Below are 72089 nucleotides of genomic sequence, written 5' to 3'. Positions count from 1 at the left end.
CGAGCAACTGACTTATTGGAAATAATACATACCGATGTATGCGATCCGGTAAGTGTTGAGGCTTGCGGCGGGTATCGTTATTTTCTGACCTTCACAGATGATTTGAGCAGATATGGGTATATCTACTTAATGAAACATAAGTCCGAAACATTTGAAAAGTTCAAAGAAATTCAGAGTGAATTGGAAAATCATCGTAACAAGAAAATAAAGTTTCTACGATCTGATCACAGAGGTGAATATTTGATTTACGAGTTTGGTCTTCATTTAAAACAATGTGGAATAGTTTCGCAACTCACACCACCTGGAACACCACAGCATAATGGTGTGTACGAACATTGTAATCGTACTTTATTGGATATGGTGCGATCTATGATGTCTCTTACCGATTTACGACTATCGTTTTGGGGTTATGCATTAGAGACAGCTGCATTCACGTTAAATAGGGCACCATCTAAATCCGTTGAGATTACACCGTATGAACTATGGTTCGGCAAGAAACCAAAGTCGTCGCTTCTTAAAGTTTGGGGTTGCGATGCTTATGTGAAAATGTTTCAAACTGATAAGCTCGAACACAAATCGGAGTAGTGCGTCTTCATAGGATACCCAAAAGAAACTGTTGGGTACACCTTATATCACACATCCGAAGGCAAGATATTTTGTTGCTAAGAATGGATCCTTTCTGGACAAGGAGTTTCTCTCGAAAGAAGTGAGTGGGAGGAAAGTAGAACTTGATGAGGTAATTGTACCTTCTCCCGAATTGGAAAGTAGTTCATCACAGAAATCAGTTTCAGTAATTCCTACACCAATTAGTGAAGAAGCTAATGATGATGATCATGAAACTTCAGATCAAGTTACTACCGAACCTCGTAGGTCAACCAGAGTATGGTCCGCACCAGAGTGGTATGGTAATCCTGTTCTAGAAGTCATGTTACTAGACCATGACGAACCTACGAACTATGAGGAAGCGATGATGAGCCCAGATTCTGCAAAATGGCTTGAGGCCATGCAATCTGAGATGGGATCCATGTATGAGAACAAAGTATGGACATTGATTGACTTGCCTGATGATCGGTGAGTCATTGAGAATAAATGGATCTTCAAGAGGAAGAAGAACGTTGATAGTAGTGTTACTATCTACAAAGCTCGAATTGTCGCAAAATGTTTTCGACAAGTTCAAGGTGTTGACTACGATGAGATTTTCTCACTCATATCGATGCTTAAAAGTCTGTTCGAATCATGTTAGCAGTTGCCGCATTTTATGAAATCTGGCAAATGGATGTCAAAACTGCATTCCTTAATGGTTTTCTTAAAGAAGAGTTGTATATGATGCAACTAGAAAGTTTTTGTCAATCCTAAAGGTGCTAACAAAATATGCAAGCTCTAGCGATCCATCTATGGACTACTGCAAGCATCTCGGAGTTGGAATATACGCTTTGATAAGTGGATCAAAGAATATAGTTTTATACAGACTTACGGTGAAGCCTGTATTTACAAGAAAGTGAGTGCGAGCACTACAGCCTTTCTGATAAGTATATGTGAATGACATATTGTCGATCGGAAATGATGTAGAATTTTCTGGAAAGCATAAAGGAGTGTTTGAAAGGATTTTTTCAAAGAAAGACCTCGGTAAAGCTGCTTACATATTGAGCACCAAGATCTATAGAAATAGATCAAGACGCTTGATAAGTTTTTTCAACGAGTACATACCTTGACAAGTTTTTGAAGTAGTTCAAAATGGAACAGTCAAAGAAAGAGTTCTTGCCTGTGTTGCAAGGTGTGAAGTTGAGTAAGACTCAAAGCCCGACCATGGCAAAAGATAGAGAGAGAATGAAAGTCATTCCCTATACCTCAGCCATAGGTTCTATAAAGTATGTCATGCTGTGTACCAGACCTATTGTATACCCTGCCTTGAATTTGGCAAGGAAGTACACTTTTGATCTAGGAGTAGATCACTGGACAGCGGTCAAAAATATCCTTAGAGGACTAAGGAAATATTTCTCGGTGATGGAGGTGATAAAGAGTTCGTCGTAAAGAGTTACGTCGATGAAGCTTTGACACCGATCTGGATGAGTCTAAGTCACAACCCGAATACATATTGAAAGTGGGAGCAATTAGCCAAAGTACCTCCGTGCAGAGTATTGTTTACATAGAATATTTGCAAAATACATGTGGCTCTGAATGTGGCAGACCCGTTGACTAAACTTCTCTCACAAGCAAAACATGATCACACCTTAGTACGCTTTGGGTGTTAATCACATAGCGATGTGAACTAGATTATTGACTCTAGTAAACCCTTTGGGTGTTGGTCACATGACGATCTGAACTATAGGTGTTAATCACATGGTGATGTGAACTATTGGTGTTAAATCACATGGCGATGTGAACTAGAGGCAAGTGGGAGACTGAAGGAAATATGCCCTAGAGGCAATAATAAAGTTATTATTTATTTCCTTATTTCATGATAAATGTTTATTATTCATGCTAGAATTGTATTAACCGGAAACTTAGTACATGTGTGAATACATAGACAAAACAAAGTGTCCCTAGTATGCCTCTACTTGACTAGTTCATTTATCAAAGATGGTTATGTTTCCTAACCATAGACATGTGTTGTCATTTGATGAACGGGATCACATCATTAGGAGAATGATGTGAGGGACAAGACCCATTCGTTAGCTTAGCATTATGATCGTTACAGTTTCATTGCTACTTCTTTCTTCATGACTTATACATGTTCCTCAGACTATGAGATTATGCAACTCCCGAATACCGGAGGAACACCTTGTGTGCTATCAAACGTCACAACGTAACTGGGTGATTATAAAGATGCTCTACAGGTGTCTCCGATGGTGTTTGTTGAGTTGGCATAGATCGAGATTAGGATTTGTCACTCCGTGTATCGGAGAGGTATCTCTGGGCCCTCTCGGTAATCCACATCACTATAAGCCTTGCAAGCAATGTGACTAATGAGTTAGTTGCAGGATGATGCATTACGGAACGAGTAAAGAGACTTGCTGGTAACGAGATTGAACTAGGTATGATGATACCGACGATCGAATCTCGGGCAAGTAACATACCGATGACAAAGGGAACAACGTATGTTGTTATGCGGTTTAACCAATAAAGATCTTCGTAGAATATGTAGGAGCCAATATGAGCATCCAGGTTTCGCTATTAGTTATTGACCGGAGATGAGTCTCGGTCATGTCTACATAGTTCTCGAACCCGTAGGGTCCGCACGCTTAACGTTCTGTGACGATTTGTATTATGAGTTATGTGATTTGATGACCGAAGTTTGTTCTTAGTCCCGGATGATATCGGGGACATGACGAGGAGTCTTGAAATGGTCGAGACGTAAAGATCGATATATTGGAAGGCTATATTCGGACATCGGAAAGGTTCCGAGTGATTCGGGTATTTTTCGGAGTACCGGAGAGTTACGGGAATTCGTATTGGGCCTTAATCGGCCATACGGGAAAGGAGAGAAAGGCCTCAAGGGTGGCCGCGCCCCTTCCCCATGTACTGGTCCGAATTGGACTAGGGAAAGGGGGCGCCCCCTTCCTTCCTTCTCCTTCTCCCTTCCCTTTTTCCTTTTCCATGTGGGAGGTGGAATCCTACTAGGACTAGGGAGTCCTAGTAGGACTCCACACTTTGGGGGCGCCCTATGAGGGCTGGCCTCCTCCTCCCTCCATCCTTCATATCCGTGTCCAGGGGTACCCCATAGACTCCACAAACACACAAGTTGATCATTGATCTCTTAGCCGTGTGCGGTGCCCCCCTCCACCATAATCCACCTCGGTCATATCGTTGAAGTGCTTAGGCGAAGCCCTGCATCGGTAGCTTCGTCATCACCATCATCACGCCATCGTGCTGACAAAGCTCTCCCTCGACACTCTGCTGGATTGTGAGTTTGTGGGATGTCACCGAGCCGAACGTGTGCTGGTCGCGGAGGTGTCGTACTTTCGGTGCTAGGATCGGTCGATCGTGAAGACGTACGACTACATCAACCGCGTTGTCATAACGCTTCCGCTTACGGTCTACGAGGGTACGTGAACTACACTCTCCCCTCTCATTGCTATGCATCACCATGATCTTGAGTGTGCGTAGGAAAATTTTGAAATTACTGCGTTCCCCAACACCTTACGCTGCAGACGAGACCACTGTGTAACAAGATTATTCCAGTCACTGTCGGATAAATGTAGCACGGAGACTTTATAGAAATTTCGTTTAGAGGCTTGCCATCGAAGTGCGCTTGCCTCAGGTAGGAACGATACTTCATCAACGAGTGCTTGAAAAGCGCAACGAACGCTTGCTCGTCTTGACAATCTAGTTTGGTCCTCGCCTATTTAAAAGAATGAAATCTTGTGTCTTCTGTCAGCAGAAACATATGCAGTAATTACCATGAATAACATTAGTACATTACTTACGCGTAAGTTGCGGAGGAAGACTGGAAATTGTTTTGTGTCTGCGGTATAATCTTTCCATGAAGGAAAGATGCGCACAAAGTTCCTGACAACAATATAAGCTTCGTCTTCTAAACTGGGAAGAAATGGAACAGGGGTCCTATTTGCTGCAATTGGGGCTCTCTCTGGTTCGAAAAGGGATTTGGCAACTGGATTTGGTGTACTCTTTGCTGGAATGGGGGTTTTGCGTCGTAGAGCTGGTGCTATGTCAACTGGCATCATCATACTGTTTGCTGCAGTTGGGGTCTGCTGAGTTGGGGCATCAGAAATGACCAGTGTAGTTGGGCTAGAGTCTGCTAGAGTTAGGGTGTTTTGCGGGTCAGGTGATATTGCAACTACACCTAATGGGCTATATGATTTATCAGGTGTCACTACCTTTTCCAAATACTTTGCTTGTGCTCCTCCGCGATCAGCAATAGCCCTCTTCCTTTTGAACGTCTGATACACAAGAACAACATTTGAATGGATAAACATGGTATGATGACAGATGGAATATGTATTGAAAATGGATAGGCAGGGCGTATTCACATACACGATGTGTAAACTAAGCTAATGGCATTGCAACAAAGCAGAAGCAATGCAAAGCATCAGTTGCCAGATATGTGCGACCAATATAGACGTGGAAAGTTAGAGCAAGCACCTTGATGGGCGAATAAGATAGGGCATCTGCCTCTGACTCCTCCACTAGGGAGCTACATTGACTTAGGTCTCCCTCTATCTCAGAATCACTGTTAGGATCATATTCTGAGCATGAATCTGTAGGTGGAGAGCATTTGCATTGCATTGCATCTAGACTTGATTTGAGTCCCTTAGTGCCAAGTTTGACAGCCATAGCATTGTTCTGCTTTATTCTTTTCATGCGCGCAAGCTCATAACCATTATGTTGTTGTTCAGAATCTGAGATCCATGAAAACATAAAAAGTAGTCAGATTATCTATGGAATGCATTGCGGATTCAACTCGGAGAGTGTCTCCCTATAAATGGCCTGCATATGCAAAGTTCACCCCCAACCGTGCTGACCAGACCACACACAGAAATACAAACCCCTTATGTCTCTATAACAGGCAGACAGACATTTCAAAACTAAAGTAGGAACACTAGAATCATATCAAATTCGTACTTGAACAAATAAACCAGGGAATTATGAGTGGCATAATGTTTAGCTTCAAGGGTGGAGTGTTGGTAGTGCGACACAAAGCAAGTAGGCAGATTGTATTCCATGTAAAAGATCGTAGCCTATGTAAAATCTGGAAATGATACTTTCTTTCTATACAATGCAGTGTCCGTTTCCCACACATGATGGAAGAGATCGCACAAAGAAATACTATTCACTCATGTCTACGGTTCCAGTATTTTGAAACAGGATGGTCCACCCTAAAAGAATATTGACAACAAACATGAGAAGGCAAGCATAGATGTAGTGAATCAATCATTTACTTGTGAGCTCACTAGGACAAGTATGCAGAATTGTAACTGCAGTAAGAGACCGTCCAAAATCTGAATCAAGAAGTTTGTCTAGCACTTACTGTTTGCGACTAATCGACGTGAATAATTGGATATCATATCTAATGAGTAAGAAAGACAATTAAAATTGTCAACAAATCTGGCCTGTAGTAGTAATCTGGGTCAATGTCACTACGACCAACAATCCAAAATGACTAGTGTCTGTTCCTAGGGCCAAAATTTTGAAACCCTGTGAACTTTACAGGTACTAAAGATTATTGAAATACATCTGAACCATTAAGTGTAGGTAGCACTCAGCACACAACAAACCCTAATGACAGTTCTGCCTAATGAGTAATGAATCAATTAGAAAATGGGTGATGAGGAGTGGCTGCTGAAGTGCTGAGTGTTGAGGACGTATCTCAGGATAAATCGGGTTGGCTTAGTGGGTGCTGCACGCCTGAGCCCTGAATGGACTGGGAAGGTAGGTACGGCGGCGCGCCCGGGCAGCGGTGATGCTGTAGGGCGAGCGGCTCCTGACCTCCTGCTAGTCCGGCGTCTCCTCCTAGAGTCATGCCGTCCGGGGACGGCAAGTCGCCGGCGAGGCAGGCGGCTGGGGGTGAGTAGAGATCGGAAGCGTGCAACAGAACAGAGGGGAATCGGGGCCTGGGACGACCCAAAATCCTAGGGTGGGCCGGCCTATAGAGATACACACCCGAGCGGCAAACATGCATTTTCAAAACTAAATTAGGAACATTTAGCTGACCAATTGAACGACTCTGTTTTAATAATATCAGCTTCGTATTTGAACAACTAAGCTTGTTTAGCTTGATGGGTGGAGCAGTGCTATTATGACACGAAGCACGTATTCTGATCGTATAGTGATCATAAAAGGGGGAAACCCTAAGCATTTTTTTGAGCAAAAGAGGGTTTCCCCTCCGATTTCTATTAAAGAAACCACCACGGAACCAACATGATCAATTAAACCCTAAGCATGATCAATTAAACCGTATTATGACAATGCCATGGCAGATTTAAAGCTGCAAACCGGAGAAATGATATTTAGCATCTATTGTTTGCTTCGAACTAAGAACTAAATTCTAAGAGCTGAAAAGAAAGTAGAGTAACCAAGTTACGATCTATTTTCTGGTTGAGATAAAAAAGTTGAGGAGATATGAAGTACCACCTCTCTTGCGGCGCCGTGTAGGCATCGGGGGTGCGATGGCTGTCGGTGGCATTGAAGCAGATCTGCGACGGTAGACGGGTGCATCGGGGGTAAGTCCCGTTGCAGTGGAAGAGAAGGTCGTGTGAGTGGCCCCGACAAAGAGGACGACGGCGCCGATGAAGCGAGAGGACGCGATGCAAGGCTCTTGGTCCGTCGCCATGGATGAGAAATGTCCATCTCTAGCGGTGGACGATGCTGTCTTGGTAGGCGCTCCGACATGGTGGAGGACGGTGGCGATGGATGGGGCGGAGGACGGCGGCGATGGATGGGGTGGCGGACGGAGGAGGCTGGTGTGGGGATGGTGTTCTAGCACGGACGGTGTATGAATGGAAAAATGGAGGGAGAGGTACGGGGAACCATGTTTTGGGACGCACCTGTCTGAAATATGGGAAAGTTACGAACTTAGCCCCCATTTAAAATTTGGACGTCTCGTTGCTTGGGGATAGGACGGTAATCTCGCATCTCGCCAATATTTACCCAGAGCGATTTCGGGCGAGGAGAGGGTGTTTTGGCGCCCATGGTTGGCGCCCACGGTGTATGAACGGGGCTGACAAGTAGGGCGGTTGTGTCATGTCCGAGTGAAGTTACAAACCTGCCCCTATTGAAAATATTTGCCTACATAGATTTCGGTCGAGTCGAGTTTGTTTTGCCGCCCACCGTGTATGAATGGGGAAATGGAGGGAGAAACAGAGGTTTTTCGGACGAGCTTGAATCAAATGTGTTTTGCCGCCCATGTTTGGCGCCCACCGTGTCGGAATGGGCTCAGAGGCGGTCGTGTCACGTCTAATTGAAGTTACTAACCTACCCCTATTGAAAGCAGTGGAAATCGGGCCGATGGATTGTCCGTGTAATGGGTAGACAGTAATTTCCATCTCCCAAACACTTGGCTGCGGGCAGCCGACGTGGGAGTGGACATTTTGCCGCTTCTTCCGAATTTTGGGACAATAAGTATCCACGTTTTCCCTGGCAACTAAATTCAATTCCATTTTGTATTCCTATATGAATCTTTATAAATCATTCTATGTGTTTTATATCTTCAAAAGCACGACAAAGATGTATTCCACTGTCATATATGAATATGATTTACAAATGCCGATACTTAAATTCAGAAGCTAGAATCCAGTTTAAGGTGAATTCGAATATTTGGAACACTTTATGTCCAACTCAAATGTCACACGTAGCATAATGTGTACTCCCATTTAGATATGTACACAAGCGATGTATCAAGATTCAAATACCGAGTCAATCAACCAATAATGTACATAACTAACAGAGATATAAACACTTATAGAGTATATGGATCAATAATATCAACTAACATACATAAGCCAGACCGTTGTACTTTCTTTTGCTAGAACAACATCCTTTTTTTTAGCGAAGCTACTACAGCATCTTGGCCCTTTCCGATGCGTGCCACTTATGGTCCATCTATACTACTATTATTGCTGAATACACATTCAGGCCGATTGGCATATTTGTAGGTCTGGCACAACAATCAAAATGAAATGTCTCCGAGTCTTATCAATTAATACAGACTTGTGCTCAAATAAAATTACAAACCAAAAAACAAAAAACAATTATTACATGATCTCTAAAACAAATGGTTTGATTGATTACATGAACAAACAACACAAAGGTTATTCAGCGATGGAAAGAACATTTCACCTATGATTTACCAAGTGGGAATTTAATTTCCTTTTTTCTTTCAGGACCTTAACAATGCGGTCAGTCTCAGCTTGCTTTGTTTTGAAATCCACCAAATATTTAATGGTTGTCTTGAGTACTGCTTGTGATTGTGCTGTTTGCTTCCTCAACATGTCAACTTCATCTCTAAGTGCAGAAGCGGAATCTCTTTCTACCACTAGTTTAGCCTCTAGAGCATCAGCAGTTGGCAATTCATGATGCACGATTGGGTCGGTGCCACTACTGTGGGACGATACAACGTCCATGGGGACCTCACTCTTTGATCTTGGGCTAACCTGTTTTGCCATTAAAGTTCCGATTGGATTTCGAAAAGCTGAGGTTAGCAAAACATCTCAATTGGGAGTTATAACAGCAAACCAATTAAACAAACAAGGAATTAAATAGTTTCAATTGGATGCTGAAAAGTAGTTATTAACATCGCTACAGCAAAGCAGTTAAACAAACAAGTTTTGCAAAAGGTACCTGTTGTGGCATTGGAGTTTCTCTTGGATCCTGAAAAGTTGAGTAGCTAGTAACGTGATTAGAGCAACCGGTTGCAGCAGCAAAGCAGTTAAACAAACAAGTTTTGCGAAAGGAACCTGTTGTGGCATTGGAGTTTCTCTTGGATCCTGAAAAGTTGAGTAGTCAGTAACTTGATTAGAGCAACAAGTTACAGCAGCAAACCTGCTACACAAATATATTTTTGAAAATGTACCTACTGTGCAATTGGACTTCCAATCCGATCCTGAAAACTTGAAGTTGGTAAGATGATTACAGCAACAAGTTACAGCAGCAAACCAGGTAAACAAGGAAGTTTCTGAAAACATACCTGTTGTGCCAACGGAGTTTCAGTTGAATCCTGCAAACTTGAATGTTAGCAATCAATAAATAAAGTTTTGCAAGAGCCATAAGAAACTAACATCAAACTAGTAAAACTAACCAGTTTTGGAACCATATTTAATTACACGTTAACTAGTAAAACTAACAAGTTCTTGGCAATGTATTAAAGTAACAAGTGAGTACCGTTTACCAGCAACACATACATCTGTAAATTTCTTTGATGTAAACAAAATGATTCCAACACATATGTAAGTTAAAAAGACGGTGTCCCTCATATAAACCTGACAGTTGTCTATCTATGAACATGCAAACATTACTAGTGCTACAAGTGATAACACAAACCATTTAAACAAACAGGGTATCAGAACGTAAATTACACGTGAATTCTGCTGCACCCTAGAAGTACATATGACCAGCTATCTACGTGCTTAAGTAGCTATTTAAGTTCAGGCAAACAGGTAATTCTTAACAGTAAGTATCAAACACATAGATAGGCGCAGTCTATAATAGGATTAACAGGCTATGGCATTATGTAATCAGTAGCAAACTAAATTAAGCCAAGCAACGTAATTGAACAATTTTGCAATAAGTGGCTAACTAAAATTCTGAGAAGCAGATAACTGAACTTACGCTAGCTCTTTGTACAGGCACACTGCAACTTCTTTTTCGCTTACAAGGTTCTACGAAGGAGTCCATGGCATCAATTGCTTGGATACGCAGTCCCAATACTTCTTTCTTCCCACACTGCATTGGTAAGTCGAATGGTTAATCTGGTAAGATGGTGCGTCCTTGATATGTTATATGAGGACGTGTAGTCAGACTAGTTGTAGCCACACACATCACACTGGCTTTTACTGTATATTTCATGCGATTACATTTGGCATATCGAGATCTAAGCAATCTACAATAGGATGAAAAGACTGGCATCCTTCACATTATTGGCGAACTCAGTTCATAGAAACAAGCAATTCAACCATTCCGTGGGTAAATCAAAAGCGCCACTGGAATATTTTTCACTACCCCAATCATACACACAAAAAGGAGCGACACCACCATAGGGGCTGGTATGGGCGGCCGCCTCGGGTGGCTGGAAAGTGTGCACCTAGTTTGAGTCGTCCAGGTTGGCCCAGGCTAGTTTTGTTCGGCCCAACACACAAGCAGGCGATGTAGAAATGAAGAAAAATGTTTCAATTTGGATGGGCCAATAACGTAAGTGCAAGGCATGCCCTATAGCAGGCTCGCGGCCCAAACGAGCGCCTCCCATATCGATCGATAGCAGGAAAAATCCCAATTCGTTCGCCCCAGCCTCCAGTCTGGTTTTCTCCTAACCTAGCCGCCGTTGGACAGACCGACACAACACTTCCTCGCATCCTCGTTGGAGGGCGGTCGCCGGGCTTCAATCGAACGGAAGGACAAGAAGATGAAGATCCAACCCTGGGTGTAGCCTGCGTGGGAGGCAGTGGCGGCAGCACGGGCATGGCATCGAGCTTGCGCAAATGGACAGTCGTAGCTTGCAAGAGTAGCATGCGCAACGAGCAGGTACATCACATCCCTGATTATATCTAATTCAACTGTTCAATTTCTGGCCAATAATTAAACTTAACGGTGTTGTAAAACTGCTTGTATGTAGGGAATCTATGACAAAATGAAACCAATTTCTGCTTATTTTATAACTCCCCCAATCAATACTGAACTGAGTGAATCTGATGCATCTAATCAAGTTTCCGGTGCAAACACACAAGCTCATGTTGTTTTTGAGCCTGAAGTGTCTAATGAACAGACTGCGAATGAAGGATTTGATGCAAACATTTTACATGCTCCTGGTGATGAACATATAGTGTATAATGTGCAAGCATTTTGCAAGCTCCCATTGAAGGATTCAGTGTCTAATGATGATCTGCTATGTTGAGAGAGATATAGAGATTTGCAGGCATTGGTGACAAGCGAATTATAGTACATTTTCATGGCTTGAGGAAACGTCGAGGCCATCTACCAGAAAGTCCCCATATCATGACAATGTAGCATAAATACTTTTCTAATCTGTTGTTTGAAACTATTGGCATACTTGTGCAAGATAGATATATTGATATGCAGTTTGCGCACTGGTTATAGGTGCAATTACACTTCGATATTTTCAGCCAAAGAACGAATAATTCAAGCAGGTACAGACCATGTTAGTAGTTTGCATTTTGTGTTTTTTGGTGCTTGCATCATTTAGTGTTTTATAATCTGAACTACTTTGGATCATTAGCTGGTTTTCAAAGTGCATGTAGCTTCACATTTCTCAAGTTATGTTGATTTCCGGAGTGCAAGTGCCTTTGCATTTATTAAGTTAAATTTGCGCCCCTGGTAACTTGAATTCATGGACCCGCCAATGCACATAAATCATACACGCATGCCAGTACAAATTAAATGAAATGCAGGGACTTACGCTAGCTCGTTGTACAGGCTCACTGCAGCTCTGCTTGTGCTTGGGATGTTCCATGTACAAGTCCATGTTACCACTTGCTTGGATGTGCAGGCCTTGTGCTCCTTGCATCCCCCTCTGCATTTTTGACACGGCAAATGGTTGATCAAATAAGAGGAATCGACCTTGCTGTTGTACCGGAGGACAGATACTTACAAGGTTATACGGGTGTGCAGGATGTGTACCAGATCCCGTAGCGCCGTCATGCTTCGCTAAAAAATGGTTTTGCTTGTTTCAGATGATATCTCCAGAAGAAATAAGAGTTAAAGTCAGAGTTGCATAGGTGTGTAAGCTAAGAGAGCAGTGAAAGGATATCCAAACATCGTCGGAACAGTGCATAAGGGAGTGATGTGTGGATACCTAGTTCGGGCCGGCGTTTGGGCATGCTCGCCTAGCTAGAGTGCGGGTCACTTGAGAGCCATGGAGGGTGATGCGCTGGTGTTGGCTGGCCGCGCACGGATGCAGATCTTGTGTGGCAGTGGAGCGCTACGATGCGATGGACGAGACCGTTGGTGAAGCCCCAACGGCCTCGGGGGGCGGAGGTGCGACGATGTGCTCGGTGAAGTAGCCCCGATGGGGTGGGAGACGGCGTCGGTGAAGTGCACCTGATGCGGTGGAAGTCTGTGTCTGTGAGGCAAGTCGGATGCGGGAGCCGACGTTGTCGGTGGACCACCCGGTGCGGTGGACGAGGGTGTAGGTGAGGTAGCTCCGTTGCGGTGGTGAAGCGCGACCGTCGTCTTCGTCGTCGTCGTCCGACACAGAGGTGGGGAAAGAGATGAGACGAGGGGCGATTTAAACTTTGCTTGGGTTGGCGGAGAATTGGGGATTTGAGTAATCTGAGCGCGGAAGGGGACAGTGGAGAAGGGAGATTTTGCAGGGCTGGAATTGGGGCCGCCAGATATTTCAATCCGAAACATGGAAGCGCGAACTTATTTTGTCATCGTCCTTTTTTTGGGTGGGGAGGGGGGAGGGAGGGAGGGGGGTGGGTGGCTGGGTGCTAAGCGCCCATATGACACACGCGACCACCACGACACGACCCTGGTCTGCCTGGTGCGCCTACATTTGAGAGGAGATTTGATAACGCAAACGAATCTTCTTTCATTTGCAAACGAATCTGTATATATTACCATGCCCGTGTTTTTCTTGCAAATAATTAGTCATTCGAAACGAGATACTATAAATTAATTAATGAGGATTTATTTGAAAAAACGAAATGGTATCCACGCTAACGTGGATTAGAGTGTGTGTCACATAATTAGTTATTTGAATTAGAGTGTGTGTCACATAGCGATCTCCAATTCTAACGTGGATTTCTCACTTCACTGTATCCATGCTACTTTTTAATACAAATTCATATGTATATGATGAACACCATGGTAGTGAGAAAACTTTTGGATGGATTCAAACATATGACCTACAAAAATAGCACAACAATCGAGTCAATGTCAACTTTTCCAAACCTAGTATGGCATGAATTCGAAATAATTACCCATATGCATGGTCCCCAGTTCAAATCTTACAATGTACACCGAATTGAAACATCGATATTAAGTCTAGTACCATCTACATTCAAATGTTGTTTTTAGCCTCCCCCCTCGGCACACACGCTACATACTTCATGTATCGGTCAATCTTCCTCTCCTAACCACCTTAGAAAGCTATCGCTTTCCGACATACGTTCATTCTTTCTCTCCATGTTTCGGTCTCTAACTCTCTCAACTATACAACCCCCTTTTTCCACTCTGTTAACAAATGTATTTACCTCACATACCCGCCATTGCACCCCATGCCGAGCTCTCTCTCTCTCCCTCCCTCCCACCCTCTCTCGCTAGATACATGCATTGCCTATCTAGCCCCCAACCTCTCGTGCGCACGCACGCACGTTGTCTATCCAGGTCACTCCCTCGAGACCATCTCACTCTTTCTTCCGCACGGCAGGCCACACTCGCTCAATCTCGCTCTCTTTTCTAAGTCTCGATTAACCTCGTTTTCTTTCACACACAAATGATATATCACCCTGTTCGGGCCTCGATCGACACACTTTATACTCTCTCACGCAGATTGTCTATCTAGGTCAGTCCATCCAAGCCGCCCCCACTCTTTCGACCTCATGGCGGGCCATGCTCACTCAATCTCTCTCTCCCTCCCTCTCTCTCTCCCTCTCTGTCTCTTTGTATGTCTTGATTGACCTCGCTCTTTCTCGAACACAAACGATATATCTCCATGTTTGAGCCCAATTCGACATATTCATATTGTATACTCTCTCACGCACATTGTCTATCTAGGTCACTCTCTCCAACCCGTATCACTCTTTCGATCGCACGACGACCCACACTCGCTCAATCTCTCTCCCTTTATATATGTAATCGATTGACCTTGCTTCCTCCCACGCACAAAATATATCTACATGTCTGTAACTGGATCATCTCTCAAGCTCTATCTTACAGCCCTCACCCTTCCCAAAAGCTCAATCGGACAATATCTCTCCAAAGCATATATATCTTTTCAATGAATGTCAGACCACTCACTTTGTCTCTCTATCTATATGTCTCTCGATTGACCTTGCTTTCTCACGCCGTATCTTCCACACATTGAAGCTACCTCTCCATCCCTCGCAAAGCGGGAGCTATTTACATTGCGAGGGGGACTCCAACCTTGGATTAATTCGTGTAGGCATTTATTCTGGTGGTAGATTATATTTTCGTAGCATTCGACCCACAACTACTCCAAACACCGTTGCAACCCCAGCACCTTCCCCAATTGATTTCCCTCTGGCTCGGTCATCACTCGCTCGCATGTCCTTTCTCGCCTTCAACGTCGCACCATGGTATTATTGCAAAAAACTCAAATAAGCTACAAAACTACACACCGATAGTCCACTTGGAATGGAACAAATTTCGACCCACAAATTAAAGTACCACAAACTACACACCGAGGGGCCCACCTGTCATGAAACATATTTGGACCCATATACAAATTAAAAAATAAAGGACGAGGATCAAACATGCGACCAGGGCCTTCAAGCCGCACGTCAATAGGCAACATACGTAGAACAACAATGTTTGTTGTACCCCCCTTTGTTCATATAATGTTTTTATATTACCACAGCCTATTTTATGGATAAAATGTAATATTATTTTTAGTACATTAGTGGGACCGGCTCGTTAGCACATACTATTCGCCTTCACTTACTGGTGGGTCCATGTGTGCTCTCTCTCTCTCCTCCCCTTTTGCGTTTAGACGCACGTGCAAACACGAATAACTCGCGGGCGATGTTGCCGTTGACCATATCTGGACGCGTTCACAAGTTACGGCACCAGTTTCACGTACTAGTAGTACTAGTCAATGTGTACGTGCAGAGCATGTTAATTTGGAAGTATATAAAGTGCATGCGAATATTAAATAGGATATTATTTGCGTGTTATTATGTGATTAGCACTATTTTTGGCATGAAATTAACTGCACGCTAAACGTGTTGAGCGCTCGACATTGAAGCAATCTAGGTCATTGGATGAGAAGGAATACATGTGGCTTGATGACGTTTTATATTTAATTTGATACGGCTCTAGCAGAACATTAAATCGATCAAACCATAGATTTCATTCAGTCTGACTCCAAGTTTACATTCATACAACGATCGATCTAAAATAAACAAAAATGATAAATGTTCACATTTTAAGCATGACAATCCGAACATTTTTCATGGCAAATTTAGATTATGCGGCGGCAGCGGGGGCATCTTGCGGTGGGAAGCGGTGATGTCTACTACGCAACCTTCTTCTTGTAGACGTTGTTGGGCCTCCAAGTGCAGAGGTTTGTAGGACAGTAGCAAATTTCCCTCAAGTGGATGACCTAAGGTTTATCAATCCGTGGGAGGCATAGGATGAAGATGGTCTCTCTCAAACAACCCTGCCACCAAATAACAAAGAGTCTCTTGTGTCCCCAACCCACCCAATACAATGGTAAATTGTATAGCACTACAAAAAAATACACTTCCATGATGATACGTGCTTGTCACAGTAGGTCGCGTTTTTTGTCATGCATGTACATCCATGACGATCTTATGACAGAAAGATAGTCATACCTGTGCTGTCATAGAAGTGTTCCATGACATTACCAAAATTATCATCACGGAAGTGTGCACTTCCATGACGATAAATCGCGTGTCACATAAGTGCTTTCGTCAAGGGTGACCGACACGTGGCATCCACCGTAACGGAACGCCGTTAAGCTATCATGTCGGGTTTTGGATCCGATAACCCGTTAACAGCCCCGACCAATGGGGATTTTCCACGTGTAAAATCATCATTAGCTGGAGGAAACACGTGTCGGCTCATCGTTGGGACAGATGTCATCCACTCATTGGACAGAAGGCGCCTATGATACGTCGACACGTGGCACGGCCCAACAGAGGCCCATTCCTGTGAAAAGGCCGGCCCGTTTGACTTGGTCAAAAGGTGGCGGGCCGGCCCATGGAAAGCCTGTTAACGGCCTGTTCGCATATAGCCCATTTACAGCCCGCTAACCCAAGGCCCGTTACGCCCTATCCGAATTAGGCCCAGTAGCGTCATCTGGGCCATCCAATATGATTCCAGCCCGTTTTCACTTCTGGCCCATGTATGGCCTATGACGTCTTTCGGCCCATATGAGGCCCTATGTAACTCTTGGCCTATTAACGGCCCGTGGTGAAACTGGCCCGTAATGAACAATGTATCACTTTACACCCATTAACGGCCCGTGGTGAAACTGGCCCGTAATGAACAGTGTATCACTTTATACCCATTAACGGCCCGTTATTCCGTTGGGCCGTTTCTAGACCATGTTATCTTTCGGCCTTCTTAGAGCCCATTTATTCTTGGGCTCATTTCCAGCATTCGTTTACTTACGGCCCGTTACTGTCATTTTCTGCTTGTGGGCCAAATTCAGCCCGTGGTTACAGTCGGCCCGTTTGTGGTCCGTTAATACGCTGGGCCATTTTCATAGCGTCATCAAATACGGCCTATTAACGATGGCCCGTTATGGTCGGCCCATGAACGGACGATTCCAACTCTAGCCTGTTTACGGCCATAATGCGGCCTGTTATTGGCCCATGTTTGGCCAATCGATCATACGGCCCGTATAAGGCCCATTGATGATACGGCCCGTAGAAGGCCCATTGTTTCTACGGCCCATAGAAGGCCCATTGTTTCTACGGCCCGTAGATGGCCTACTGTTTCCACGGCCCGTAGAAGGCCCGCTGTTTCTACGGCCCGTAGGAGGCCCAGTGTCACTACAGTAAATATTAGCCCATGGTTATTGTGGCCTAGTTTTAAAAAATAGGTTATTGCAGCCACTAGCAAACCGCAGAAAAAGAACTACACCGACTACAAGCAAACAAATAAACAAGACAATAAGGAAATAAATAAGCAAGCAACTTATGCTAGGCTATCACAGCTATTACACATATTACATCCACTGGGCATCAAAGTTCGCCACCAGTGCAAATATAGGGAACAAAGCAGCATATAAACGCCGCAGCAAAACAAGTCCAGAACTGAAACCACTTCAGAAGAGTTCAAGAAACAATATCCGTGGTACCCATAATGCTGGCAAGATGCTTAGCAAGCTTATTAACTTTCTCTTGTTTGGCGCTTAAATCCTCCAGCGCTTGCTGTTGCACAAGAAAGTACGCATCTGAATTCTGCAGGGACTTCCTCAGTCCTTCGGCTTCTTGCCGCAGCACAGCTGACTGATGCCTTTCAGCTTGTAGCTGAGACTGAAGAAGCCGAAGTGATTCAGGCAGCGAGTTCGAAGAGCTTGTGCCAGCGGTACTGGCCAGTAACTCGAACACTACATCAACGCAGGACTGTGGGGTTTTCTCACTGTCTACAAGATCGTTTTATCACCTTTCTTGGAGACCAACAGGGTTGTCTCACTATCTTGAACCTTATCTGCATTACTTTCTCTACCATTGCATAGTGGGGTGCTCTTCTCCAATATTCTGTTTGCATACTACAAGAGAAACAAGCAGACACATCACAGGTTTAGCTTGTAGTATACGAAACTCATTTTGGTAAACCGGTTCAGTAGTAAGGTGGACAGGATAACAGCATGAAACAAACATATATCTATGTACTATGGTCACTGTATTGTCCATATCATTCTAGTTTATGTTCCCTAATCAAGATAGAGACACAGTTCAACTCATATATTTTTAAGACACAGCAGCATAGACAGAATATAAGTGTGAGAAACTACACAGCATTGGCAGCACTTGTAATGTGCATCACATGAGAACATAACTGTTTATACAACTTAAACTGAAATCAACATAGAGCAAGAAGTTAGAACAGCAATCCAGTTAAAGAAATAGGTTTAAAACATACCTGTTGCGCCATTGGAGTTTCAATTGGATCCTTCAAATTCGAAAGTAGTTGGTATGAGTAAATACAGTGATGCAACAGCAAAGGAGTATGGACCATAGCTACGGAATCTGACCTGAGAACAGTTGCTCTTCTGCTTTAAACGTGGAGTTTGGGTTAGCTGTGGTGGTCTTCGTGCTTTGGGCACTGCAGTAGCTTTACAAACTGCTCGTGTGGGGGTACTCTGTGGTGGACATGGTGCTTTGTCAACTATAAGTGGGTTACTATCCGCTGGGGTTGCGGTTAGATGGGTTGTAGCTGGTTCTCTGCCCAACGGTGTAAGTGTGCAATCTGGAAGAGTCTCGATTATGTGTGGTGGGGCTAGTTTGTGGGCCAGTACAACCATGGTTCTATCTGCATCGACGGGTAGCACTGTCTTTTGTGAAGAACGGGTTTTTGCTCCCTTAGATACTGCCATCACCCCCTCCAATTCAAATGGCTGATAAACAAGAAAAGAAATTGAACGTACAGACATTGTATGATAGACAGATGTGGTAATTCACATATATGTTGTCTAACCAAACAGGACAGCATGACACAATTTCACATATATGATGCCTAACTAAACATGATAGCATGACACAGTTTCAGATATATGATGGATAACTTAACAGGATATAATGGCATAATTCAACATATGATGAGTACCTAAACAGGATGACATGACAAAACTATATGATGTCTTTCTAAAATAGGTTGGGATGAAATAATTCACATACATGTTGTCTAAGTATACAGGATGGCATGATATAATTGACATAATTGATTCATATACTAAGCAGCTGGCACTCGCATGTATGATCTCTAAACTAAGCAGATAGAATTCAATATTGTGCATATGATGTCTAAACTAAGCAATGCAAGACACCATATGCATCATATGAGAAATATAAACATTGCAACTTAGAGCATACACCTCAGGTGGGATATAGGACTGGTCATCTGTCTCTGAATCCTCCTCTGAGGAGCTCCCTGTAACCATCGAGATATATGCTTCAACAGGTACCATTGCCTGCTCTGAAGACCTTGTTTTCACTCCAGATTTTTCCATAACCGGCTCAAATGGCTGATACACATGAAGAGTAGTTCAATATACACAGATTGTCGACAAATGGAATACGTAATGAAAAAAAAGATGGCATGAGATAATTCACATATATGATGCCTGGCTCCATGGCGGTGCATAATTCACATATATGATAACTGGCTGAAAAACATGGCATTGCATAATTCACATATCTGATATAGAAAGCAAACAGGAGGCATTCACACAAAGCATGTCTAATCTAAGCAGATGGCATGGCAATGCAAGACACCATATGCATGATATGAGCAATATAACCCAGCCAAGTTAGAGCATGCACCTCGGGGGGGGGGGGAATACGACTGGTCATCTCTCTCTGAATCCTCCTCTGAGGAGCTATCTGTAACCAGCAAGAAATCTGCATCGACAGGTAGCACTGACTGCTCAGAAGACCTTGTTTTCACTCCAGATTTTCCCATGACCGACTCAAATGGCTGATGCACAGGAAGAGTAGATGAATGTATAAACATTGTTGACAAATGGAATACATTATGGAAAAAAATATGGCACAATACAATTCACATATACGATGACTGGCTAAACAGGATGGCATTGCATGATTCACGTATATGATGCCTGGCTAAAGAAGATGGCATTGCATAATTCCCATATACTCCCTCCGTTCCTAAATATTTGTCTTTTTAGAGATTTCAAATGGACTACCACATACGGATGTATATAGACATATTTTAGAGTGTAGATTCACTCATTTTGTTCCGTATGTAGTCACTTGTTGAAATCTCTAAAAAGACAAATATTTAGGAATGGTGGGAGTATGATATAGAAACCAAACAGGTGGCATTCACACAAAGCAAATCTAAACTAAGCTGATGACATATAAGATGTATAATGTAAGCAATGCAAGGCGCCATATGCATGATATGACCAACATCAGCATGCCAGGTTAGAGCAAACACCTCAGGTGGTAAACAGGCGTGGTCGGCTCCTTCTGAATCTCCATCTGAACAGTTATCTTCCTCTGGAATACAATCTGGAAATGCAGGAGGGGGGGGCACTTCGCCCACCATGGAGCGGCGTCTGCATGACATTATATTCGCACGCAACGGTCTTCTCTTTTTCTCTACATGTTCAGTACGATTGTGTACAATATCTGACATGCATAATAAAAAAATAGTTAGATTTTGTAAGGCCTAAGGGGTGCATGCAAAAATCAAGACTGATGGTAGCAAACGAGTGGATGGATCCAAAACTAATGATAGCAGGTAGATTATAGCTTCAGTTTAAAAAGATAGACAATGGATCATCTATTGTTTGTTGCCCACCCAACATGAACCACATAGAAGACCCCAGATGAACCAGATAGTAGACAGATACTATTCGTTGCTGGCTCGATATGAGACCCATGGGCAATTCAAAACTCAAGATTGAACGATAAAGTAGCAGGTAATAATAACCGATGTATAACGTAAGCAAACACGAAAGACTGCGACCTCTCTTCCGGAACTGTGTAGTCCTCAGGTTCATCTGCTCAGTCGATGATGGTAATGCAGTTGGCGTGGCTGCCGGCAACGGGGAAGATGATCTGAGGCGGCGAAAGGAAGTCTGCAGGGGGGATCTCTGCTGCAGTGAACGCTTCTGTCGATGGTGCACCTCAGGTGGGGTGGATGACGGCACGGCAGGAGCAGGACATAACACACAGAGTTTTCTTTGACGCCTATCTGAAAATGAAGTAAATCTGTAAGGGCTCCTTAGAATTGGAGGATTCTATAAACGCAGGGACAGGAAAAACACAGGAATAGGATAGGAATGCACGTGCAAAACAGAGCATTTGGAAACATAGGATTTCAGTCAACCTGGGTGTTTGGCTCACATGAATTGGAAGAACAGAGGAATGGAGAAACAAAGTGATGCGACGAGTGTACAACCTCTTTGGCATAGCCTTGTGGACCTCAGCATCATTGGGTTGGACGTGGAGGATGGTGATGATGCTGGTGTGACTGTCGGAGGCGGGGAAGAAGATCCGAGGCCTCTGGAAACGGCGCCGAGGGTACTGCTCCGCTGTGATGGACGGTTCCGTCGTTGGAGCAGCTCCGCTAAGGTGTACGGCGACGAGGCTGAAGCATGACAAGACAGACAACGTTAATCTGAAGTGGGACCCTAATATCATCTGCAATAGATGATGTAAAATACATCACCAAAAAGTGCTAGATGTAAAACGCATCAGCCGCGCCACGGCCGCTCCGACAGATGCTGTAAGTACTGTTCACTCTGAACTTAACTGAAGAAAATGAACTTCACAGTCGAAACTGAATTTTACTGTCGAAACTGATTGAACTAGTAACAGAGCATTGCAATAGATGTTTAGGGCGTTCGAGCACTAGTAGCAGAGAAGCAGTGATCTAAATCAGCAGACGCTCGAGCAGGGAACGCACTAGCAGAGAGCAAGTCGTGCAGTAGCACCGCGAGCGAGTGCTAAAGCAGCAACTCCTGTAGCTGCCGGAGGTCGTGCAACAGCAGCAGCAGCGCAAGCGAGAGCAAGAGCAGAGCAGCAGCACGAACGAAAGCAGGAGCAGTGCAGCAGCGCGACCGACAGCAAGAACAGAGCCGCAGCGCGAGCGAGAGCCGGAGCAGCTGCAGCTAGTGCCGTTGTGGAAGTCGCCGCCGAGGAAGCAACGACATGGGGGAGAGACGCCGTGGATGATGTGGCCGGCGACGGCGCCGTCGATGGAGACACGCCATGTCTGCTCGGTATCGAGCACCGGCAGCCCCGTGAGATCGAATAAAAGATAAAATGCAGCGGTGAGTGCAGAACCTCCTTGGTGGCGCCAAGTTGGCCTCGGCTTCATCGGAGGAATTGGTGAGGGTGCTGCGGTTCCGGTGGGGCAGGTCAAGACGGTGCTGTGGGGATTGAGGTGGCGCGATAGACGAGGCGAACGTCGGGGCAGCTCCTTGGAGGTGGAGGACGGGGCGGCTGATCCGGCGGGACGACGAGATCGACAACGGATCCTCATCCGGTGCGGTGGATGAGGGACGGCGAGCTGTTGCGGTGGACGACGTAGTCGGGGAAGAGTCTCCGGCTGGGCGGCGGTCGGGAGGCCGACGGAGGAGCGTGGGGTTTCGCGGGTTTTGGCGGCCTCGGTGTACGAATGGGGGGGGGGAGGGGGAGGAGGGAGCCAAGCTTAGGGACGCGCTTGTCCTAAATGTAGGGTAAGTTACCACCATAACCCCACCGGGTTTGACACCGCGATGTGGAGCTTCATTTCCGGCTGAGGGGTAGAAGGGGGATTTCGCGTGTCTGGGCTGCGGGAGCGATTTCGGATGAGGAGGGAGTTCTCGCGCGCGTCCAAATTTCGGGATAACAAGGCGCGGCGCGGGTTGAAGAAGCGGGAGTTTCAAAGCAGGTGAGACAAAAGATACTCGAGCTTGAAAATTTCGGGATAACAAGGTGCGGATTCCTTGTTCGGCAGAACAAACTTAACGTGTAAAAAAACAATTCATACAAGACACAAGAGAGTCATGTCCCCTTTTACTATATTGCTATAGATGCCATTGAAAAAACTACAAGAAAAATGTAAAAAAAATCGGGAGAACAAGATTACCCTGCACAGTACCAAATCGATTCGCACTTCCCTCAACAACAACAAAAAACAAATCAATTCCCACCAAAGAAAGAGTAATGTCCCTTTTTATATGATTACAGATGCCATGATCTCGAATTTCAATTTTTGAATCCACGTTATGTTGAATTCGAATATATCGTTAGGTGACCTTGCGGTTTATAATTGATGTAGTCGTACATTTTGATCTTCCATCATATATGAACATTTTACTCCACCATGTGAACATATATATTGTCGTCTACCATATGGACTAAATTTGAATCAATTTTCCTTATTTGAATACGATTGTTGTCAAGTTATACAATAATTTAAATATTATCTTGATAACAAAAAACATACATATAGCAGTAATCATATTTCACTATGAACTACATGTACCATACGCTCTCCAATTCAAATATTTGTATCCATTTTATGTTGAATTCAAATCATAGTACATTATTGGTCTAGGTAGCGAGATGTTTGGGATAATCTAAACCCTGTTTTCATACGTATAATTTTTGGCTGAATTGGGACAAGTTTTGGTATAAGCCTCTTGCAAAACCGGAGATTCTCTCAACAAGCCTCGTGGTTCCGAGAGGGAACGTGTCACCTTTGTGTGCGAAACGATATACGCTGCCTCCCCCCTGATTTTATTTACAGAGGCAACATAGAACTATATGAGTGCCCTGTTAAATTTTGGAATTATTTCGGGTTCATTTGGCCTTTTTATACATTAATTGAGTTTCTGGACTTTTAATGTGCATAATCTAAATATGAATTGCATGCACATGCTCCGGTGCACCAAAGTGGGTTGAAAAATCACATGTGTGTCCTTGGTTGAATTTCTAGGTCCCATGGAAGAAATGAGAATGAAATTCAAACATCTGGGCGTCATGACTCGGCCGAGAACATCGAGAAACTTTGATTTTAAATTCATGTAAATCCAAAACTCGCCTGGAAATCATGAAACTTGGCATGGTGTCATGTCATGGCACTAACATGTTGTGGTAAAAAATTGGGCCGATTTGGAAGCTCGTGGTTCTAAGAGGGAACGTGCCACCTTTGAGTGTGAAACGATATACGCTGCCCCCCTTGAGTTTCTTAACAAAGGCAACATAGAACTACATTAGTGCCCTGTTAAATTTTGGAATTATTCCGGGTTCGTTTGTCGTTTTTTATACATTAATTGAGTTTCTGGTCATTTAATGTGCATAAGTCAAATTTGAACTACAAGCACATGCTCTCGTGCACCAAAGTTGGTTGAAAAATCACATTTGTGTCCTCGGGTGAATTTCTAGGTCCCATGCAAGAAATGAGAATAAAATTAAAACATCTGGGCATCGTGGCTCGGCCGAGAACATTGAGAAACTTGGTTTTAAAATTCTTGTAAATCCAAAACACGTCTGAAAATCATGAAACTTGGCATGGATGTCATGTCATGGTACTACCATGTTGTGGTAAAAAAATTGGCCGAATAGGAACATATTTTGGTATAAGCTTCTTGCAAACCGAAGCTTCTCTCAAGAAGGCTCGTGGTTCTGAGAGGGAACGTGCCACCTTTGAGTGCGAAACGATATACGTTGTCCCCCTTGAGTTTATTTACAAAGGCAACATAGAACTACATGAGTGCCCTGTTAAATTTTGGAATTATTCCGGCTTCGTTTGGCCTTATTTACACATTAATTGAGTTTTTGGTCATTTAATGTGCATAATACAAATTTGAACTACAAGCACATGCTCCCGTGCACCAAAGTTGGTTGAAAAATCACATTTGTGTCCTCGGGTGAATTTCTACTCCCTCCTTCCATCTATATAGGTCCTAATGCGTTTTTCGAGGCTAACTTTGACCAAACGTTAGAGCAATAATATATGACATGCAACTTACACAAAGCATACCTTCAAATTTGTATGTCAAAGGAGCTTCCAATAATATAATTTTCATAGTATACATCTCATGTGCTATTAATCTTGTCAATAGTCAAAGGCTGTCTTGAAAAACACATTAGGCCCTATATAGATGGAAGGAGGGAGTAGGTCCCATGCAAAAAATGAGAATAAAATTCAAACATCTGGGCATCGTGGCTCGATCGAGAACATTGAGAAACTTGGTTTTAAAATCATGAAACTTGCCATGGTGTCATTTCATGGTAGTACCATGTCGTGGTAAAAAATTGGCCGAATAGGAACAAATTTTGGTATAAGCTTCTTGCAAATCGGAGCTTCTCTCAAGAAGGCTCGTGGTTCTGGGAGGGAACGTGTCACCTTTGTGTGCATAATTCAAATTTGAAATACAAGCACATGTTCCAGTGCACCAAAGTTGGTTGAAAAATCACATGTGTGTCCTCGGGTAAATTTCTAGGTTCCATGCAAGAAATGGGAATGAAATTCAAAATTCTGGGCGTCGTGGCTGGGTCGGAAACATTGAGAAACTTAGTTTTTTAATTCCTGTAAATCCAAAACACGCATGAAAATAATGAAACTTGGCTTGGTGCCATGACGTGGCACCAACATGCTGTGGTAAATTTGCAGTCCGATTTGCGAAGGCGCACACATTAACAATCAACAAAGTCATTTTGGAACAAGTGATGTCACGTTACAATCGGAAACACAAGTACTATTGAAACCGTGGGCGTTCTACTTACTAGTACCATTTACGTGCCGCCACGCGTCCCCATTTTTTATTAGCTAGGAGGCGCCGTGCAGGGTAGCTATTTGAGAACGAGAGGCGTGCGATCAGACCCCTGCACGTGCTTATCGGGAGGAGAGCCCTTTGACCTCCATCTGCCGTCCACCTCTCTCCCAAGGTCTCCATTAATGGCGCCCGAGCCTCTATTTAATGGCGTGGCTATGTATCACTCGACTGAGATTTAAGAGAGAAAAAGAAAATCTGAAAGCACGGATCTTGATGTAAGATCTGACGGACCTATATAGCATCTACTGCGACTTATAGCATGAGCGTGGTGGCTGGCAAGACTAGGAGAAGCTTTCGCTACACGCTCTCCCTCCCGCACGCGGTGGACATGCAGCAGTTCAATCGGTGTCAGATGGCCAGAAGCGTATTGTAGTACTCCTCCAGTGCAGTAGTACTCCATCATTGTTCGACTTCCCGAAGAGGCAAAGAGCCAAGCGCAGCCCGGACGCTCATGTGGCAGTTTCATGTGTAGAGTAGTCTAGGATAGCGTGTACCGTGCCTGTAAGCTTAAAATCGTTGGGGTCAGCTCCATGCTATGTGGCCGTCTCGAAGTTAAAAAAAGTCTTCTGGCCCTACCTGACACCCTGGTGATTGTAGTTTGCACGCTCATCTGGTCAAGACAGGAATATATATTTTAATTTGTTTTTTCTCCAAAAGGGGGGACTCCCCGGCCTCTGCATCAGAACGATGCATACGTCCACATATATTTTAATTTGTGCTGGGTAAATGTTAGAGGTTGCAGCAAATATATTGTACACTGCGGGTCTTTCAGCCAAGTTTAGAGGCAAGCATGTGGGGCCAGTGCTATGATGTGTCGCGTCAACTCGTACAACGAGGAGATGCTTGATTTAACTACACGCCTTCTCCCTCACCCATGCGCGCGGTTGCTCGCAAATGAGGACAGGCTTTTGCTTAGTAGTACTTCTACAACAAGCTATCCGTCCCGCTCGCGGTGGACGGACATGCAGCAGTGGATTCGACACTGTAGAAGCAGCAGTAGTAACATCATTGTTCGTCTTCTCGAAGAGGCGAAGAGCCAAGCGCAAACCGAACGTTGCAGTTGCGAACATTGGAGCACGCATATAGCCAGGCTCTTGCATGAGACAAAATTGCTATGTGAGCCCACTATTGTACTAGCACGTACAACTACTTGCTAGTATAGCCCTGTAAACCAGAAAGGAGTATTTGCTCTTCTAGAGATTTCAACAAGTGACTAGACTACATCGAGACGGAGTACATATGGAGCAAAATGAGTGAATCTGCACCGTAAATAAATACGTACTAGTTCTATCGTTTTCCTCTCCGAGGTGCACAATATTGAGTATACTGACTAGTCTCTTTTTGACACGCATTTACGTTTTTTTACACAGTACAGACGCAAGCGCTCATATACACGCGCATACACTCACCCCTATGAACGCACACACGCACGTCACTATCATCTTGAAATTTATGAAATCACCATAGGCACCTCGTCGTCGACGGGTCCATAGGTGCTTGAATGCCAAGGAGGGAGAGGGTAGCGGTTCCCGAGACGTTGAACGGTCAATAATGCATCCTCAATTACATGCAGAGGGAATTAATTGGAGAAGCAGAATAGAGCCAGCACGATGTGAATGCAACAGAGTTTGGACTCTCATATAATAAAGGTGCCCCACCACTCCAATCCATCTACTCCCAAGTCTCTGCGCAACACTGCTCACTCCAATCCAAGACCAAGTGACCAGAAGCCACAAGCACCTATGGAGGCGATGGACGCGAGCGGCAGTCGGCTGTGCCAAATAATCCAAGGCGCCGGCCTGCGGCCCTACACCGCGCAGCGTTTCCAGACGGTGCTGGCGACCGCATGCATCGTAGCCCTCGCCGACGCCAGCTTCGCCTCTCGCATGGACGACATGATGGTCAACTCCATCCGCAAGTTCACCACCGTCAAGAAGCGCTGACGACCTTGCCGTACTGCTCCAGCCCGCGCGCCCAGGCTCCTCATTGCCTGCCACCCTCATCGGCCTCCATGGTGACGAACTCTTTCAAGCCCTGGTGGCCCTGCAGGTGCCGGAGGCCGCGACGAAGAATGTGCACCTCGAGGCCACGCTCGCCGCGCAGCGCCTCGCCATGCAAGAAACCGTCGACCTGCACATCCACGTCTACGAGGAAATCGTCTACATAGGCCACTACAAGGCAAGCAAGGACAGAAAGACATTGGCCTTCTTCCAGCGGCTGGAATCTTTGGACGCCATTGTTCAGAAGCACGTCGACCTGGCCACGAAAGCCGCTGCTACTTAGGCGCCGTTCGGTGGGCCAGCGCCCTGAGTCGAAGAGGTGGACGTCGTCGATGGATGCATCTCTTCTTGCCTCCTGTAACCAGCACCGCATCGCCTCGTGGCCTTAATGTTTTATTAGTATAGTACTCCCTCCGTTCCCAAATATAAGTCTGTCTAAAGATTCCAGCAAGTGACTACTACATACGGAGCAAAATGAGTGAATCTACACTCTAAACTATGTCTACATACATATGTATGCTGTATTCCATTTGAAATAGTATCTAAAAAGGCTTATATTTATGAACGGAGGGAGTATATGCCATTTTTATTCCAGTCGTAACGTTTTCACTGTGAGGTGGGGCCGCAGTTGAGCAAACCCACCCCACCCACCGGGCGTCGGCCGAGTTTAGAATTACTAGAAGAGAGAAACGAGGGAGGAGAGCTAGCTGTAGCACGGACGCTGTTGTCAGATGGGACTCGTGTTTATAGAATAGGAGTACTGAGCACTCGTGCCTCTTTTTTTTTAGGGAAAAATTAGTCGTGTATCTAGTACCACTAGTTGGGTGCGTGCGACCTATAGCTGTCATCACTTTAGGTCTCCTTTTTGAACCGCGGCTACGCTTCACAGTACATATTATTTCACGCATTTATCCTCCTATATGTACTCCTAGGCTATTTCCACGTGCTCCCATTCGCCGACATGTGGGACATAGAGCATCTGGGTCGTAGTGCATGCACGACTCGGAGCATATGCCGGGGTACTTTACATTTCAGACCTCACGAATTACATGCAAACCCCCCACAGAAGAATAAATAAATGAATGAAGTACTACATGAAACCGGATTATTTTCATGGAAACCGGAGCACGTTCATTAAATTTTGGACATAACACGTTTATAAAAAATGACCGGACCGAAACCAGTCTAAGGGCCTCTTTGATTTTTCCCGCAAAAAAAGGGCCTCTTTGATTCGCAGGATACTAAAAACACAGGAATGGGGAAAGTATGATGGCGATGAACCGAGACGAGGAGAACTCTAACTCAGTTAGAGGTTAGAGTTAGATTCTAACCCCGAACTAACTCTAAACCAAAGAGGTGTATGGATGGTAGGGTTAGATTGACAATAAATGCTCTATCTCAATCATTTGACTACTTTGGACCCTATTTCCTGCCGGATTTGGAGGGTGCTTGGATACGTTTTAGTTCCATGACTAAAAGTAGTGGGACTAAAACTTGCTAGCCTCACCCATGCTTGGATCCAAATACTAAAGAGACTAAAATCAAGTTAATGAGCATTTATTATCCTCCAAACCCTCCAATCCAGAACTCGCCTGTGTTAAAGGAGAGGAGTTAAATGAGGAGAAAGAGGACTAATCCACATTTTAGTAGGGGTACCCCTGACTAAATTTTTTAGTCTCAAGACTAGTTTTAGCCCCTCTTTAGTCAGGGGTGCTTGGAACTTTAGCCTCTTAAAGAGACTATTTTTAGTCAGACTAAAATAAGTCCCTTGGATCCAAGCACCCTCTTGGTGTGGCCGGCTCTTCTGTGGCCTCCTCCCGCTCACAATTGACATAAACGAACCATCTATACAAATCAAGCATGCAAAACATGATAATTTTTACTTTGTCCAGACAAATGAGATATCCCACTTAAACATACAAGTCGTCAATCAAGCTTCACAAAATAAAAAAAAACACTTCATGAAACAAAGAATGAGCTAACTCGTCACGGAAATCATTCACGATAGGGAGGGAGCCCGGAGCCCCTCACGCACCGAGGGAGGAGCTCGCCATCGTCGCTCTGGAGGAAGGCTCTGTAGAGCCCAAGCCCCGGGAACCCCTCCGATGTGGGCCCTTGCGAGTTGAGGTTGACACCGGCATGGGTAGCAGGGCCGCTTGCCGCCGACTGGGAACTTAATCTTTGGGCCTCTAGAAATAATGCAAGCCTGTAACTAAAATAGCTAGAAAGGTGAACTGAATCTTTGGGCCTCTAGAAATAATGAAAGCCTGAAACTGAAATACCTAGAAAGGTGAACTGAATCTTTGGGCCTCTAGAAATAATGCAAGCCTGAAAGTGAAATACCTAGAAAGGTGAACTGAATCTTTGGGCCTCTAGAAATAATGCAAGCCTGAAACTAAAATACCTAGAAAGGTGAACTGAATCTTTGGGCCTCTAGAAATAATGCAAGCCTGAAATTGAAATACCTAGAAAGGTGAACTGAATCTTTGGGCCTCTAGAAATAATGCAAGCCTGAAATTGAAATACCTAGAAAGGTGACCTGAATCTTTGGGCCTCTAGAAAGATTTATTACCTCCTCAAGCAGCATCAAACAATTCCATGCGTGCACCACAAATCTATACCAAGTTTGATCAGGATCTACTTTTCCAAATCAGAATTAGCGCTAGAGCAAGCAAGATCAATGATATGGCCGTGAGACAGAGAAGGAACGAACAAACTCACCCCTCTCGCGACCTCCCTGGTAGATGCGCCGCCGCCGCGCACGACAGAGGGAGAAAAACGACTGGTGAAGGGGGAGCGGGGCGACCTTCGAAGGCCGGAGGGAGAGGGCGGCCGGAGTAGGGCGGCGGAGGCCGGAAGGAGAGGGCGGCCGGAGGAGAGAGAGGGTGAGCGGCCCTATGGGGAACAGAGAGGAGTCGTGCGAGAGGGGGGGAGCGATCTGGTGCGGGCAGGGGAGATTTTTTTAGTTCTCTTTTAGTGGGCCCGAGGATAACTAACCCAATTAGAACCTCTCCACCGGGCTAGTTTTTTTAGCTGGGTTAGAGCAAACTAGCTCAAACTAACCCCTCTTGTTTCGATAATTTGAGGCTATTTCAACCCAAACTAGCTCTAACTCAGGGATCCAAACAAAGAGGAGTGTTACTGTACATGCTACAGTGTGGACCGTAGCACATTGTTTTTTATGGCCATATCACCACATTGTTTTCTACTGCTGGTTCACTGGGCTACCGTGGTTCGCACTGCTGGTTCACTGGGCTGCCGTGGTTCGCACTCCTCCGACCTGAGTAGTACTGTAGTATAGTACTAGTATATACCGCATCATTCTTTGCTCCTTCTTACTACTCCGACATGTGGGAGAGCCAGCATCCGGGTCGACGTGTCATGCACCAGATTAGAGCGCGGAACGGAAGGGGGGCATCACCCCGGTCGGAGCGCCAGTAATTCATGACTATAGTGAGTGGTCATATCACAAGTCTTTCCAGCAGTAACGCGCCGTCAAATCGCACAGCCCCACTCGCTCACCCTCCTCGCCTCTCTGTCAAACCGCCTACCCGAAAACTGCCGCGCGTACTGCCCGGGAAAAGCCCCGCCCTCAACTTTTAACTACGCGAAAATAGTTCGAGCTTGTTCGTTCTATATAAATACAGTACTTACTGTATGTTTATTCACCCGTGGGGTTGTTCAATGAATGGAGGGGCGGGGAGCACAAGTGAACAATACTGTAGTACTACTAGTAGTAAGTAGGAGTCGTACAGTAGTCACCTTAAATAGAGAGTTTCTTTTCTTTAATGCCACGTACACAAATTGAAACGCTTGTTGTGGAGAGAAAAAAGATAATCACTCCACTATATATGGACGCAGGGGCCTGAGCGCTTGCTTTACTAGGGTTGCTCTCTTCATTCTCTCATCCTCTCCAGATATAAACAAGACAGCGGTAGCGACATTTTCTCTCTGCTCACCGCTGGTCACAGATCCGGCCGGATCCCTTCGGCCGGTGTGTGTAGAGGACTAAAAGGTGCATCGTTCACGCGGTCATCGCCGCCGAGGGAGGAAACCCACAGCTGCCGGAGGGGCCCGATCCTCTGCCCGTGCCGTTCTCTCCGACACAGCGCCGGCTCGGGAGGTCCTCCGACCCTTCTTCCTCCCTGCCGTATTGTCCGCAGATCCGACCTGCCGCCGCCGACATCCCGGCGACCCTCAGGTATAAGTTCTTCGAAAGCGGCCTTGCTCTACTGCCCCAGCTCCCCACGTGTCTGCATGTGCATCTTTTTCTACTCCCATCAGCTCTTCCAAAGCCACCTAAATTTTTAGTATTATTAGAGGTAAAGCTACTTCATGCATTCGAATCTAGGGCTTTGTTCAAACAACGAAGAAAGGGGGGAAAGTTGTAGCATGAATCTAGGACTTGATTCAAAGAGGAAATAATATGGTGAAAGTAGTAGAGACCGGATACCCAACCGGTCTCTTGGTTGAAAAGGGAAATAATGGGAAAACGCAGTACAAACTGGATAAGGAACAAATCTATTATTGGTTGAAAAAAGGATAGAAAGTGGCGGCTGGTGGACAAGTCAACAGAGTATGTCCAGGATTAGATTTGCTGCCATCACATAGTAAAAGGTCTCCAGGATTAGATTTGCTGCCCTCACATAGTAAAAGGTCTCAGGATTAGATTTGCTGCCCTCACATAGTAAAAGGTCTCAGGATTAGATTTGCTGCCCTCACATAGTAAAAGGTCTCCAGGATTAGATTTGCTGCCCTCACATAGTAAAAGGTCTCCAGGATTAGATTTGCTGCCCTCACATAGTAAAAGGTCTCCAGGATTAGATTTGCTGCCCTCACATAGTACAAGGTCTCCAGGATTAGGTTTGCTGCCCTCACATAGCATGAACAAACTCGGCATCACCACTTTATGCCTCCTTGTAGGTACATTGTGCTGATGCGTCCACTGTCGCATGTCCTTATACCAACCTTTTGCTGTTGTTAATGTAAGGGCGCATGTAAAATGAAGCGATCACACTGTTACCTTAGGGACATGTCTAACCAGTGTTATTGTTAATCTAATGCCTCCAGTGATAAGATGCAATTAAACTGTGTTACAAATGGCACTCCTGCTGTTTTCCCCAGTATGATAAGTAAGTTGCTCCTTTACGCTGCTGAGTGTCCTGGTGTCCCCACGGTCCCATGCCCTTAAACCAACTCTTTAGCTGCTGTTGATTTACTGTGTCTGGTAAACAAGCAATGCCACCATTAAAGTAATCCCATATTTGAGGAATCTCATTGTTGATCGTAATGCTTCTGGTAACATGAAGCATTGCTGACGTTTTAAAATTTCTACTGTCCTTGCGTGATTGCCATGAACATAATTAAGATGCTTCTTTTCATTTTGTATATGTTTCGTATATTCTTATTGACCAGCAACTGTTTACTTTCTATCTTTTTGTGCAGATAGGGATATCCATTTCACCTTGTTGCTATTGTGACCTTTTGGTGAACTGCACAAAACACTTTTTTTGGAATGAGTGTCTTGTGCAGTTCAACTAAAATGTCACGTGGGCAACATCTCTCAATTTTGGTGGAACTGCACAAAATGGTGATTGGAGTTTCCAAAATCTCCGTCAAGTTCTGCTGGTAATCTCGTGCAACATTTTATTAGCCTTTGCAAGATGGAGCCGTCACTGTCACCACAATGGCACTTTATTTTAGTGGAACTGCACAAAAGGATAAGAAAATTATAGTTGCACCTTACATGAGCCGGACAGCCAACCTTAATGTTCCTCAATTTTAGTGCAACTACTAAAGAAGAACCTGCCAGCTCACAAGAGCAAGTACTTCTTGCTAGCTGAATGATGCAATCTTTGCTTCATTTCAGGTGAACTGCAGAAAAAGGCGCATGAATTGAATCATGGAACTCCAGGCAGACCTCATCCAAGTAGAGCTGGAGGTTGAGTTCAAGGAGGCCGCTATTAAAGCGAAATCATGCTCTCCTGTCTCCTTGTTTGTGTTGTGCAAACATGCTGTGCAAACAGGAATACTCAACTACAGATGTTGTGACGGTCAAGAGCATTCGCCAAGTTCTTCGATTGTATGACATGGCTAGCCAAGATGGATTTAATCCCGATATTCACTTTATCAAAAGGCTCTAATGGGTTGGTTCTGAATCTTGCAAGCTGGGAATCAGTGAGATGTGTAGGCATCTTTGTTGTACTTATTATTTGAATCTTATTTGTTGGTTCTGAATCTTGCAAGCTGGGAATCAATGAGATGTGTAGGCATCTTTGTTGTACTTATTATTTGGATCTTATTTGTTGGTTCTGAATCTTGCAAGCTGGGAATCAATGAGATGTGTAGGCATCTTTGTTGTACTTATTATTTGGATCTTATTTGTTGGTTCTGAATCTTGCAAGCTGGGAAACACGGCATGATGATGCAGAGGACAACAACCATAACAAACAGTTCAAACTTGGTAGTATTATCTTTGTGAAAGTGCGACAAATGTGCTGATCGTGTGCGTCCTGAGAATAATAATTCTAATTGTTGTGCATGTTGATCCTGTGGCACTGATAGAACGAGCGAATGCATTGCTTGTTTTAAGTATAAATTTCTATTAAAGCTAATTAAATTTAAGTAAAGTGACCACTAACTCCTGTTATTACAGTACCAATACAGACCCGCTCGTGAACCGACGTGTGGCCGAGGGTGCATCTTCTGCCGGGCGTGCAGCGGACGAGGGAGGGGTAGTAACTGTTGTCGCCTGTACACACTCAGCTTACTGTTGAATCCAGTTCCCCAAGAGCTGAAAAACGAACTGCTGCCGCCGCCTACACACTCGTTCACTCGAAGAGACTCCAATGGCGATCCGAGGGGTGAGCCTGCTGGATATGGACTTCAGCAAGGAGTTCCCCTTTGAGTTCGCCGTTCAGTCCTATGGCTGCACCAAGTTGAATGTGATGTACACCAACGATACGGACTCGGTGAAGCTCTGCCTCGCCTCAGTCCTATGGCTGCACCAGGTTCTGGAGCATTCGCCCGTTTCATCGGCAGCGCCGACTGCACCTTCGCTACGGTGGAGAGAAGGAAGAACGCGACGATTCGGCCATCTGGTGCAACAAGCTTGTCGACATCCAGAAGCAATACAAGATCATCAGCAACGGGCAGGAGAAGGACTCCGTGGTTGACCTCGCTGAGACCATCATCGACCCCTGATACGCCAACATGAAAGAAGACGACCTGAACACGTGGGAGGTACCTCTGAATCTAGCCTACATAACCTACGCGGCCAAGGACGCATACGCATGCTACGACATGTACAGGCAGATCTTGGACATGAGGGCGTGTCTGCTTCCCGTAACCGACGAGTACACGGACAGCCGCAGCGTCATGATCAAGCGTGCCAGGAAGGTCTAGATGTTGTACTTTATCTGTTTATAAGCACCTTTATCATCTGAGTGTTTCATGCATTAGCCTATGTGTCGTAATTATCTGTTTTGTCCGAAATATTTCTTTTAAGAACCCATTAACCTGATTGCTTTTTTAGTGGCTATTTGCTTATGTATGTAAACTAGTTCACTTGTCCGTAAAAAAAACTAGTTCACTCGGCTGCCGTGCTTTGAATCTCCTTCCTCCCAACATATTCCCCTCCTCAGGTGGACCCAGCAGGTCTCTGAATTTTCTCCCACTTTCTTTTTCGATGTAAACTGAGTTTTCTCCCAGTACTTTCCCCTAGAACCAACTCAACTGTCCCACGTCTAGCCTAAAAAATAATAATACCCCACGTACTATTAACTCATCAAATTAAAATGATATTTTATTTCGTAAGTTGAAAGTTCTTACAAAATAATAATAATAATTGTTTATATATAACTTGGCAAGTTAACTCCTAGTGATTGCGTACATAAGCTTGCAAAGATTTTACTGACGTGCAATCATGTGTTTATGTTTTTATAACATTTCTCCGTCTAGCCCAACATGATATTTTCACCCAGCCCAGCAAGTCCGCGGATTTCGAGAAAAATGCAAATGGGATTTAAACGGGCTGCATAGATGCTACATCATTGTTTCACCCAGCCCACCAAATGGACTAAAAAACAAATGGACTGGCTGACATGTGGGCCAGTAGGTCGAAGCCTAAGAAGGCGTTGGATTTACATCCAACGGCCGGCATTCTTCTTCAATCTCTCGTCTTCTTCCCCCAGCGCTGCCGGAACCGCCTGCTCCAGCCTTCGGCGTCCAGCGGCGTTGTTTTGCGCTCCTCAGCGAAACGCTACCCCGCCGACGGCCAGGCCATCCCTCCACTCCGCACCTCCTGTTATTCTCTGCCGAGTGTAGGCCCACCCCGCACCCGAACCAGTCAAGTTTCCCACTCCTCTCCGTCTGCGACTCCACTGCCGCGTCTTCCCCATCTCCGGGTCGTTCCAGTCTGGGGCCTCGCCGTCGTCCACCGCCTCGGTGCGCTCGGCGCGGCGTGGTCAACATACGAGAGTCATCGGAAGAGGACTGTACGTGGAGAGCCTGACGGCTGGGACCCACGAGGTCCATGGTCGCACGCAAGGAAAGTTCCTCCTTATTACGCACTGTACGTGCACTGTACGTGGGAAGGGCTTCTGTATTTCGCGAAAAAAACGTTCCCCCCGCTGACAGGTCGGACCCACCAGCTATATCTTCGCACGCAAGGAAGTGCCTCCTTATTACGCACCAAAAAATGAATACCCCCTGCTAGCTGGGACCCACCATAGTGGGTGGCTGACTTGTGGGCCTACTAAGTTGACGAGGACGGAGGGCTTTGTCAACTTAGTCAATATGAACGATTCTAGCTCCAGTGACCGTACGATGTCCATCCAACGGCCATAGTGCTTCTTCAACCTCTGGTCTTCTTGCTCCAGCCGCCCAAAGCAGCGCCGGTCGTGCCGCGTGCTCCTGCCTCTCGTGGCCGGCTGTGATGCCGCGGAGGCCTCACCGCCCCCTACTACTCCCACCGCTGGCCCAGGGTATCCCTCTACTCACCCACACCCCCTGTTATTCTGCGGCGACGGCAGCCTCACGCCGCAGCCGAACCAGTGAACCCTCGTACTCCTCTCCGCGTGGGCATCCACTGCCGCGTCTTCCCCGGCTCCGCGTCGTCCCCTTCCTAGGCCTCGCCGTCGTCCACCGCCTTGGTGCTCTCGGCGCGGCGTGGTCAATGTGGTCAACGACCGACTTCCATCGGAAGAGTACTGTACGTGGAGAGGCTGACAGCTGGGTCCACGGCCACAGCCCAGTTTTTTTGTGATTTGCCAAGTAAGTCGCTTTGTCAGGCCTGTTGGGCTGCAAATCTTTCAAGACGAGGAGAGCTTCATTCGGCTGGCCGAGAAAATGGCCTATCAGTAATGAGAAATGGGTTGTACATTTTTAAAACACATCAAACCGACAATTAGTTTCAAATATCTTTTTTTCATTTCGAGATTTTAAATTACATTAATTTTTATGCATGGAGAATTTGTTGGATTTTATATTGATATACATTTATTTTTAAAATCAGTTTGAATGTGAGTCGAAATTTCGGGATTAAAAACAGTTCGGACCGCACGGAAATATGCAAAATTTCGTATAATTTTTTAACCGTGGCCACAATATGTGCTGTAATGCTAACAAAAAGAATGTGGGCTCCAAAAAAACCTTAAGAATTAGCAAACGGGCTGTAAATTATTAGAAATAATGGCATATGGGCTGTATGCTGTTTTCCACATATTTGAGGCTTTCCTAAAAAAAGGTTAACGCACAAGCAGTGACTGTTGGATGTCCATCGAACGGCCGTCGTGCTTCTTCAATCTCTGCTCTTCCTGCTCCAGCCGCTCAAACAAGCGCCGGCGGGACTGCCTGCGCCCTCGTCCCCGCGGCCGGCTGTGCTGCCGGGCAGGCCTCACCGCCCCACCATACTCCCATCGTTGGCCTAGCCATCCCTCTACTCACCCACGCCTGCTCTTATTCTCCGGCGACGGCAGACGAACCAGTAAACCCTCGTACAGTCGTACTCCCCTCCGCGTGGGAAACAATTGCCGAGTCTTCCCTGCCTCCGATTCGTTCCCTTCCTAGGCCTCACCGTCATCCACCGCCCTGGTGCTCTCGGCGCGGCCTGGTCAACGTGGTCAACGACCGACATGCATCTGAAGTGGACTGTACGTTGAGAGGCCGACAGCTGGGTCCACGGCCGCACGCAAGGAAATGCCTCCTTATTACGCGCAAAATAATGATTACTCCACCTGACATCAGGGACCCACCGAAAGGGCCTCTGTATTTCGTGAAAAAAACGTTACCGCCGTGACAGCTCAGACCCACCAGCTATATCTTCGCACACAAGGAAGTGCCTCCTTATTACGCACAGAAAAAATGAATACTCCCCCTGTTAGCTGGGACCCAGTATAGTGGCAGGCTGACTTGTGGGCCTACTAAGTTGACGGGGATGGAGGGCTTTGTCAACTTAGTCAATATGCACGATTCTAGCTCCAGCGACCGTATGATGTCCATCCAACGGCCGTAGTGCTTCTTCAACCTCCGGTCTTCTTGCTCCAGCCGCCCAAACCAGCGCCGGTCGTGCCTTGTGCTCCTGCCTCCCGTGGCCGGCTGCGATGCGGCGGAGGCCTCACCGCCCCCTACTACTCCCACCGCTGGCCAGGCGATCCCTCTACTCACCCACACCCCCTGTTATTCTGCAGCGATGGCAGCCTCACACCGTTGCGAACCAGTGAACCCTCGTACTCCTCTAAGCGTGGGCATCCACAGCCGCGTCTTCCCCGGCTCCGCGTCGTCCCCTTCCTAGGCCTCGCCGTCGTCCACCGCCCTGGTGCTCTCGGCGCAGCGTGGTCAACGTGGTCAAGGAACAACTTCCATCGGACGTGGACTGTACGTGGAGAGGCTGACAGCTGGGTCCACGGCCGCAGCAAGGAAGTGCCTCCTTATTACGTGCAAAATAATTATACCTCCACCTGACAGCGGGGACCGACCGGACGGGCCACCGTATTTCGCGAAAAAACGTTTGCCCCTGACTGCTGGGACCCACCAGCTACATCTTCGCACACAAGGAAGTGCGTCCGGGTCCTGTTCATCGGGAGGGGTGTGGCGTACCGCAAAACGGGACTCCACGGGATACTGTTCATCTCCACCGTCGACCTCCTCCAGCCTCCACGGGCTACCGTCGACCTCGTCCAGCCTCCACGGGCTCCTGTTCATCCAGCCTACACCGCGCGCTACTCCACCGGCTACTGTTCAACCACCCCTCCACCGTCTACTGTTCATCCAGCCCTCGACCACACCACGTGGTCCTGTTCATCCAGAGGAAACGCCACCGCTCACTATTCATCCAACCCCCCCCACAATGCTCACTGTTCATCCCAGAGGTAGCATCGATCGGCTTCAGTTAGCAGCAGTAGAAAAGGAATCGCTCGATCAGGTTCAGTTAACAGCCATCGATCAATCGCTCGGGTTCAGTAACACGTAGCCTGCAGTGCAATCGCTCGGGTTCAGTTAGAGCCCAACGCCTCGCTCGGGTTCAGTTAGAGCCAACGCCTCGCACACACGCGCGTACGTGTACGAGAGAAACGCGCATCGCTCGGCCCCCGACCTCCCACCATAACCGGGAACTCACCGAAATTTTCCTCGCCCTCGCTTCTACCACGGTTTTTTCCGTCATGGACGGCCCAAAGAATGTCATGCAGCTGCGTCTCCGGCCCGCCGAGGACGAAAAGCCCATTTTCTGTCATAGAAGTAGGAGCCCACCACATCTATGTTGATACCGGGTTTTGTCACAATTATCGTCATAGAAGTGTCATATGTATGACAGAAAAAAATTTCGTTCGGCCCAAAATGTCACGGATGTGTCTTTTTTTTGTAGTGTAGGTGCACTAGTTCAGCAAAGAGATGGTGATACAAGTGCAATATGGATGGTAGATATAGGTTTTTGTAATCTAAGAATATAAAAACAGCAAGGTAACTAATGATAAAAGTGAGCGTAAACGGTATTGCAATGCTAGGAAACAAGGCCTAGGGTTCATACTTTCACTAGTGCAACTTCTCTCAACAATAATAACATAATTGGATCATATAACTATCCCTCAACATGCAACAAATAGTCACTCCAAAGCCACTAATAGAGGAGAACAAACGAAGAGATTATGGTAGGGTATGAAACCAACTCAAAGTTATTTTTTCTGCTCAATCTATTCAAGAGTCCGTAGTAAAATAACACGAAGCTATTCTTTCCGTTCAATCTATAATAGAGTTCGTACTAGAATAATACCTTAAGACACAAATCAACCAAAACCCTAATGTCACCTAGATACTCCATTGTCACCTCAAGTATCCGTGGTTATGATTATATGACATGCATCACACAATCTCAGATTCATCTATTCAACCAACACATAGAACCTCAAAGAGTGCCCCACAGTTTCTACCGAAGAGTCAAGACGAAAACGTGTGCCAACCCCTATGCATAGGTTCATGGGCGGAACCCGCAAGTTGATCACCAAAACATACATCAAGTGAATCAATAGAATACCCCATTGTTACCACGGCTATCCCACGCAAGACATACGTCAAGTGTTCTCAAATCCTTACAGACTCAATCCGATAAGATAATTTCAAAGGGAAAACTCAATCCATTACAAGAGAGTAGAGGGGGAGAAACATCATAAGGTCCAACTATAATAGCAAAGCTCGCGATACATCAAGATTGTATCACCTCAAGAACACGAGAGAGAGAGATCAAACACATAGCTACTGGTACATAGCTTCAGCCCTGAGGGTGAACTACTCCCTCCTCGTCATGCAGAGCGCCGGGATGATGAAGATGGCCACCGGTGAGGGTCCCCCCCTCCGGCAGGGTGCCGGAACAGGGTCCCGATTGGTTTTTGGTGGCTACAGAGGCTTGCGGCGGCGGAACTCCCGATCTATTCTGTTCCCCGATGTTTTTAGGGTATATGGACTTATATAGGCGAAAGAAGTCGGTCAGGGGAGCCACGAGGGGCCCACGAGGGTGGAGGGCGCGCCCAGGGGGGTGGGTGCACCCGCCTGCCTCGTGCCTTCCTCGTTGCTTCCCTTACGTACACTCCAAGTCTTATGGATTGCTTCCGTTCGAAAAATAACTCTCCCGAAGGTTTCATTCCGTTTGGACTCCGTTTGATATTCCTTTTCTGCGAAACACTGAAACAAGGGAAAAAGAGAAACTGGCACTGGGCTATGGGTTAATAAGTTAGTCCCAAAAATAATATAAAAGTGCATAGTAAATCCCATTAAACATCCAAGATGGATAATATAATAGCATGCATACTTCATAAATTATAGATACGTTGGAGACGTATCAACATCCCCAAGCTTAATTCCTGCTCGTCCTTGAGTAGGTAAATGATAAAAGAAATAATTTATGAAGTGTGAATGCTAGCAGGTGCACAAGTTTGATCAATGATAATTTCAATAAACTTTCCTAGCATCATCATATGTCATAACAGTAGCTCAACTCATAGAACTTTTCATGATCAAGTAACAAACTATTCACATGTTGAAGTATAGATCATAAACTTTCTTGAAAGCTAACAAACCGTGTTATTAGTCATCAAACAATTACAATTTATCTTATCTTCAGGAAGAGTCTATGTCAGAGCTTTGATTCAGCAAACTTCACATACTCAACTATCATTTTGTCTTTCACAATTGCTAACACTAACGCAATATTTATGGGTTCAAAGTTTTAATCAGACACAAAGAAAGATAGGGGCTTATAGATTCGCCTCCCAAACTTTTACCTCAAGGGTAATGTCAACAATAATAGTTCATGATGCCTTACATCCAATTGGGTATATATATCAGAATGTTTCCAACACAAGGTGCTTGCCAAAGGATAAAATGTAAAAAGGAAAGGTGAAGATCACCATGACTCTTGCATAAGGTAAAAGACAATGATAAAAGATGGGCCCTTCGCAGAGGGAAGCAGAGGTTGCCATGCGCTTTTATAGTTGGATGCACAAAATCTTAATGCGAGGGAACATCACTTTATATTGCCACTTGTGATAGGGACCTTTATTATGCAGTCCGTCGCTTTTATTTCTTCGATATCACAATTATCGTATAAAGCTTATTTTCTCCACACTTAAAGATCATACATATTTAGAGAGCAATTTTTATTGCATGCACCGATGATAACTTACTTGAAGGATCTTACTCAATCCATAGGTAGGTATGGTGGACTCTCATGGCAATACTGGTTTAAGGGATGTTTGGAAGCACAAGTAGTATCTCTACTTGGTGCAAAGAATTTGGCTAGCATGAGGGGGAAAGGCAAGCTCAACGTGTTGGGCGATCCATGACAATATACTTTATTTCGGATATAAGAAAACATAACCCATTATTTTGTCTTCCTTGTCCAACATCAACCTTTTAGCATGTCATATTTTAATGAGTGCTCACAATTGCAAAAGATGTCCAAGATAGTATATTTATATGTGAAATCTCTCTTCCTTCAATATTCTTTCATGAATTGTTCAAGTGACCAATACAATGTTTGCTAACCTTCAATAAATTTACCACCTCTACTTATTATATGTAAAGTCATCACTCCCCATGGGATAAGCATATGAAACATATATAATGTCAGATCTATGATATTCAAATCATTCAACCATTTACTCATAGGATATAAGTGAAGCACACGAGTAAATGACAAACTACTCCAAAAATATATAAGTGAAGATCAATGAGTAGTTAAATAATTATTTAGCTATGTGAAGACTCTCTCTCATTTAAGAATTTCAGATCTTGGTATTTTATTCAAACTGCAAGCAAAACAAAATAAAATGACATGACGCTCCAAGCAAAACACATATCATGTGGTGAATAAAAATATAGCTCCAAGTAAAGTTACCAATGAACGAAGACGAAAGATGGGATGCCATCCGGGGCATCCCCAAGCTTAGACGCTTGGTTATCCTTGAATATTACCTTGGGGTGCCTTAGGCATCCCCAAGCTTAGGCTCTTGCCACTCCTTATTCCATAGTCCATCGAATCTTTACCCAAAACTTGAAAACTTCACAACACTAAACTTAACAGAAAACTCGTAAGCTCCGTTAGTATAAGAAAATAAATCACCACTTAGGTACTGTTGTGAACTCATTCTAAATTCATATTGGTGTTAAACCTACTGTATTCCAACTTCTCTATGGTTTATAAACTATTTTACTAGCCATAGATTCATCAAAATAAGCAAACAACACATAGAAAACAGAATCTGTCAAAAACAGAAAAGTCTGTAGTAATCTGTATCAAACGTATACTTCTGGAACTCCAAAAATTCTAAATAAACTGTTGGACCTGAGGAATTTGTCTAGTAATCATCTGCAAAAATAATCAACTAAATAGCACTCTCCAGTAAATTTTTTAGCTAATCTCGTGAGCGCTAAAGTTTCTGTTTTTTACAGCATGATCATAAAGACTTCACCCTAGTCTTCCCAAAGGTTCTACTTGGCACAAACACTAACTAAAACACAAAACCACATCTAAACAGAAGATAGATGGATTATTTATTCCTAAACAGAACCAAAAAGCAAGAAACTAAAATAAAAATGGGTTGCCTCCCAACAAGCGCTAACGTTTAACGCCCCTAGCTAGGCATGATGATTTCAATGATGCTCTCATAAAAGATAAGAATTGAAACATAAAGAGAGCATCATGAAGAATATGACTAGCACATTTAAGTCTAGCCCACTTCCTATGCATAGGGATTTTGTGAGCAAACAACTTATGGGAACAATAATCAACTAGCATAGGAAGGCAAAGCAAGCATAACTTCAAAATTTTAAGCACATAGAGAGGAAACTTGATATTATTGCAATTCCTACAAGCATATATTCCTCCCTCATAATAATTTTCAGTAGCATCATGAATGAATTCAACAATATAACCAGCACCTAAAACATTCTTTTCATGATCGACTTGCATAGAAAATTTACTACTCTCCACATAAGCAAAATTCTTCTCATTCGGAATAGTGAGAGTATCATAAGAGACTCAAATACTATAAATTGTTTCCACATTGAAAGAATAAAGTTTAGAAAAAGTGTAATCATAATCATGACAAGTTATATAAATATAATCATCACTACTTTTTATAGCATAAGTTTCATCACAATAATCATCATAAGTAGCAAATTTGTTCTCATCATAATCGATTGAAACCTCTTCCAAGATAGTGGACTCATCACTAAATAAAGTCATGACCTCTCCAAATCCACTTTCATAAATATTATAAGATTCAACATCCTCCAAAATAGTGGGATCATTACTTCCTAAAGTTGACACTCTTCCAAAACCACTTTCATCAATATAATCATCATAGGTAGAAGGCATGCTATCATCATAACAACTTTGCATATCAAAACTTGGGAGGCTAAAAATATCATCTTCATTAAACGTAGCATCCCCAAGCTTGGGACAAACATTAATTTCAGCAAATATATTCTCAAATGTGTCATCCTCATCAAACATAGCATCCCCAAGCTTGGGCCTTTTCATATCATAAGCATAATCACTCTCATCATAATCATTCTCATCATTAATAGTATGCATAGCACCAATAGTATAGCAATTATCATCATCACAATGAGTAGTAGGAGCAACATCATTTGGGAGGGATACCTTTTTACCTTTCCTTCTCCGTTTTTTCTTTTTCTTATTCACATCATGTGCGGGTTTATCCCTCCTTTTTGAGCTCCTTATTGATGAGATTGGTTGAATAGAAGGCTCCTCCTTGTTACCTGATTCATCATAAGAAATAATAGCAGGATATTGGGAAGTCTCTTCCCTTTCATTAGTGTTCTCTTCATCTTCTATTTGTTTTCTTTTCTTTATGTAATTGGCAATATAAGGATTTTCAATGCAATTCACCGCACAATACATATAAATTTCCTCTAGATCAAAATCAAGAAGTTTATCACGGGCAAATACTAGAAGACAGTTAGTTATACGTTTCATTTCTTCATAACCCATAAGCAAACTAAGTTCATTACGATGTGCAAGGGAAATCAAGTCATCACAATTTTTGGAAACGATTAGATCATGAAACAATTTGCATCAGATAGTTAAATGACCACGTTCATTGCAAAGTTCACAAGTACGGCTAAGAAAATTTAATTTTTCAGCACAAACATCTAGCCTTTCTTGCAACCATTTAGTTTCTAAGTACTTATGCCTCTTACAAAATCTATCTTCCCTTTTTGGTATGTACTTGCAAACTCTATGCACTCCACAGAAATCGACATGCTTATAGGAAACATTTTCATCATGAATAGTGCAATCATCATTAGTACCATGGATATTCAAAGAGTTCATACTAACAACATTGCAATCATGCTCATCATTCAAAGATTTAGTGCCAAACATTTTAATGCATTCTTCTTCTAACACTTTGGCACAATTTTCCTTCCCATCATACTCACGAAAGATATTAAAAAGATGAAGCATACGAGGCACCCTTAATTCCATTTTTTGGTAGTTTTCGTTTATAGACTAAACTAGTGATAAAACAAGAAAAAAAGATTTGATTACAAGATCTAAAGATATACCTTCAAGAACTCACCTCCCCGGCAACGGCGCCAGAAAAGAGCTTGATGTCTACTACGCAACCTTCTTCTTGTAGACGTTGTTGGGCCTCCAACTGCAGAGGTTTGTAGGACAGTAGCAAATTTCCCTCAAGTGGATGACCTAAGGTTTATCAATCCGTGGGAGGCGTAGGATGAAGATGGTCTCTCTCAAACAACCCTGCAACCAAATAACAAAGAGTCTCTTGTGTCCCCAACACACCCAATACAATGGTAAATTGTATAGGTGCACTAGTTCGGTGAAGAGATGGTGATACAAGTGCAATACGGATGGTAGATATAGGTTTTTGTAATCTGAAAATGTAAAAACAGCAAGGTAACTAATGATAAAAGTGAGCGTAAATGGTATTGCAATGCTAGGAAACAAGGCCTAGGGTTCATACTTTCACTAGTGCAAGTTCTCTCAACAATAATAACATAATTGGATCATATAACTATCCCTCAACATGCTACAAAGAGTCACCCCAAAGCCACTAATAGCGGAGAACAAACGAAGAGATTATGGTAGGGTACGAAAGCACCTCAAAGTTATTCTTTCTGCTCAATCTATTCAAGAGTCCGTAGTAAAATGACACGAAGCTATTCTTTCCGTTCAATCTATAATAGAGTTCATACTAGAATAACACCTTAAGACACAAATCAACCAAAACCCTAATGTCACCGAGATACTCCATTGTCACCTCAAGTATCCGTGGGTATGGTTATACGATATGCATCACACAATCTCAGATTCATCTATTCAACCAACACATAGAACCTCAAAGAGTGCCCCAAAGTTTCTACCGAAGAGTCAAGACGAAAACGTGTGCCAACCCCTATGCATAGGTTCATGGGCGGAACCCGCAAGTTGATCACCAAAACATACATCAAGTGAATCAATAGAATATCCCATTGTCACCACGGGTATCCCACACAAGACATACATCAAGTGTTCTCAAATCCTTAAAGACTCAATCCGATAAGATAGCTTCAAAGGGAAAACTCAATCCATTACAAGAGTGTAGAGGGGGAGAAACATCATAAGGTCCAATTATAATAGCAAAGCTCGCGATACATCAAGATCGTATCACCTCAAGAACATGAGAGAGAGAGAGAGATCAAACACATAGCTACTGGTACATAGCCTCAGCCCCGAGGGTGAACTACTCCCTCCTCGTCATGGAGAGCGTCGGGATGATGAAGATGGTCACCGGTGAGGGTCCCCCCCTCCGGCAGGGTGCCGGAACAGGGTCCCGATTGGGTTTTGGTGGCTACAGAGGCTTGCGGCGGCGGAACTCCCGATCTATTCTGTTCCCCGATGTTTTTAGGGTATATGGACTTATATAGGCGAAAGAAGTCGGTCAGGGGAGCCACAAGGGGCCCACGAGGGTGGTGGGCGCGCCCAGGGGGGTGGGCGCGCCCGCCTGCCTCGTGCCTTCCTCGTTGCTTCCCTTACGTACACTCCAAGTCTTCTGGATTGCTTCCTTTCGAAAAGTAACTCTCCCGAAGGTTTCATTCCGTTTGGACTCCGTTTGATATTCCTTTTCTGCGAAACACTGAAACAAGGAAAAAAGAGAAACTGGCACTGGGCTCTGTGTTAATAAGTTAGTCCCAAAAAATAATATAAAAGTGCATAGTAAAGCCCATTAAACATCCAAGATGGATAATATAATAGCATGAATACTTCATAAATTATAGATACGTTGGAGACGTATCAAGCGGCTCGACGGCGACGGCAACGTCTTGCACCATTGTTTGGCGTACTCCTGGACGTTGGCCCTAGCTTCAAGGAAGGCCACAATGTTCTGGACTTCGATCTCCAGGAGCGAGTCAACTGGCGGGAGGAGGCGACTGGCGTTGGTGCAAGGAAGCGGTCGACGCGGCCATCCATGCCGCTGAGGGGGGCACTGGCACCCGCACGGGGACAGGCGCTGGCAGCGGTGCGACGGAGACATTCGTGTGCACGGGCACCAGCACGGGCGCGCACGTCAGTGCACGCGCAGGCGTATGCACTGGTAGGTGTACGAGCACCGGCACGGGCGTGCGCGTCAGTGCACACGCAGGCGCATGCACTGGCAGGTGCACGGGCGCATGAAAGTCGGCGGGGACCTCGTGGAATCCCGTGGCATCAAGCTCGGTGACAATGTGCGGCTCCCAGCCCATCAATGCCACGGGGATGGGCGATGGCGCTGTTGGGGGCGACGGGAGCCGGAACGGGAGCGGGGACAGGCGCGACGTCTTCCCGCAAGGCCGGTTCAAGCTCATCCCAAAGCGCCTTATGTTCTCGAGACTCCGGCTGGGTGTCTTCCTCAGAAAACTGGAAGACTAAGGGCGGACCATCGTGATGCGGCATGGCGTACATTTAGGTCAGGCTGGTTGGAGGTAGACGACAGGAGAATCGGAGAGGAAGAGAGAAGATTGTAGCGATACCGGGTAGTGCAGGGTTGATTTTAAACTGCGGCGCCGGCGACGTTAAAAGTGGGAGCAGTTGGGACAAAGGTGGGCAGCGGAGCCTGGTCAAAGGGCTCACCTCCTGGTGAGCCTCCACAGCGGTCTGCTCGCATGCCTCCCTGTCAGCCGGCGCAGCGGTCTGCTCGCACGCCTCCCGTCGACTCACATGCTTGCTCGGACGGCACCTGTCGATGAGAAGCGGGACTCGTGGCGGCACGTAAACGCCCACGGTTTCAATAGTGAAAGCGTTCGCCTTAACGTGATAGGTCTTCGTTCCAAAATACCTTGGCTCTTCATTTGTGCAACTTGTCATAAGCAGCTTGTCTCAAATTGAAGAAAAAAATTACAAAGTAATATTTGTGCCATATCACGTGACCATGCTCAGTTTCATGAATTCCTGGTCACTTTTGGATTTTCTGAAATTTAAAATCCAGGATTCGAAACAATATCATAACCTGCATCATGCAATAAATTTTCAAGCGATACATCTGTCCTGTTGTATTTCTTAAGAAAGGATTTGGTCAAACATTTTGCTTAGTTAGACTTCAGACAAGTTATATATGCAGAGTGAAAGGATAATCCGTCCGTACCAGTGCATTGCCTGATATATTAACTCTTTTTTAGGGTCCCTGATATATTAAGTCAAGTACTAGGCACGAACAAACGGGCTCAATTCTGTGCTCATCCTGGTGTAGTAGTAGTAGTAGTAGTACTAGGCAATGCAGTTGACGGGTGACCTTGGGGAGCGGCGACCGAGGGAATTGAACCGTGTTCGGCACGGTAGGTAATGTTATCTAGTTACTAAATCATCCCTCCATTGTTCATCGGTAGTCATTATGGACCGGGGACATGAGGGGAATTTCCTAGGGCTGGAATTCTGGCCGCCAAATATTTCGACTCGAAACACGGAGGCTCGACTACTTGGGGTTGGCTAATGTGCATACCATGCACGCCACCAGAAGGACACGAGCCCGGTTTTTTTTTTGAGGATCAACACGAGCCAAGGACTGGCTGGTACGCTGTTGGGTACCATTTGAGAATACAAAAAGGAATCTTTTAAATTGCCGAACGAATCTATGTGTATTACAATGCCCGTATTTTCCTTGCAAATAGAAATCTCGACTTGGTAATTGATTTATGATGAGTTCTTGAATTAGAGTGAGTTTGTGATATAGTGATCTCAACGTGGATTTCACATTTCATTGTATCCCTAGTAAGTTTTTCATTACAAATTCAAATTTAAACGATGAACAATATCGTGGTGAGAAAACTTTGTATGTATCAAGCATATGACCACACACACACACACACACACACACACGAACACAACAACAATCCAATAAGTATAGTGCATCTATTTTTCCAAACCAAGCATGTATGACACGAATTCAAAAATACTCCTTCTGTTCCTAAATATTAGTCTTTTAGAAATTTCAACAAGTGACAACATACGGAGTAAAATGAGTGAATCTACATTCTAAAATATGTCTATATACATCCGTAAGTGCCAGTCCATTTGAAATCTCTAAAAGGACTAATATTCAGGAACGAAGGGAGTAAAATGTAAGACATGATGGTTCTCAATTCAATATTTAAAATGAACAGGAAACTGAAACATGAATATTAAGTCTAGTACTACAGTACATGCAAATGTTGTGTTTAGGCCGAGCTATGTAGATTGTCGGGGGTTAACCCCTCGACCTTAGATAAATTTGTGAAGCTCTGTTTAGGATTGTTTAGATTATATTTGTCCCCACCCTAGCTCCCAAACACCGATTGGTTGTGCACCCCCTCCCCGAGATAATATCATGTGCCCCCACACCTTAGATGTTATATGCTGATACGAGTTGCTTGGAGCTTGTAGATCTGAGATATAGCAGCTCACGTGATGTCTTAATATTTTTACAGGAAACCTTAATGAGTTTGAGAATTGCACACAATTTGTACAAAAACTACTCAGATGCCCTTGGATCCCATATCCAACGACCTCGAAGCTCGTATCACCGTAGTATCTAAGATGAAGGAGGACATCATATTCTCCTGTATGTAAGAATATCATGTGCTACCACACCTTAGATGGTTTGGTGATACAAGCACTTCGGAGCCGTTGGATTGTGACCCAACAACTCCTCGGTGGTTCAAATGGTTTTTCGCAGAAAAGCCCCCAAAGAGTTCGGCCATTGCTTACAAGCACAAAGACTGCTCAGATGCCATTGGATCTCATATCAAACGACCTCGAAGCTCGTATGACCTTAGCATCCAAGCTGCGAGAGCACCTGATGTTTTCTCGCACGGGAGAATATGAGGTGCTCCCGCACCGTAGATTCTATGGTGATACGAGTTCACAGAGATCTAACCGCCCACAGTAGGAGGTTTGAATGTTTTTGCAATATATGACTCAGAGAGTTTGGGAATTGCGCAGAAAGTACAAGTACTAGATGCTCGTATCACCGTAGCGGCTAATTAAGCTACGGGGAGCACCTAATATGAGCAACAGGGAGCCATTGGATCCAAGATGCAGCGGCACAGACGAGGCCTGAATGTTTTATTTGCAAAAAAACCTTTGGAGAGTTTGGAAATTGCACATAATTACAAAGACTACTCCCAAGCCATTGTATCTCACTTCCAACGATGTAAGAACTCGTATCACCATAGCATCTAAGCTGCGGGGTGGATGTGATATTCTATGCCGTTGTCATTTTTGTTCGTAAACTGGCAAAATACGTGTAACTCGTGCCGTTACTTGTCTAACCGCGCAAAGTGTTTGTTCAAAAAAACCATCGTACACTGAAATATCGGAACGACACACGGGGGTCCCACTTGTCATTGATCAAATTTGGACCTAAAACTAACAAATCCGAAAGACGAGATTCGAACTGGCAACCTGGACTACGAAGCGTAAGTCGATAGCCTGAAACAATAACGGTTGTTGGCTTTGTCCGATAACTTGATTTTTTCAGTATTACGTTGAGTAGAGTAGAGGGAGTGCCTCGTCAACACGTGCATGACTGTTGACTCACTTACTGGTGGGTCCCAGGTCTGCGATCTCTCTCTCCTCTCCATCGTCTAACCTTTAGACGCACGGGCACACACGAAGAGCGGCGCTAGCTTGCCGTGGTGTTATTATAACTAAAAAACTTGGAAAATACAAGAATCGCCTAGAACAAGAGACGTTGTGGCTGGTCGAGACGGAGCTAACCACACCTATCCTCCGTGCCACGTTAGCATGATGAAGCTGCGTGGCTAGTGGGGTGTTTTTGACCGACTGGCTGGGTCCCGAGGTCGAACCATAGGTACTACTACGTCTGATACAGTATATTTTTACACGCACATTTTTCCTCCATGCCGAGCCGTGGCACACCCTACCGCGCGGTTTCGGGGTCCTCCCGGGTGGTGCACGCATATATTCTTCCTTGCTAAGACGTGGGACGCCCTACCGCGTGTTTTCTGGATCCTCCTCGGTCGTAGCGCCGAAGCAAGTAAATGAGTCGTCAAATCACGAAAGACCACCTTTCCTGCCGAGTACATCAGTGAAGCAAGGTGGCTAGCTAATTGGGCTAGTGTGACCAATTAGCTAGGCCGCCGCCACATTTGTTTTTCACCCTTTTTTATCTCCTTGCCGGCAGGTAAGTTTAAATATCCACCGCGGCGTTGCTCTAGTCTTTGGGTGCTGCAAGCGTGGCAGGATTTTAATTTTTGATTGACGGGAGCAGGCGCGGCAGGATTTTTAATTTTTTGATTGACGAGAGCAGGCGCGGCAGTAATTAGTCACGATGACTCCGCCTGTAAAACCCACTGCTCCCTGATGTGAGAAGTCGTCGACTGGTGTTTTCCCATTGTGAAAACCTAAAGATTCCCCGCTCCTCAGCTGGCTCCCTCCACCCTCCCGTAGATTGCATTGCCTTTCAGCCATTTCGCCCCCTTTGCTTCCTCTCCCCATTGCTTCTACGTGGTGCCATGGCAGCGCAGCAGATCACGGAGTCTGAGGTGAGGCGCCCGACACAGGAGCTCGAGGCCAAGGATGCAGGGCTCAGGGCCAAGGACGTGGAGCTCCATGAGCTCAAGGAGGAGAGGAGTGCCATGCTCCTCCATTATGTGCGGGAGTTCACGGAGCTTCAAAAGCGGCGGGCGTCCACCACAAAGATGCTCGAGGCGTCGGTGGTGTTGCTGCAGAAAGCGGGAGATACAATAGGCCGTCAGGGTAGTCGGCTGGAGCGCGAGCGGGCCGATCGTGACGAGGTACAGGATCGCCTCAGCCACTTGGTGGACCAAGTTGCCACACACGTGTTGCGGCTGCGCGATGCCTACTGTCATGCCAGCACGACCATGCCGGCCGTCGGGCTAAACCCGTTCGACCACCCCGTCGACTTCAACGAGCTGTGGCTTCCTGACCTGGTCTCCTTCTTCACCTATATCTCTGAGGAGCTGAGCCGTCTCCGCGCGATGGTGGGGGCGAAGCTGGACAAGGAGGGGTTGCGGGCTGCCATCGCCGTTGTCGGGCGAATCCTCTCAGGGCTCCGTCACCGGAATCCATTCGTGCCATTGGACGCCGTCTTTGACGAGCTGGCTCCCGTCGACCGGGAGCGGGCTCCATGGGCCGTTGCACCCTACATCACCAGCGTCATGCGCCTCGAGAAGCAGAGGGACTTTGGTGGTGTTTAGGCGTCCTCTGCGTGGGCATGTCCATGTCTCGGCGCAACATGACCATGTCTCGATGCAACATGACCATGTCTCGGCGCAACATGACCGTTGGATCAAAATCAGACGGTGCAGATCAGTCACTCTAGCACAAAGCGGGTGTGTTTGGTTGCATTCTCATCTCAATATAGTTGTTCCCTCTGCGTGTATTTGTGTTAACCTACTAGTGTGGACTCATGCACCCTTCATGCACTCTACCAAACACCCAAAAGTGGGTCGAGAAGGGAACTTTTGCTCCCATCCCGTGCACCCTTCATACACCCTGCCTAACACTGAGTCGTCGTGCTTCATATGGTTCATGTTTCCTGGAGTACTGCAGCACCGTACTCTCCGTGCATTGTAGACCTAGTTCTGTTAACATTGATCTCACCATTCAATCTCGACCGGACAGTCGAAAAAGCGGTACTATGTTACATTACTGTTCATATAGTTGTCATGCGCACAACATCATTTGTTATCGTCATATCTTACTACACTAGCAACAAGATTATGTAGTACTGACGTATGAACCACTGCACATGCCTAGTAGTAGGAGCACTGTGTATGTTCAAGTGGCTACCGTGTTTCGCACTCCTTCGTCATAAGAGTGGAAACGCTGGTTGTAATCATTTTTTTTCTTCACAAAAAACAGTGGACTCGCTCTACCATGCGGATCCTTGATACGTCTCCAACGTATCTATAATTTTTGATTGTTCCATGCTATTAGATTATCTGTTTTGGATGTCTAATGGGCTTTAATATACCTTTTTATATTATTTTTGGGACTAACCTATTAACCGAAGGCCCAGTGCAATTTGCTGTTTTTTGCCTATTTCAGTGTTTCGCAGAAAAGTAATATCAAACAGAATCCAAACTGGATGAAACCTTCTCGAGGATCTTTTTTGGAACAAGCGCAATCCAAGAGACTTGGAGTGGATGTCAAGGAAGCAATGAGGCGGCCACGAGGCAGGAGGGCACGCCCCCCACCCTCGTGGGCCCCTTGTAGCTCCACCGACCTACTTCTTTCGCCTATATATACTCTTATACCCTGAAAACATTGAGGGGAGCCACGAAACCACTTTTCCACCGCCTCAACCTTTTGTACCCGTGAGATCCCATCTTGGGGCCTTTTCGGCGATCTGCCGGAGGGGGATTTGATCACGGAGGGCTTCTACATCAACACCATGGCCTCTTCGATGATGTGTGAGTAGTTTACCACAGACCTTCGGGTCCATAGTTATTAGCTAGATGGCTTCTTCTCTCTCTTTGGATCTCAATACAAAGTTTCTCCTCGATCTTCTTGGAGATCTATTCGATGTAATTCTTTTGCGGTGTGTTTGCCGAGATCCGATGAATTGTGGGTTTATGAACTTGATTATCTATGAATATTATTTGATTCTTCTCTGACTTCTTATATGCATGATTTGATATCTTTGCAAGTCTCTTCAAATTATCGGTTTAGTTTGGCGTACTAGATTGATCTTTCTTGCAATGGGAGAAGTGCTTAGCTTTGGGTTCAATCTTGCGGTGCTCGATCCCAGTGACAGAAAGGGAAACGACACGTATTGTATTGTTGCCATCGAGGATAAAAAGATGGGGTTTATATCATATTGCTTGAGTTTATCCCTCTACATCATGTCATCTTGCCTAATGCGTTACTCCGTTCTTATGAACTTAATACTCTAGATGCATGCTGGATAGCGGTCGATGTGTGGAGTAATAGTAGTAGATACAGAATCATTTCGGTCTACTTGACACGGACGTGATGCCTATATTCATGATCATTGCCTAATTTGATATCATGATAACTATGCACTTTTCTATCAATTGCTCAGCAGTAATTTGTTCACCCACAGTAATATATGCTATCTTGAGAGAAGCCACTAGTGAAACCTATGGCCCCGGGTCTACTTTACATCATATAAGTTTCCAATCTACAATTTTAGTTGGGACAATTGCATTTTTACCCCTAGTTGGTTCCTACCCACGGGTTTTGCCCTTACTTTTCAAGCTTGCTCAGTGTTGCCCTTACTTTTTCCGTCGAGGTCCCTCAAATACCCTTTGACCATTTGACCAAAAGTTTGAAAATTCATAACTAATTCATATGAACTCAGAAAAATGCAAATAAGATATCAACATGTTCAGATAAACATTACCTTTGTGTGCATATCATTTGCATTCAGGACAAAAGCACCCTTTAAACTACCTGAGGTAATTAATGTTATTAAAATTATTAAAAGTAAAAAGGTATAAACAATATTTTTTCATGAATAAAAATTACATGCAAATGTAGGTGATGTTTTCTGAACATCCAGATATCTTATTTGCATTTTTCTGAGTTCGTATCATCTTGTTAAGAATGTTCTAATGACTTTGACCATTATTTGGAAACTTCATAACAAGTTGATACGAACTCAGAAAAATGTAAATAAGATATCAGGATGTTCAGAAAACATCACCTACATTTGCATGTAATTTTTATTCATGAAAAAAATATTGTTTATACCTTTTTATTTTTAATAATGTTAATAACATTAATTAACTCAGGTAGTTTAAAGGGTGCGTTTGTCCTGAATGCAAATGATATGCACATAAAGGTAATGTTTATCTGAACATTTTTATATCTTATTTGCATTTTTCTGAGTTCATATGAATTAGTTATGAATTTTCAATGTTTTGGTCAAACAGTCAAAGGGCATTCAAGGGACCTCGACGGAAAAAGTAAGGGCAAAACTAAGCAAGCTCGAAAAGTAAGGGCAAAACACATGGGTAGGAACCAACTAGGGGTAAAAATGCAATTGTCCCATTTTAGTTTACTATTTACTTTGCAATCTTTACTTTCCAATCTATACAATATCTTATTATCTTTATCAGATCTCACTTTTGCAAGTGGCCGTGAAGGGATTGACAACCCCTTTATCACGTTGGTTGCAAGGTTCTTGATTGTTTGTCCAGGTACTAGGTGATTTACGTGTAGTCTCCTACTGGATTGATACCTTGGTTCTCAAAAACTGAGGGAAATACTTACGCTACTTTGCTGCATCACCCTTTCCTCTTCAAGGGAAAACCAACGCATGCTCAAGAGGTAGCAAGAAGGATTTCTGGCGCCGTTGCCGGGGAGATCTACGCACAAGTCAAGACATACCAAGTACCCATCACAAACTCTTCTCCCTCGCATTACATTATTTGCCATTTGCCTCTCGTTTTCCTCTCCCCCACTTCACCTTTGTCGTTTTATTCGCTTTTTTTCTGTCCGTATCTTTTCGTTTGCTTCTTGTGTGCCCTTTCTTAGTGCGGTTTGTTGCCATCATGTCTGAAACTGGGGAGGTTATCGTTGAAAGGGATAATAGTAACAATGGGGGAAACTTTGATGCTTTTGATGATCCTCACGAAGAATCTACTACTCTACACACTAAAAAAATTCGGATCGGTAGTGGTAATATTATTGGAAAAGGAGTTATTCAAGATTTCTTTACTTGTGCCGGTGCGTTGCCCACTAATTGAGGCTCTATTCTTCATAGAACTAGTAGTCTTGCGGATGCTATATCTTTGCTCATAGTTGAACTTGAAAGACAATTTATGCATATGCATCCTTGCATACAAAGTATTTTCCTAGAATTTTCCAATATTGAGCATTCTTCTGTTAAACGTGCAGCTACTATCTTTTTGGCACATGAGTTCAGATTTATTATGAAAGAGGCCAAGGAAATTTTTGTGCACTATAAGGTGGAAGCTGGCCGTCCACCCATAGAGGCCATCCTTTTTAATCAGGAAGATATAATGTGTTTACAGTCTTTAGATCATGTTGCTTATAATGAAAACCTTAGAAAGAAGGTCCCTACCGATGTTCTAGTTAATATAATTTCTGAGCTTAATGATAATTTTGCTATTTAGAATAATGGGTTAGGTTTTTCTCTTGAACAAAGGCTCATGACTATTTGCCAAAAGAATGCTTATAATGATGAATTGGTTGTGCAATTTGAGGGGCCAAGGGAGGAACAAATACCTCCCGAGCTTGATCTTGGGGACTTATGTCCCATTAAATTTAGCCCTTTTGATTACTTTTGCTTGCCTCAAAGAAAACTTGCTGCTGGACGTAGGGAATATGAGATGAGTTTTCGCGATTTGCCCTATCATTATTATGATAATACCTAGATCTATTCTTGTTTTTATGCCTAGCTAGGGGCGTTAAACGATAGTGCTTGTTGGGAGGCAACCCAATTTTATTTTTGTTCTTTGCTTTTTGATCCTGTTTAGTAATAAATAATTCATCTAGCCTCTGTTTGGATGTGTTTTCATGTTTTAATTAGTGTTTGTGCCAAGTAGAACCAATAGGATCTTCTTGGGTGATAGTTGTTTGATCTTGCTGAAAAAGACAGAAACTTTGCGCTCACGAAAATACTTGTTAAAATTCACCAGAACGTGATAAAATACCAATTATTTTTGCAGTAGATCAATATACAAATTATACAGGTTGTTCCAGAAGTATTCGAACAAATCAGATTGATATAGACTGTTCTGTTTTTGACAGATTCTGTTTTTCGTGTGTTGTTTTCTTATTTTAATGAATCTATGGCTAGTATCGGGGGGTATGAACCATAGAGAAGTTGGAATACAGTAGGTTTAACACCAATATAAATAAAGAATGAGTTCATTACAGTACCTTAAAGCTGTGGTTTGTTTTCTTATACTAACGGAGCTCATGAGATTTTCTGTTGAGTTTTGTGTTGTGAAGTTTTCAAGTTTTTGGGTAAAGATTTGATGGATGTTGGAATAAGGAGTGGCAAGAGCCTAAGCTTGGGGATGCCCAAGGCACCCCAAGGTAAAATTCAAGGACAACCAAAAGCCTAAGCTTGGGGATGCCCCGGAAGGCATCCCCTCTTTCGTCTTCGTCTATCAGTAACTTTACTTGAGGCTATATTTTTATTCACCACATGATATGTGTTTTGCTTGGAGCGTCTTGTATGATTTGAGTCTTTGTTTTTTAGTTTACCACAATCATCCTTGCTGTACACACCTTTTGGGAGAGACACAGATGAATCAGAATTTATTAAAATACTCAATGTGCTTCACTTATATCTTTTGAGCTAGATAATTTTGCTCTAGTGCTTCACTTATATCTTTTAGAGCATGGTGGTGGTTTTATTTTATAGAAATTATTGATCTCTCATGCTTCACTTATATTATTTTGAGAGTCTTTTAGAACAGCATGGTAATTTTCTTTGGCTATAAAATTAGTCCTAATATGAGAGGCATCCAAGATGGGTATAATAAAAACTTTCATATAGAGTGCATAGAATACTATGATACTTGATAATTGTTTTGAGATATAAAGGTGGTACTGTTAGAGTCATGCTAGTTGGGTAATTGTTGAATTGAGAAATACTTGTGTTGAGGATTGCAAGTCCTGTAGCATGCACGAATGGTAAACGTTGTATGACAAATTTGAAGCATGGGGTGTTTTTGATTGCTTTCCTTATGAGTGGCGGTCGGGGACGAGCGATGGTATTTTCCTAATAATCTATCCCTATAGGGGCATGCGTAGTAGTACTTTGCTTCGAGGGCTATCAAACTTTTGCAATAAGTATATGAGTTCTTTATGAGTAATGTGAGTCCATGGATTATACGCACTCTTACCTTTCCGCAATTTGCTAGCCTCTACGGTACCGTGCATTGCCCTTTCTCACCTTGAGGTTGGTGCAAACTTCGCCGGTGCATCCAAACCCCATGATACGATACACTCTATCACACATAGGCCTCCTTATATCTTTCTCAAAACAGCCACCATACCTACCTATTATGGCTTTCCATAGCCATTCCGAGATATATTGCCATGCAACTTTCCACCGTTCCGTTTATTATGACACGCTCCATCATTGTCATATTGCTTTGCATGATCATGTAGTTGACATCGTATTTGTGGCAAAGCCACCCTCATAACTTTCATACATGTCGCTCTTGATTCATCGCATATCCTGGTACACCGCCGAAGTCATTCACATAGAGTCATATTTTGTTCTAAGTATCGAGTTGTAATTCTTGAGTTGTAAATAAATAAAAGTGTGATGATCATCATTATTAGAGCACTGTCCCATGTGAGGAAAGGATGATGGAGACTATGATTCCCCCACAAGTCGGGATGAGACTCCGGACGAAAAAAAGAGGCCAAAGAAGCCCAAACAAATAAAATGAGAGAAAAAGAGTGAAGCGACAATGTTACTATCCTTTTTCCACACTTGTGCTTCAAAATAGCACCATGATTTTCATGATAGAGAGTTTCTTATTTTGTCACTTTCATATACTAGTGGGAATTTTTCATTATAGAACTTGGCTTGTACATTCCAATGATGGGCTTCCTCAAAATGCCCTAGGTCTTCGTGAGCAAGCAAGTTGGATGCACACCCACTTAGTTTCTTTTGATGAGCTTTCATATATTTATAACTCTAGTGCATCCGTTGCATCACAATCCCTACTCCTCGCATTGACATCAATTGATGGGCATCTCCATAGCCCGTTGATTAGCCGCGTCAATGTGAGACTTTCTCCTTTTTTGTCTTCTCGCATAACCCCCATCATCATATGCTATTCCACCTATAGTGCTATATCCATGGCTTGCGCTCATGTATTGCGTAAGGTTTGGAAAGGCTGAAGCGCGTTAAAAAGTATGAACCAATTGCTCGGCTTGTCATCGGGGTTGTGCATGATGGGAGCATTTTGTGTGAAGAAATGAAGCATGGCCAAACTATATGATTTTGTAGGGATAAGCTTTCTTTGGCTATGTTATTTTGATAAGACATAATTGCTTGGTTAGCATGCTTGAAGTATTACTATTTTTATGTCAATAATAAAACTTTGTCTAGAATCATTTGGATCTAAACGTTCATGCCACAATAAAGAGAATTACATTGAAAAATTATGTTAGGTAGCATTCCACATCAAAAATTCTGTTTTATCATTTACCTACTCGAGGACGAGCAGGAATTAAGCTTGTGGATGCTTGATACGTCTCCAACGTATCTATAATTTTTGATTGTTCCATGTTATTATATTATCTGTTTTGGATGTTTAATGGGCTTTAATATACCTTTTTATATTATTTTTGGGACTAACCTATTAACCGAAGGCCTAGTGCAATTTGCTGTTTTTTTTGCCTATTTCAGTATTTCACAGAAAAGGAATATCAAACGGAATCCAAACAGAATGAAACCTTCGCGAGAATCTTTTTTGGAACAAACGCAATCCAGGAGACTTGGAGTGGACGTCAAGGAAGCAACGAGGCGGTAACGAGGCAGGAGGGCGCGCCCAGGGGGGTAGGTGCGCCCCCATCCTCGTGGGCCCCTCGTAGCTCCACCGACCTACTTCTTTGGCCTATATATACTCTTATACCCAGAAAACATCGAGGGGAGCAATGAAACCACTTTTCCACCGCCGCAACCTTCTGTACCCGTGAGATCCCATCTTGGGGCCTTTTCCGGTGATCTGCCGGAGGGGGATTTGATCACGGAGGGCTTCTACATCAACACCATATCCTCTCCGATGATGTGTGAGTAGTTTACCATAGACCTTCGGGTCCATAGTTATTAGCTAGATGGCTTCTTCTCTCTATTTGTTTCTCAATACAAAGTTCCCCTCGATCTTCTTGGAGATCTATTCGATGTAATTCTTTTGTGGTGTGTTTGCCGAGATCCGATGAATTGTGGGTTTATGAACTTGATTATTATGAATATTGTTTGATTCTTCTCTGAATTCTTATATGGATGATTTGATATATTTGCAAGTCTCTTCGAATTATCGGTTTAGTTTGGCCTACTAGATTGATCTTTCTTGCAATGGGAGACGTGCTTAGCTTTGGGTTCAATCTTGCGGTGCTCGATCCCAGTGAAAGAAAGGGAAACAACACGTATTGTATTGTTGCCATCGAGGATAAAAAGATGGGGTTTATATCATATTGCTTGAGTTTATCCCTCTACATCATGTCATCTTGCCTAATGCGTTACTCCGTTCTTATGAACTTAATACTCTAGATGCATGCTGGATAGCGGTCGACGTGTGGAGTAATAGTAGTAGATACAGGATCGTTTCGGTCTACTTGACACGGACGTGATGCCTATATTCATGATCATTACCTAATTAGATATCATCATAACTATGCGCTTTTATATCAATTGCTCGGCAGTAATTTGTTCACCCGCCGTAATATATGCTATCTTGAGAGAAGCCACTAGTGAAACCTATGGCCCCCGGGTCTACTTTACATCATATAAGTTTCCATTCTACAATTTTAGTTTACTATTTACTTTGCAATCTTTACTTTCCAATCTATACAACAAAAATACCAAAAATCTTTATCTTATTATCTTTATCAGATCTCACTTTTGCAAGTGGCCGTGAAGGGATTGACAACCCCTTTATCGCGTTGGTTGCAAGGTTCTTGATTGTTTGTGCAGGTACTAGGCGATTTGCGTGTAGTCTCCTACTGGATTGATACCTTGGTTCTCAAAATCTGAGGGAAATACTTACGCTACTTTGCTGCATCACCCTTTCCTCTTCAAGGGAAAACCAACGCATGCTCAAGAGGTAGCAATCCTCCTCGACGGTCGTCGGGAACTTTGCTACACACTTTCGCCGACGTGTGGGACAACCATCATTAGGGTCCACCATCCATGCACTAAATTACTCCGTAGTAGAGTGCCCAACTGCACGGTAGACTTCCCCGATCGAAGCATCGCAGTAATGCCCAATGAGCCGTCAAATCACAAAAACCCCCTCCTTTCCAGCAGTAAGTTGGACGGACGAAGCAACCATCATTTCACTCTTCTCTCTCAGCTTCCTCTCTTCCAAACCCTCGCTTCTCCCTCATCTTGTTCCTCATTTCTTCAAGAAAACCCGACCTGTTTCTGCCATTGTTCTTATCTCCCAAAGAAGGAAAGGTGAGCACATCAATGGTGTTGATTCTGGCCAAGGCCCGGTCTTGCAACCCCGAGACTGATCCTATAACTCCCTCTCTGTTCTTATTTTGGGTTTGTGATTATGGTTTATTTTCTTTTATTTCTATTTGACAGTTTCTTGATGGACGCTGGAGCACCGGCCGAAGTGATATCTATGGCTCTGGCAAAAACCGTCGAGGCTCATGGTACGAAGAAGCGCAAGCACCCTGCTGAGACTACGGCAGACAAGCTCAAAGCCATCGCCCTGTCCAAGCCCCCCTCTTCGGGATCCCTCATTATGCAAGTCCAGGTAATATCTCTTCTTGACGATCTTTTTCTCGATCTTGATGGTGTTTTTTCATCTAACACGCAGTACTAGTACTAGTAGTACCACTTTCTGGGTGATCTTGCATGTGATTTTTGTGTGCCAAATGGCGGTTCTAAATTCCTCTTTTGACCAAAACATGCGAGAGGTTGACACTGATTTCATATAGATTACTTTCAACTACTTTATGAACATCAATGCTACCTTTGAAGAGGGTATATTTGCATCAGTAACTTGTGTTATGGATATTGCAAGTAATCCCTCTGCTCTCATGCATTTGAAGACATGTTCTAGTGTCTTTGTTCACTCATTTCTGTGCGTCTATGTAGTCATATATGGAGTAAAATATCGAAAATCATCTTATATTTCTGAACGGAGGTAGTAATAAAATATTTGGTTTCTGTTTGAATTAGAACCAGGTCCGCGGTGGAGATGAAGTTCTCAAAGTCATGCCGTGTGAACTGGAAGACCTGAGGATGCGTTCTACTGCTAAACTATCCAGCTGCTATGTCCTTGTTGCCACGTGTCCTGAACTAGTGTTTTCCTGTAGCATTGTTGTCAGGCGTGTTCTCGAGGTTGTACTTGAACACAACAATTTCCTGGTTGTGCCTTCGATTACGAAGGGTGTGGTTCTTGTAAAGCTTCCCGACAAATCTGATGCGGCCTATCTTCATCGTCATGTTTACGAGTGGAAAGACCACTCTGTTAGGTTCTCCAAGGTTGAGGAGATGGTGATGGTGCCAATAGACATCTCTCACGAAGTCCATGGCCTAGTCAGTTATGTGGGGTTCATCCCGTAGGTCGGTGGCAAGAAATAGTCTGCAGAGTTTTATTAGTGCAACTTTGCTTGTCTGTAGTAAGCACTATTGTTCAGTAATTGATTTGTGTTTGTGAACCATGTATTTTTTAGTATTGCCGCTTTTGGTGTGTGGTGAGTCCTGAGAATAGTCTATGTTGTCTGTCCACTCAATTTAGTCTACATATTTTGAAGTATCCAGTTCATCTTTTTTGTGAGGACGGTTTATCAATTATGGTTACACTCCAATATCTGTATGCATTGCAGGGTTTATCGCACCCACCAGGATTTCCAGTCCCATGGATGTTCGGTCCATATGATTTGTCACGACCTTTGGACTGTCCTGCTTGTGAGAGTAGGCGGGGGCCCTGCATGCGACGCGTAGTTGGATGACCAATCTTCTGTTTAGTACTTCAACATAGTGATTTCCAGGTAAGGATTCACCCGTGTCACATCAAGTAAACCTTATTGATTTACTGTCTAAATCTTATTGATTTAATGTATTGTTTTCTTTCTTTTGCTGCAATTTTATGATGCAGGTTTTGCCATGTGACATTCATCACAGAATAAACCGTTTGGTTTGCTCTATGATGGATATTTTTGTAGGTTTCACTTATTATGTCGTGTCAGTAACGAAGGCACTATCCATCACTTATATTACTGGAAAAAATTGGATCGGTCTGTTGTCTGAGTACAAGCTGAATCCCTATGATGAACTGCAGTTTGGTTTAACAAACACGCCACAATTAGTCCTTCTCGCGTTTAAAAGAAACGAAGAAAAAGACTGGATCACGGTCACGGAGCCTAGTCAACACCGGAGGATCGGGCATCGACACCGGCACCTGCTCTACAAGGAGCACCATCTCCGGCAGTAGCAGCGGCACTACCAGTCGCACCAGTACGGGCACGAGCAACAGCTTCGGCACCTGCACCAACACTTGCACTTGCATCTGCCCCGGCCCATGCAGCGGCAACAGAACCAACAGTTGCACCAGCAACAGACTGGGCTGCAGTTCGCACTTCATATACCAAAGTCCTTACAAAAACCGACATGTCCACCTTCTTGGTAAGCATTGGCCGCCCAAGTGCTTCGTTCTTTTTTATTTCGATGTTGTTTCACATGATTCACTGTGTTGATCTAACTGTTTGTGTATGTCTTCTTGTTTGCAAACAGAGAATTTCTAGAGCAACGAGGGAGTCGTTCAACAATCCGGGCGACCGTGGCCAAGTTTCTCTTACCATGCGCAGCCTTGGTGTTAATGAACCTGCTCAATATACCATAAGTACAAAGGATGGTCACATGATGATTGATGCTAAAGGATGGTCAAGGTTCAAATCTAAATCATATCTTGCGGTAGGGGATGATGTCAAAATCGAACTTTCCCGGCAAGGAGAGCTGGTCCAAATCAACTTTGAAATTCTTCAGTAGCAGCACGCAACTGCCGAACTGATCTATCCTCCGAGAGAGTTTGATGTAATACTCTGGCATGGTGAAACAAGTGTCCTGTGTGTATAAGTAGTACGACAGTATCGTTGATAGAATTGCAACTCTGATTGCTTGTTAGGAACCGTCGTTTGATTTCATTCCAACAGCTGTCGTGCTTTATTCAATTTTGTGTATTCGCCTTGCGACAACATCTAAAACCAACGCCGTACCGACCGCTTGCAATATGAAAAGCGCTGAGGTAGAACACATGGGCCCCCAAACATGCAGGCCCACCGGCCTGTGGCCAAAATTCCAGAACCGTGAGCCTGTCTGAGTATTTCTCAGCTGAATCCCCATAATGCCCGTGTGTTGCTTGTAACATCAAGATGCATTTGTATGAGTATTTTATCTTGTGAGAGAAAAGGATGAACGAGGGAAGGCCTTATTTGAAAATGTGGAGAGGTGTGTGTGTACCTTTTTGCAAAATTGCCATAGTTTCCTTCCTATCCGTCAGATATAAATCGGACGGCCTATATTACAGGATGGCAGGCACACCATCATCACCAACTCGTCTATACTGTGTTAAAAAAATATGTTTTTTTATAATTATATACGTTATATATATTCCCCTTGATTTTTCTTATGTATAAAGTTGTGATACAAAAGATCTTTATATTTCTTTACAGAGGGAGTATCTCTCTGTCAAAAATATATTTATGTGTAACTAGTTACTCATGTCTTTCTACTTCCTTTCGCTGATATGTGGGGCATCCGGCAACTGGGTCCACGTGCCATATGCACCAAATTAGAGTGCACAACTGCACGGTCGACACACCCCGGTCGTAGCGCCGCAGTAATGCCCAATGAGCCGTCAAATCACAAAAACCACCACCTTTCCAGCTTTAGCAGTAAGCTGGACGGACGAAGCGCAATATTTAACTCGGCCTGAATCCCCTCCCTCGTCTGCTTGTTCAGATAAAACCCCAGCTCGATGATTGCATAGGGTTTTCTCATGGAGAACCTGGTACGAATTCTTCATCCATCCCCGATAAATCCAAGTCCCTTGGTCCCGGGTACTCCTAGGATGGCAGCCGCCGTCGTTGATGCATTTTTCTTCCTACTAAATCTAGTGTGTTTCATTTGCAGTGCCCAAAGTGTGAGGACCCTACAGGTTTCTGCGCCCTCGGCGAGACGCCACACTTGTTCCTTCTCATCCTAACACAGGATTTTAAAACGCGCACAGTATGTTCCTAGAATCCTCTTTTCTATCCAGGAGGGTGGGGTTTTTTGAACATGCTGTCGACTAATTTGGAAATTTGGATTGCTATATTTGGATAAAAGGTACTAGTACCATGGTCAACACTAATGTGAAGGAGGAAATTATTTCTAAATTTGGATATAGGGAATACATTGTGTTCTCATATTATTTTTCCTGCAGTGCATTCCATGCTCTGCCAGAACACATGTACTCAAGATGCTCGGCCTTGCCATAACTGAATACACCAGTTTAATGGTCACAGTGAAGACAAGCCATGGATATAAGTTTCGAGTTGGGTTCATGAACCAAGAAGATTGCTCCTTTTTTATGGCCGAACATGGATAAACTTTCTCAAGTGTTATGAACTGAAAGTTGGCGCACGAATGTTGATGGAAATAGCAGAACTTGATCTCATCTTCACTGCGATCTTCCACCCCAACATCGTTCCAATTGCTCATCCATGTTAGTTTTGTATCTGGTTCTTTCTTCTTGCCTTGATTACTTCTTAATCCACCTATTTTGTCTAACTAATCACAATTTAACTTTAGAAGTAGCAACGAATCTCTCACGAAGATGCTACTTCTAACTAATTTTTTCTTATAATTGGTGGCACGTGTAGGTTTTTTTAGAGTTAAGCAGGCTACTCGTTTGTTATTCTATAAGAACTCGGCTGTTACTCATGGCACTGAAGTTGACATGGACGACATCCACAAGTTCCTACACTTTATTGATCGTCTTGAGGTCCTTGTGGGGCGTTTCAATGGTGGAAGGCCATGTGGGATATGTGTGCCACTGCTGCACTCGTTGAACAGGTCCAACTGTATTGGGAAACTTATGGTACGAGCTGTTTTCTGTTATATATGTTGTTCATAAACTCTTTCTTATGCACAGTTTTACAGCTGTGATCTTCTTGAAACAGGAACTGCCCAGGTCTATTGTTCCTATACAGATGCCTGACCATGGTCGGGTCAGACTTGCGCTTGGTCACAACATGATGTATATGTCGACCTACTCCATTCCCCTTAGAGGTGAAAAGATACTTATTCATGGGTGGTCTCAAATAATGAAGGCCCGTCCATCTTGGAGAATAGGACAGAAGATTATGTTCCTCCTTTTCCATGGCTCTAAAGCGAATATCCTGTTTATTGACCACATTGCGAGATGAAGCCACTTTCAGAAGGTTATGGATGCGCGGGGTGGCGCTTGGGCCTTGTCCTGTGGCTTGGCGGCCTCACCCTTTGGTTAACTGTAGGCAAAGTAGCACTGTTCGAGGCGTGCTTTGTACGGTTGAACCTGTATAAGTACTCATACTGCTTTCAGCTATGGTTGTTAAGTGCCCCTGCTGGTTTCAGTTAGGTTGTTAAGTACTCCTGCTGCTTTTACAGTCTGTCGTGTTTCTTCTGTCCTATCTTCCTCCAGCTGCCAAAACCAAACCAGCACCGGCGGGGCCGCCTGCTTCCGCCTCCCATGGCTCGCTGCGCCTCAGCGCATGCATCGCCGCCCCACCGTCTCCTAAATCATTAACGCCGACCTCCGAGGCCTCGCCGTCGTCCTCCACGCGCTTTGCTGCACTCGCCGCAGCACCGCCCTCTCGCATTTTCAACATGGTCAACAAACAAGAGGAATCAGCAGAGGACTATACGTGGAGAGGATGACGGTAGGGGGCCACCATGTCCATGGCCGGACGCAAGGAAGTTCCTCATTTTTTGTTATATATATATACTCCATTGTCAGCGTATGGAAAAAGAAAATGCTTCCTGCTAGTGGTTTCCTGACATCTGGGACCCACGACATTGTCAGTGTATATAGTCAATAGACAAGAGAACAACACAAGATCGGCTGACACCTGGGACGTAGCTACTCGAGCAGTATTTTTTTTGTTATTGTTGAGACGGAGCAGGGTTTCAACTGGGCTGTGGCTCGTCTAGCCCAGGCTTATATTTTATGTTCACCACATGACCAGCCCAACTATTTTTTTTTGTGAAAATGAGCCCAGTTTATTTTTTCTAAAGAATACCCAATCCAAGCCTACTTATTTTTCTACACCCTGATGGGCTGCAACTCTTTCAAGACGCCTGCAAATCTTGAAAGTAATAAGAAATGGGCTGTAAATATAAAAAAGCAGATGACAAATTGGCAATTACTTTATAATTTCTGATTTTTTTCACATTTTCAGATTCCAATTTCACTGGGCTTTAACCTAAATCAAATATATATTCAAAGTACTTTAAATCTGGCTCGACATTTCGGTATTAAAAATAGTTTGGAACCCATAGAAATATGCAAATTTTCATTTAAACTTTTAACCCTGGCCCTGGCCAATAAAAAACGGACAACAATAAATTGCATAAGAAGTTGCAATGAGCTATATATAAATTATTAAAAAAATAGGGAATGGTCTGACTTGTGGGCCTATTAAGTTGACGCGTATGCAAGATTTTTTTACTTATTATATACGACAACAAACGATTCTGGTAGACGTAATCGTTGGATGTCAATCCAACGGCCGTCTTGTTTCTTCAATCTCCGATCTTCTTGCTCCAGCCGCCAAATCCAGCGCCGGCGGGACCGCCTGCTCCCGCCTCCCGTGGCCGGCTGTGCTGCCACGCAGGCCTCACCGCCCCTGCTACTCCCACCGCTGGCCAGGCCATCCCTCTACTCACCCACATCCCTCCACTGCTGTGGCTTTGCCGCCTCCAGGTCATTCCCTTCCTGGGTCTCGCCGTCGTCCATCGCGCTGGTGTTCTTGGCACGGTGTGGTCAACATTGTCAAAAAATGACATCAGAAGAGGGACGTACAAGGAGAGTCTGACAGTTGGCACCCACATGGTCCATGGCCGCACGCAAGCAAGTACCTCCTTATTACGCCAAAAAGAATGAATACTCCCGCTGACAGCTCGGACCCACCAGCTATATCTTCGCACGCAAGGAAGTGCCTCCTTATTACGCACACAAAAATGAATACTCCCCTTGCTAGCTGGGACCCACCATAGTGGGAGGCTGACTTGTGGGCCTACTAAGTTGACGCAGACAGAGGGCTTTGTCAACTTAGTCAACAAACAATTCTATCACCAGTGATCGTTGGATTGCTAACATCCAACGGTCGTCCTGCTTCTTCAATCTCTGATTTTCTTGCTCCAACTGTCCAAACCATCGCGTGCTCTTGCCTCCCGTGGACGGTTGTGCTGCCGCGGAGGCCTCACTGCCCCCTACTACTCCAACTGCTAGCCATGCCCTGCGGTGATGGCAGCCTCACACCGCAGCCGAACCAATGAACCCTCGTACTCCTCTCCGCGTGGGCATCCACTGCCGCGTCTTCCCCGGCTCCGCGTCGTTCCCTTCCTAGGACTCGCCGTCGCCCACCGCCTTGGTTCTCTCGGCGCGGCGTGGTCAATGTGGTCAACGAATGACTTCCATCGGAAGAGTACTGTACGTTAAGAGGCTGACAGCTGGGTCCACGGCCGCAGCAAGGAAGTGCCTCCTTATTACGCGCAAAATAATTATTCCTCCACCTGACGGCAGGGACCCACCGAACGGGCCACCGTATTTCACGAAAAAAACGTTTCCCCCTGACTGCTGGGACCCACCAGCTATATCTTCGCACGCAAGGAAGTGCGTCCATATTACGGGCAAAAAAAAATATTCGCCCCTGACTGCTGGGACCCACCAGCTACATCTTCGCACGAAAGGAAGTTCCTGAGAGTCGGGACCCACCTGGTCGAAGCGTAAGTAGCGTTGTCATTCCGGTCGCGAACGTGTATGTACATACGATTGGTCTGTCTGCAGGCTGCAGCGATGAACCGTGGCCGTGTAAGGAAGGGCACGTGTCGTAGTAGAGGCGCACACGTAGCATGTACACGTACGTACAGCGGCCAGGGTGCAAGAAAGAAAATACGGCCACACACGTACATACGGGCGGGGTCTCGAACGCCTACTCGCGCATACGTACGACCATGGCTCGTGTACATCGCTGGGTCAGAACGGAGAAACTGCGTCGCCATCGTGTTCATGGGGAGGCAACGGAATGCGTCGTGTTCATCGGGAGGCAATGGAACGCGTGCTGTTCATCGGGAGCCATCCGGCTTCGACGGAACAGCCGATGGAAACGAGGCCTGGCGTACCGCAGAATAGTGGAAACAACCTTGTGTTCGACCGGCCACGGTCAAAACGGGATCCTGTTCATCGGGAGGGGTCTGGCGTACCGCAAAACGGAGGAAACGGACCTCCTATCGGTGTCAAAACCGGTGGACCTCGGGTAGGGGGTCCCGAACTATGCGTCTAAGTTGATGGTAACAGGAGACAGGGGACACGATGTTTACCCAGGTTCAGGCCCTCTCTATGGAGGTAATACCCTACTTCCTGCTTGATTGATCTTGATGAATATGAGTATTACAAGAGTTGATCTACCTCGAGATCGTAATGGCTAAAACCCTAAAAGTCTAGCATGTATGACTATGATTATGATTGCCTCTACGGACTAAGCCCTCCGGTTTATATAGACAATGGAGGGGACCAGGTTTGTACAAACTCGGTTACAGAGAAAGGAATATTCATATAATGGCAATAAGCTTGCCTTCCACGCCAAGGAGAGTCCCATCCGGACACGGGAGAGAGTCTTCGATCTTGTATCTTCACAGCCCATCAGTCCGGCCTACGTACCATAGTCCGGACGCCCGAGGACCCCTTAATCCAGGACTCCCTCAGTAGCCCCTGAACCAGGCTTTAATGACGAGGTGTCCGGCACGCAGATTGTCTTCGACATTGCAAGGCGGGTTCCACCATTTCGTTTATCATGACACGCTCCATCATTGTCATATTGCTTTGCATGATCATGTAGTTGACATCGTATTTGTGGCAAAGCCACCGTTCATAATTCTTTCATACATGTCGCTCTTGATTCATTGCATGTCCCGGTACACCGCCGGAGGCATTCACATAGAGTCATATCTTGTTCTAAGTATTGAGTTGTAATTCATGAGTTGTAAGTAAATAAAAGTGTGATGATCATCATTATTAGAGCATTGTCCCAACTGAGGAAAGGATGATGGAGACTACGATTCCCCCACAAGTCGGGATGAGACTCCGGACTAAAAAAAGAGGCCATGAAAAAAAGGCCCAAAAGAAAAAAAATGAGAGAAAAAGAGAGAAGGGATAATGTTACTATCCTTTTACCACACTTGTGCTTCAAAGTAGCACCGTGATCTTCATGATAGAGATTCTCTCATTTTGTCACTTTCATATACTAGTGGGAAATTTCATTATAGAACTTGGCTTGTATATTCCAATGATGGGCTTCTTCAAATGCCCGAGGTCTTCGTGAGCAAGCAAGTTGGATGCACACCCACTTAGTTTCTTTTGTTTGAGCTTTCATACACTTATAGCTCTAGTGCATCCGTTGCATGGCAATCCCTACTCCTTGCATTGACATCAATTGATGGGCATCTCCATAGCCCGTTGATTAGCCTCGTCGATGTGAGACTTTCTCCTTTTTTGTCTTCCCACATAACCCCTATCATTATACCTTATTCCACCATAGTGCTATATCCATGGCTTGCGCTCATGTATTGCGTAAAAGTTGAAAAGGTTGAAGCGCGTTAAAAATTATGAACCAATTGCTTGACTAAAACCGGGGTTGTACATGATATGAATATTTTGTGTGGGGAAGATGGAGCATAGCCACACTATATGATTTTGTAGGGATAACGTGCTTTGGCTATGTTATTTTGATAAGACATAATTGCTTGGTTAGCATGCTTGAAGTATTATTGTTTTATGTCAACATCAAACTTTTATCTTGAATCATAGTCGTGCACAATAAGAAGAATTACATTGAAATTATGCTAAGTAGCATTGGACATCAAAAATTCTGTTTTTATCATTTACCTACTCGAGGACGAGCAGGAATTAAGCTTGGGGATGCTTGATACGTCTCCAACGTATCTATAATTTTTTATTGTTCCATGCTATATTATATTCTGTTTTGGATGTTTAATGGGCATTGTTATACACTTTTATATTACTGTTGGGACTAACCTATTAACCGGAGGCCCAGCCCAAATTGTTGTTTTTTGCCTATTTCAGAGTTTTGCAGAAAAAGCATATCAAATGGAGTCCAAACGGAATGAAACCTTCGGGAACGTGATTTTTGGAAGAAACGTGATCCAGAGGACTTGGAGTCCACGTCAAAAAATCAACCAGGAGAGAACGAGGCAGGGGGGCGCACCTACTCCCCTGGGCGCGCCCTCCACCCTCGTGGGGCCCACGTTGCTCCACCGACGTACTTCTTCCTGCTATATATACCTACGTACCCCCAAACCATCAGAGGCATCCACGAAAACCTAATTCCACCGCCGCAACCTTCGGTACCCGTGAGATCCCATCTTGGGGCCTTTTTCGGCGCTCCGCTGGAGGGGGCATTGATCATGGAGGGCTTCTACATCAACACCATAGCCTCTCCGATGATGTGTGAGTAGTTTACCTCAGACCTTCGGGTCCATAGTTATTAGCTAGATGGCTTCTTCTCTCTCTTTGGATCTCAATACAAAGTTCTCGACGATTCTCGTGGAGATCTATTCGATGTAATCTTCTTTTTTGGTGTGTTTGTCGAGATCCGATGAATTATGGGTTTATGATCAAGTTTATCTATGAACAATATTTGAATCTCCTCTGAATTCTTTTATGAATGATAGGTTATATTTGCAAGTCTCTTCGAATTATTAGTTTGGTTTGGCCTACTAGATTGATCTTTCTTGCAATGGGAGAAGTGCATA

This window comes from Triticum aestivum, chromosome 5D (genome assembly GCF_018294505.1).
Source record: "Triticum aestivum cultivar Chinese Spring chromosome 5D, IWGSC CS RefSeq v2.1, whole genome shotgun sequence".
NCBI lineage: Eukaryota > Viridiplantae > Streptophyta > Magnoliopsida > Poales > Poaceae > Triticum > Triticum aestivum.
Note: the sequence above shows the minus strand (reverse complement) of the source record.